Source organism: Sinohyriopsis cumingii, chromosome 8 (genome assembly GCF_028554795.1).
Source record: "Sinohyriopsis cumingii isolate HCF-2022 chromosome 8, ASM2855479v2, whole genome shotgun sequence".
In the NCBI taxonomy this organism is placed as follows: Eukaryota; Metazoa; Mollusca; class Bivalvia; order Unionida; family Unionidae; genus Sinohyriopsis; species Sinohyriopsis cumingii.
The window spans coordinates 95440538-95512626 of NC_142968.1; the positions used below are offsets into that span (position 1 = coordinate 95440538).

The 72089-nt window shown below is 36.1% G+C and overlaps 1 protein-coding gene across 1 annotated transcript; it reads right to left on the reverse strand.

The window, feature by feature from the left end:
* Window positions 1–481: 481 nt before the first annotated feature.
* Window positions 482–32807, reverse strand: LOC149794177 (heavy metal-binding protein HIP-like). The gene is made up of 2 exons (XM_089966527.1): window positions 32542–32807; window positions 482–990 (listed from the first exon to the last, which is right to left on the reverse strand). Exons 1-2 carry the CDS (start codon window positions 32738–32740, stop codon window positions 554–556), a joined length of 636 nt encoding a protein of 211 aa, XP_089822653.1. The 5' UTR covers window positions 32741–32807; the 3' UTR covers window positions 482–553.
* Window positions 32808–72089: the final 39282 nt, after the last annotated feature.

Consider the following 72089-nt stretch of genomic DNA (forward strand, 5'->3'; position numbering starts at 1 on the left):
TACAGATCGAAAATTCGTGTAAAGGTGGAAAAATCTTAAAAGTTCGAATGTAGGGTTCCAGATACTCAGTCTATTGTTTGCATCTAGCTTTCAGTGGCATTGTCATTACAGTTTTGCACTGTTTTTACGTGGACAAGATTGTTGGGGTTTATTTTATGCTTATGAACACTTAATATCGTTAAACTTTTTTTTGTACATAACAATCACCTGTGTTTATAAGATCCTATTAAACCATAAATAAAAAACATTGTAGCATATAACTGTACATAGATAAGCCATCTGTTCCGAATGACAGCTCCTTATTGTTGCCATAACTAAAGGTTGTTAAAAGGTATGACTGTGCTTCCAGGCGTGTGTTGTGAAGAAGATTGCATTTTGGATTTCTTCCTGTATATGTATGCTCTTCGTGTTTTAGAGTTTGATATCAACACGAAACAATATAACTAAAAGTCTTACGAACCATTTACGACAAACTAGCTGGAAGATTATAAAATTTATTGAAAACTTTTCAGGACAAGCACATAATCCTCTGGTCGGTCAATATCGGTACATCTTAGTCATATTTCATTTGTAGCAGACCAGTGAATGTTGAAAAGTAGTTTCCATGAATGGTTTCGACACCAATTGCGTAGTAGGCCATAACATAGACTACTTGACTTTTGTCTAGTACTGTGACCACAGTCACTGACCCTGACTTGTGCCGGTTAGCCTGGGTCTCCCCCGAATAGACCCTACCAATTTCAATATCGTCTTTCATCACTTGACAGTGTACGGTTTGTCCCGGTGGACTAATAACAGTGACGGAGAATAGGTAAAGACCTCGATAGGGCGCTGTGAATTTGCCAGTTAGCGGGTTGTAAAAGTTACCTTCGTTGACCAAGACATCGTCAAAACGGACAACATCTCTTGCGGAGTGCTGCGTGAGGTCTCTTGACAGTCGGGCGGTAAAAGCAACACCAGTCTTGTTCAAAGTATGAGGTTGACAGAGATCTGAAAATATTTAGTAAATCATTTTAATTACAACAAAAGTCAAAATCCTTTGTTGTCGTGAAGGAGAGAATTGTCATATGTTCTTCTGGGTCTGACATGTTTCTGCTAAATAAGTGAAACTGTACGCTATAGAGACAGTTTTATACGACGCGGCCATATTCGCATCACATAACATTCCACCGTTGCAATATTGATACCTCCTAGAAACACCCTCAGCCTTTTCTTTGGTATGTAAAAATAGTTTCAGGCTATCAAAAAGAATAATGACTTCATTTATTTCCACTACAATTGCAAGAACAAAAAGATAAATTAAAATTGCAGGATTTCGGATAAAACATTGTCGAGTGTTATTTTCAACACTAATGATTTAATAAAAAATCTCTACCGCAGTTCCACCCGAATATAGGTCCACCAAAACCTTGCCAGTTTGGGAAGTATCACTACAATTAATACGGTCTCTTTTAGACAGTGGAAGCTAATCGGGTCGCATTCAAAACAGTCGAGGATGTTCCGATTTGTCTCCTTGTTTTTGGTACCATATAAATTGTATTTGTGTCCATTTTCTGTATAGACTTTTAGTTTCCATTCGTTTTTAAGTTACGCTTGAGTACTAGAAACCAATACTAGGGCTAACCCCAATTTTCAACGTTATAATTCGTGCATTTTTCCTTCTAATTCTGTCTGAATTATTTCCTTCATTTTAACAGGCGGTAGTAATACATATATGATTTTTTCCACGATTGCTTACATGGCGACCGTTTTAAATTATTTACATAATAGCACTAATGTGTCTTCAAACAAGATTTTACTAGTTTTGTCAATTAGAATAAATCATACTTTTTGTACATTTGCTTTTATCAAATATTTTTTTAAAATTTTTCTTAATAAATCCACATAAGTAGGTAGGTACATAAATAAATATGTGAATAAACAAAAACGTAATCACTTAAACAAGGGATGAAATATAGAAATAATTAGAGCCATTAATCGATCAATAAATACAATTACAAGTCCAACCAAAACATTTTAATGGACTGAACCCTCACAAGATATATATTATTTTGCCCTTCATAAAAAAAAATAATTTTCTTCTTCTCCCACTGTATGTTTATGATAATATTAATTGTATGCACAAAGACATAAATGCTTAGATAGGTACACAAATGTTCTCCTTCATCATTACTGAATTTGATCATGATCATTCCAAACAATGCCATTGGTCTTTATTACAGGAACAATAAAAAGCGAGAGAAAAAGACCCACATATTATGAAAACTCTTTTGACTCCCAAAATCCTTTCTTTCATTTTTATCCAATTCCTATTTTGAGTTAACAATCATAACGAGCATGCTTTTGCATCATAAATAGTTTGAAAGAGAAATATTTCTTCTAAAAAAAGTACTTGTATTATACAATGGCAAATGTAAAACACTATAATTTAATAAGTGCTTCATGTATCAATTATTAAAAAGGAGGAAAGTAATCTTATTTCCCATAAGCAACTGACGCTGTATCAAGAGGTAAATAATGCAACCATAAAATGTTTCAGCTGGGTGATTTTCCGGTAATTTGTAGAGTTCGATCGCGTCTTTGGATTATTTTCTCAAATCATAGACATCCTCAACATGTTAAACTTTAATAACATATTGTAATTAACATTAAATGTTTAATGCTTTCCGCTGATTTATTATTAAAAGAATTCGAGCTGACATGAAGTTTTCGTTCTGACAATCATATCAGGGAAAACTTAATTTCTGTAGGAAAAACTGTCCAAAACGGAACAGTTTCAAAAGTAGCTGAACATAACGCTCTCGGGTTATCTCGGAAAATATGGCTGACAAACAGCCATGCTGCTGTCGCGAAACTACGCCTTAATTGGCAGGAAAAAGGATCTATTGCAGTTGGAATAATAGGTGAAAGTGGCATTTTGACATCCAAAATTTCACAGTCACGTTATGGCTGTCTCTGTAAGTTTAAAAGTAGGTTATTAGAAATGAATGTCCATCCGATTTATGAATATTTATTACTATTTATGACTATTTATGAATATTTATGAATATTTATGACTATTTATGAATATTTATTACTATTTATGACTATTTACTAGAGAATGAATTTTGCATGAATTCAAATAAATAATGTTTCAAGTGTTAGACTATACATGCACAAACTCAAGGTTTATAACGTTTAAAGAATGAAAAATTCATTTTCGATATTAATTTTCTTTGCGTATAAAGCTGGCAGCAGTACACTTTTATTATACCACATTGTATATTATTACATAATGTAATACTAACAAAATTAATCAATAGCCAATTCATTTCGTCAACCTAATGCTGTGTTTCCTTATAACATATTATAAATGTTTGACTACAATAAAGAAAAGAGTGAGATCGTATATCTTAGACTTTCACATTATAACACTATAAAGAGATTGTAAATATTAGGAATTTCAAACGGATTTTTAAAAAAAAAATATAATGGCATTAGGACTTTAGACAGTTGTTTCATTTATGCTGACATCACCGCATGCGAGAAACTAATGTATACTTTACAGAGAATAAAGTGGCAAAAGTGTGAAAAGAATAATCATGCTTGTAAATGGAGATGCGATTGGATTGCATCCCTTGACTGGAGTCATTTATATGGACTACATAGTGAGGAATGCACCCACACTTACCCCAGTAATGGATGGAATGACCGACAAAACCCTTCGTATCTGGACTACGATGGCATTACGTAACACATTCCAATATTATAGTACTGACCAATACTGTCTCAGATGACACTTGACCTTAACCCCAAACCTTTGGCATTTACCCCGTAGCCTTTGACCTGTACCTCGAACTTCTTACGCTCAAACTAGACTATTGCCCAATCTTTTTCATACAAACTTAAAGGAAGGTTCAGAGTCACTAAACCTTTAAACTATACCCCTAACTACTGGCCTTTATGTAAAACCCTCTGACCTACAACATAGACCACAGGACCAGGCTGGCGGTTGCAATAACAACTACCATGACGACCAGGTCTTTCATAAGCATTCGAAGGCAGCTCACATTGACGTTTATCCCCAAACTTACTATCGTCGCCCTATACCACTGGTCCTCAAAGTTCTGCTAACATCCATGCCAACTAAGCCAGTGATCTTTAAAACAGCTGTTATAATAACATCACACTGGCCAACTGGCACTCATAATAGTTGTTCTAATAACAGGGCCGCATATCATACAAGACAACAACAGCTCAGAGCATATTCCCCGATTTTATGAACTACACTAGTAACCATTTTAATCCATTTACTAAATTTACATTTTATTTTATGAAGATGAGAATAATTAGTTTAATCAAAACATTTAATCTTATCTTAAGCTAATTTGTTTTAGCTAATTAACACAAAATAAGATTTTTTTTTATCGAGTTCAGTCAATTGCACGGTAATTCTTAATTGGTTGTCTTCGAGCCTGAGAAAGTAAGGTGAACATATGGGTTTTATCCCACCATCTGAAACAAAACTAACCCTTCTAGACAGCATGCCAGCCTGCTCACATAGTAATAATATATTCATACCCTATATGAAAATTGTATACATTATCCTGCTGTTTGATGGCTACAAGCAGTAATGATTTTTATGGTGCCCTAAGGCATATACAACTTCTTACACTAATGCACATTTTACTTTATCACCTACATAAAAAGATATGCACTATTATGATCTATAGTGGGGTTTTCACATTGATAAGATAATTCCATTCGCGGGGTTACGTTAGAGAGCCGAGTGTGCAGACAAATAATGTAACCCTGCCACTGGGATCTCATTGTCTTGGTGCAAACACCAGCATATATTATTTTTGGTCACTCCATATTTTAACTTAAAGTTAAAGGAGCACTAATTCTCATGTAACGTGTTTAGGCTCGAATAAACAGTAACACAAGAAAGAGCGAAAACAACAAGCTTTAAAAAAAATACATTAATTTATTTCCCTGGAATTTCTTTGCAAAATTAAATCCGAAAAAATCCTAGAAGAATCCAAGAATAAAACTGTAGTAGTCCTAATAACACAATGTTCTACTGATTTCAAGTTCGAATCCCGACGAAGAATCCAAGATGGAAGAAGATGTCGTGTGCTGTAACCTGTAGTTTTGAAGTCTATAGTTCCTTGTAGAAACTAGAATTATCACTATGGTTTGGAAATCAAATTAAATTTCTTATAAGAGCTGTCTTTGACTAAGAATATCACATGAGTACATGTATTTTCCAGATAAATAACAGAATTAATCCTTTTGAATCCAAATAATTTGAAATAACTTCAATCCAAATAATTTGAAATAACTCCAAGCAGCAAAACATACAACTTCTAGTGTAAGAAAATCTCAGCTGCAACTGAGAATAACTCTCCAAAACAGAAGTTATATCGTCTTCTAAAACGTAAACGTGATCATGTTCTGCAAGCTTGCAGTAATTAGGTACATGTTAAAGGTCACGTACACCCAGTGTGACCCTAACAAAAACCAATCATTTTACTCAATGAAATAAAAAAATAAAAACAATTGTCTACATCTTAAACACTTAGTCCCATCATGACCTCGACAACAACCAATAATTTTAAAATAAAAATAGAACTTGTTTACGTGGTTGTTACTTATTATGAAACAAGGTCAGGATTTAGATCAACATCTGGTGTTTATAAAACGAACAGTCAAGGTCAAATTATTTTCTGAAAAATGTATCATCTCTAGTGAATAAATTTACAAAACAATAGCATGTAATAAAATATTTTAAACTGACAAACAATTAAATTGAAATAAATATATATGTATGCTGCGTTATCAACGTAGGTCTGACCTGAGATTGCTTTATGAGTGAAGTTCTTTATTTTATAACGTAATTAACGTTTCAAAGTTTTGTAAACAAGCCTAGTTCATTTCATCATTTGTTGTGGCTACTCAGGAAAATTATAAAAAGTGCGTTATTCATCATTTTATTTGCCTATACATTATTCTTTAAATTCAGATTTTTGGAATATTATAGGTAGACAGTATATAGGGTCTATTCTTACTTATCAGTGCTGTCAGCTCGTATTCACTTCAATCATTTTGACGAATGGAAAGGAAACATTTTGAAAGAATGTCGTTTAGATCAAGTGCTGGCACTTATGTGTAGGGTGTCTCTTTGTTTCTCTATATACACTGTTCTATGTTTTATGTGTCCCAATGTTTTACGACTGTATTCGCATCTTTATCTCTACAACAATATTTGTAACAAATTCATCGTCTCATTCTGTAAATCTGCTCTCTCTCACCGTTTTGTCATTGAGAAGAATGAAATGTCTTTTATCTCATTCCTTTGTGAATTTTGGCAATTTACTAGTTCATGTTTGGCAAACGTCTGGAAAGTTCCATCGTAAAAACGCGTCTTGAGTACATGGAATATATAGCCTAGAACGCTGTATTATCGCGGCACTTAATGTTGTTATGGCTACGTATTAAAACCGATCTGTTGTTGCATTTTTACGAATTTTGAAGTTTGTTTGACTTTTCCTAGAAAAAAATATCTGTCAGTCCAATAGTGTAAATGTAAATAAAACCGCTTCTGGTGGCTGACCCAGATTACCGTACCATGGGGGAACAACTCTATATTACTGCGGTATTTGCTAACTTAAGTATGGTAGCACACACATATAATAATAAAAATAATAATAAAATAAACAAAAATTTTAACTTATCGATACGATGGAATGTCCACGCTTGTACTGGCTGAACATTTACACCGTAATAAACGATCCAGTGACTAAAATGAATATACTCATATCAGATAAACTGAAATCAGATGTAACGACACCAGAAATTAAAACAAATATATATATATCTTTGTCTGAATTTTAAGTACAATGTGGGCAACTGAATTTTAAGTACAATGTGGGCAAAGAAATCTATATATACAAATGAATCTATTAATAATAGTATTAATACTGAATATGACTGATTTTTAAATAAAGTTTAACTATTAATACTTTCCTGTTTATGTAGGGTAAGTATGATCATGAGCAACGTTTTGTCAGTTGTGGTCCATATCGGCTACCATGGAATGAAATTTCAAGCATGACCTTGTAAGGACACTACGTCGCCATCAGAATACGACATATAATCATCAAAGATTGGACAATACACAGAAAATATTTCGTAATCAAGATCAATGCATGTATATTAAGTTTGACAAGAGTGGTTTATATCTGATGATCGATCGAATTACATACACATTACAAACAAGTGATGTTCAGTGTTTTTGAATGTAGAGTTGCCGCAAATGTTGACATTTTTGAGGTAATTGTTATCTGACAAAATGCGCCCTTCCTGGCTACAGCTTTACATCTGCGAACAAAGGATAGACGACGCGTATTCAAAACTATTTGGAAATTCTGTTTGCCACGATAATGCAGCGGCCGCGATAATACAGAGTTGGAGTATACCAGTGGTTGGTAAAGATCTATAATTTCTGCACTCCTACCTTTAAGAGTCCCCATGTTCCCTGGTACATTTTATTTTTGTCTTATCTCTGCCGTTGTTTAGATATTTTTAATGTTCGTTTCTCTTCGCTAAAATATTTTGGTAAATTTGTGAAACTGTCAATGTTTGTTTCATTTTAAAACAACTTCACCGAGCCAAGAAGAAGACAGCAATGGTTGCGTCCCTTGGTAAAAAGTAGTACCTATCTGGTGGACATGGTGACTGAACCGGGCCGAGAAAAAGAAAGACAGAGATAAGAAACGTAAGATTAACAAAAGAACAAGATTTTCCTGTCGCACGGGCGAGACATTTAAGCCCCAGTCCAGACCATTCAAGAGATTAAATATTTTCCTAAATGTTCCCACAGTTTAATTGTCACTTAAACATATATATTTAAAATAGTTTAATAAATCAATGCGAACCAATGAAATATTCATAGGGAAGCAATCTTAGCAAAGCTGTTCTAACAGGACACATGCGATATTCCGCCCTGTTCATAGTTTGTATGTATTTAACGTACTTTGTTTCAGCAAGTTCACTATCGTAAACATGCCAAGGTTATTGGTACGACAGACATAAATAGACCGATCGATCTAACATGTACTTAATAAAATATAAAACCCATATGATTAACAAGATATTTTAAGAGTGTAAAGAATAATAATACAGAATTTAAACCTTTAAATTTATATGATCTGCATCAGCAAGACGCTGTATTTAAGGGATATATATATATATATATATATATATATATATATATATATATATATATATATAGGTATAAATGACTCTCACAGTTTGGTTGCTTATAAGAATATTAGTTATCTAGGGTGTACAATTAAGCTGGATAGTAAGGCTTAAGTCCTAAAATTATTCTGAAAATAGAGACTATCTAATGTCAAACATAACTTACACATTAGACAAGCATACCAAAAAGAGATTTCCATATAGAACGGTTCATGTTAATCACACAGATTTAATTATAGCTGATATCAGAGCTTACAAAGAATTCAAAGATAAAAATAAATAAATTTCAACAGTGGTAAATGTCTTTCAACAATTTAAAGCAAATATGAAGGACGAAATAAATCATGACTTTAAGTTTAAGGACACCTTGAAGAGAGAGAACAATGAAAAGTACAGTTTTATGAAGGAAAATAATTTTATCACTCAAAAGCCAAAGCGTTATCGGGGAGAGAGAGACACTACTGAGTATTATTCTTTCACTCGATAATAACGCGTCTGTAGCGGAAAGATTTAATCGGACTCTTTAGACTAGAAATGTGAAGTATTTTAAAGAAAATGAAACCAAGCCTCGGTGAGATATATTAAGAAACCTTATTGATGGATGCAGTAATCATATCATCGACCTATTGACATGAAGCCAACAGACGCAAGCAAGAACATATATCTAAAGTACGAATTCATTTATTTCGAGATCTTGTAACGGATGTATATGGAGCACCCAGATTTAATATAGGTGAGACAGTCAGGATCTTAATAGAATTTTATTTCCTACTTTAAAACTAGATATATTTCATTCTGTGGTACCAAAATCGTCATATGTTTGGTACCACAATATAAAATATAGTCGGTAGTAGCGTAGGAAAAAAAATTATTTTAATCATATTCAAAACTTGCTCCAGAATCGAAGTTTACAAGATAAAACTTACTCTAGGGCTCAACACGCTCACCCCAATCCTTTTTGTTTTTAAATTGACACCTCTTTAATAGGCTGATCATCGACTTAATAAAGGGATAGGATTAGGTTGATGTAATCTGTCGCAGTAAATTACATTTTTTGTCATTTTAAAAACTATTTGACCCTATCTGAAAACAATGCAAATCCGAGTCAGCAATGCGGGGTTTTCGTTTTTTGTCAAGGGTGTGAGTGGAAATAACCTCAAAGAGAACGAAGGGCGTCTGGTCAGATTTATTTTATCAATGATTAATTTCCATGTCTGTACTGTAAGGTGGTTTCTATTTATTAGTTCTAGCTCACAAAGTGCTCGTTTTTTTTTTTGAAGGTACAATGTTTATAGATACATACAATGTCATTGAAAACATAGGAATGAAATAAATATGAAAATGATTTCGCCATTAAGTCTCTATATTTCACACATAAATATATAATAGATAAGTCTATTCTAACAAAAGGCTATCATCCTAATTTAAAGACATGATTACTAACATTAAAGAAGTTAATTTAGTGGTTCCAATAGTCAAACATTAGAAGAAGCAGCAGAGAGGGCGAACAGACCATATAATTCCGACAAACATATAAAACAAACAAAATATAATCATCTGTAGAAAGGTCCAGATTTTCACAAATAAACGTTTCCTGGGAGGTTTTTATTTTTTGTTGAAACCAACTCCATGAATAAAACCCTAGTTTGAAAAGGTAGCTGAAAAATAAAGTACTCTACGTGTTTATTTATTTTTTTGTTTAATTACTGGACTACCAACGTTGGTAGGCGCCCTCTCTGCTGCTATTAATTAAAAAATTGTTATGTTAAAAATAATGGTACATCCAGAATCTCATACTGCAAGAATAGCACGAGAACGATTAGAAGCAATTAAAAAATTTCTTCCCGTGCGAGATTCATTTAGAAAAAATCTATAAGCGCGGCAAGAAGCACGAGTTGAGTACGAAGAGAACACTAAAAAACTGTTTAAGCCCATCACTGCAGCTACTGAGAAAGTTACAACAGTCATCAAAGAGGATCTTCTTCCGGTATCAAAACAAACAGCGGAACAAACCGCAAAAAATAGCAAGAAGAACTAAACAAACAAAGAAGATTTTACGAGATCTTCCACTTGGCATAGCCAGGGAAATAGCTGCGGCTCAACCTCCACCTGTCGGCGAAGAAGTACTTGAAAGTATCGGAAAACTTTATACTGAAGTCACCGGCGCGAAGGAAGAACATACACCTGAACCTTGGCCAATAAAGGAAAATATAAAATTAATTACAAATTTTAAGGAAGGGTTTGTCGAAGATATTGGAAATACTAAAAGAGAAAAATTACCCGAAAAAATATTAGATTATATATCTAACAAATCTGCTGTTTTAAACCCCCTTTATGAAAAAACAAAAAATGATAATTTTATTAGATGGATATATCGCATACATGCAAATAAAGGACAAGCTAGAGAGGATGATTCGAAATATAAAGCTCTTTATAAAGAAGTAAACACATTTTATAGAGAGAGAGAGAGAGAGAGAGAGAGAGAGAGAGAGAAACAAGAAGAACTCTCCCAGTATCAACTTCCTCCACCTCTGCAACAAACAGAACAAAAACAATCTTCTTATTCACCGCTGATGTCGAAAATTAAAGAAATGTTTGTAACGACACCACCTAAAAAATCAGAAAAAGAAAAAGAAGTATGGGGAAGTGGTCTGGGAGATGATTTTGTTTGTCCTGATAACATCATTAATGATGTGTCACGGTTAGAGGTTCTCATAGGAGGAAAACGTGCCGGAAATAATTCACCAGAAATAATTAATGTAGCATCTGATATTTGTCGGCGATTATTTCAAGGTGGTATCATGGATATCGGCGTTTACCGAGAACTTATCGATGAACTTGCTGATGACTAGTTGTTAGATAAATGGTAAATAAAAATAAGATGATCATACATGATAATCATCGTAAACCCATGCAGGTCAGAGCGGTAAACTCACGATTACCAATCTACAGAGCTACTTACGGAGATGGACTTGGTGATGTTATTCAGGGATTATTTACAAGGATAGCTCCAAAAGCAGTACCTGTCGCAAAACAATTATCGATGAAAGCTATCGATATTGTTCGTGATAAAGCTCCTAGTGCAATTGTTAATGTTGCTGGTAGAGCGTTCTCGGCGATCAAAGAAAGACTAGCACGATTATTGCGACGAAAACAACAACCACCGGTGAAACTGGCAAGTACTGAGGTGATGCCCGCAGACTTAAGTAAAATAGTAAATCAGGCTGCAAGTCAAAAACTAGCGGCGATATCTGAAGAAGCAGAAAAAAATATAACAGCAAATTTAATAGCAGGAAGCGGTCTTCGTCGACGATGATCATCATTTGAAAAATGGTAATTATAATAAAAATGTTCAAGAGCGAATCAGACCCAGCATTTGATATGGAGGCACCTGTCCTTAAGTATGAATCTATATGTGATTATCAGTTTTATTCTTATGACGCAAGACAACCAAATCAGCGGGGAAGAATCGAATTACAGGTTCAGGATACAAGTAGATATTTCTTGCCTGCTGAGGCGTTTATTGAGGTAGAAGGTGAACTTGTAAAGGGGGATAATACGACATATGGTGCCAATCTGCGTGTTGGTTTTGTCAACAACGGGATTATGGCGTTGTTTGATAGCGCCACATATATGATTGACGGAAAAAAAATATTGAATCAATTCAGAAGGATGTTGATGTTGCTACAACAATAATTGGTCTGGCGAGATATTCTGACGACTTTACAAGATCAGCCGGTCCAACAATGATGTTTGTCAAGGATATTACTAACCACGCTGATCATATCAGGTATGCTAAAATACGAACAGCAGTAGGTACTGCAGTTGATCCACAGCCAGTTGATGAGGGTCCTGAATACGCAGCCAGACCAGCTGCTGCTTTTGATATTGTAAAAGGTGATAGCGCGAGATACAACTTAGGGTTTGCAACACGCCAAGCAGCGTTGTCAGGAAATAATAGAAATTTTTCATGTGCAATTCCACTGTCTCACATCTTTGGATTTTGCAGAAATGTTAGAAAGGTCATCTTTGGAGCTAAACACACAGTTGTGCTTGTAAGAAAAGGTGATGATAATGATGCAATCTGGCGAGGTTTTGGTGTTGATGACGCTGGTAAAGTAAATATATCAAAGCTTTCATTGTGGATGCCAGTAATGACTCCGTCTATTACTGAGGAACAAAACTTGCTCTCTTTTATGGATCAAGGCGGTAAATCATTGCTATCGTGATTAACAGTAACCACAGATGCTATTCAAAGTTCTGTTGTTGGTTTATTTACATGGCATATAGCATCACAGCAAGGTGTTTCTGCACCACGACATATTTTTATTGCGCTGCAAGATAATGCTAGGATAAATAATCAAGAACGTTCACATATGATATTTGACAAACTTGAAGTTTATGAAGTTTCCTTACGGATAAATGGACATCAAGAACCAGCTGAAGATATATTGTTAAATTTTGGTCAAAATCACGTAGCGCGTGCATATCATCGTTTAATGTCATTCATGGGACGTGATCAAAACATCGATACTGGTTTGCAAATATCACAACTAGATTTTACAACATTATATCCGATTTATTATTTTTCGCTAGAACATCTTGATTTATCCAAACAATCTGTCGTTGATATACACTTTCGAGCTCGTGTTAATGCCCTGCCACAAATCGCGGCTGGTCCACCAGTTGTTCATGGTCCTTACAGAGCAATCGCGGTCATACTTAGCGATAAAGCCATGTTACTTGAAAGGTGGTAGTGGTCGAATGAGGGTCGTTGATGCACCAGTGGAAAATATTTAATCATGTTATTTAGAAAAATATATTTTATATAAAAATGTCGTATGGTCATGTTAATGTTACTCTGACTCCTGGTCAGGTAAAAAAGCTTCAATCAAAAACCGCCAACAAATGCGGAACTAAAATATCACTAAAACGAGATCAGATTGGTGGTGGTCCAAACAAATTATCGTTGACAAATAATCAGATTAAACATTTCAATAAAGCCCTAGAATCAAAAACCGGAGTTCAATTTCATCTTTCCACGAGCGCCATCAAAGACATGTTTAAAACCGGTGGTATATTTCCACTTCTTGCGGCTATTCCAGCGTTAATAGCTGCTGCTGCTCGAGCCGTAGCAAAAGCAGCCGCTTTAGGTGCTGTTGGAACAGCTGCTGGAATGGCTCTAAAGAAAGCAACTGGAAATGGATACAAAAAAGGGACGCGGTCTAAGATTACCCGGATCTCGTTGGGGAAGAGGTCTGAGGCTTCCACGTTAGATACTCCAACATCAAATTTTGATTTACTTGATGCTGCTAAAAAATTAAAAATAAAAGCCTTTAGAGGTGTTTTTATGCGAGATCAATTACCAAAACAACCGAATAAACTTGAAACAGGTATTATTAATCTCGACTCGAATTCAGGACCCGGTACTCATTGGGTATCATACGCGGTTGATCCACGTGGAATTGTTTATTTTGATTCATATGGGTTAGCTCCACCCGTTGAATTTATCAAGTATGTCGCACCACTCCACGCAAGAACCAGAGGTTCCAAAGTTTGGTATTCAACGCTACCCACACAAGCAATGACAGATCCGCCAATATGTGGCCGTGAAGTAATCAATGTACTCGACGCTATATCAAAATCATCCAAACCACCACATAAAGTCGTGCATGATTATACAAGTAACCGATTCGTTTCGCGTAAAGCGTTTTAAACAACAGGTCTTATTATTATGGTTGATATTTACGGAAGAAGATTCTCACGTGTTAAGAGAACATCGGCGATGTTGATCTGTCGAAGTATGCGACTAAAGATGAACTCGCTGATATCATGAACCTGGCTGGGGTTGACCCAGATGAGGTTGTTATTTTTCAAGATCGATATGGTAAACTAAAAACAAGCAATATCAGATGGAATGATATAGTTCGACGAGTACTCGGTGCAGTTACAGATAATATTCCTGTGTTTACTGACGGTGGTAGAATCAAAGATTCAAGTATATCATTTAAAACTATCAGAGATGAAATTGCAAGAAGCGTTGCTAATCGCGTGAAAAACACCGGCGACACAATGACAGGTGAACTCAGCATGAACGGAAATAAAATAGTAGTTTTAAGAGATCCAACATCCGGTGAAGATGCTGCAACGAAAAAGTATGTTGACATTAGCTATGGTACCGTAGATAATAAATTATCCACGTTACGGGCTGAGTATGATGTTCACGTGGGCGCTTTCGCAAGATTTCGCAGAAACCATCAAAAAACCGCTGAAGATTATTTTGGTTCTCCGCACTCCGTTGACATAAAACTCGTTGATATCAAAACCAACATTGACACGATCAAACAAACACAGCAAGATATCAAGACCAACATGGACACGATCAAACGAACACAGCAAGACATCGTAGCGGGAATTCCTGAGATCGTTAACAAAACCGGTCTGATTAAAATTCCAACCGGAATAACTCCCGGACATATCACAAACATCGTATACACAGTATCATCGGGATTTGCAACATGGTCGCAGCAAAATAATACTATCAAATATACCGCAACAGTCACTGGCGTGTACAGGTTGTCCGTGTTCAGTGCTGCGCGATTTGAGATATTTACAACGTTTCCATGGCGTCATTCCACCGACAGGTTTTCCGGGGTTGTATCTATTATATTAAATAGCGGAACCGAAGAAATATTTATTCTGGAAGCAGCTGATAAGAAATTAACCGCAACATCTTACTGGTGGTGTTTGGAATTTGTAGCTGAAACACCTCAATTGGTTACTGCATAAAAATATATGGACGGTGCACAATACAGGTACAATCAAGCGCGTGAATGGCAGGCGGCGCTAAAAGATCAAGTCGAACAATATACAGTAAAAGTAAAAAAATATCGACGACGATTAGTTATCGTCGACGTGATTGTTTATTCAGTATCCGCTGTTGTTGCTGGAACGGGTGTTATATTATCAGCGGTGACAATGATGGCACCAGTAGCTGTAACTATTTGTATTTCAGCGGCAACAACGATTGCAGGTGTGCTTAATATCATCGCAAAAAAAATATGTACTTGCACGAACGAAAAATTATCCGATTACATAATAAAATTACACACAGCGACGGTAGCATACTTGAAATTATCCTCGTTGTTATCAGCGAGTCTCAGTGATGGAATTATATCTGATTTCGAGTTTTCAATGATGACTAAAATATACGACGAAGGTATCGGTATTAAAGATACAAGTATTAATAATGACAGAATTACTTCAGCAGATCGTGACTAACACAACTCCGCCAAAGATAACGATGATCTCGGTAAGTTCATGTGATCCTGAATTTAGTATTAATTTTCCTACTGCAATTCCAGTAAAAGAAATAGCGTTAGCTCAATTACGGGTATATTACAGCTGGCCAAATATCAGATCAAAATCATTTCATGGTACACCAGCAAATAATTCGCTCGTATTTGCTAACAAGAACAAACCAGATGGTACTCCTGACTGGATAGATGTTGGAATACCCACCGGTAGTTATGAGATTGAAGATATCAACGAGGAATTTCAACGTAGAATAAAATCAATAACCGGAAAAGAAGCAAAATTATCAATTAACGTTCATGTACCGACGCTATCCTCGACGGTTGAGATACATTCTCCTGATTACGTCGTTGATATTTATCAATCCACGATAAGATCCATACTAGGTTGGCCGGATGTTCCCCCGGTGTATGAAGCACCACCAGAACCAAAATTAATTGAATTTCTCGCGGACGATGCCAGGTTTATAACAACTCCAAAATACCGAAATTTGTTGTATCCATGGATTGACAAGGATAATTATTACATTTTGAAAGATGGTAAAAGATATCCTAAAACACCGTTTTCTATCATTGATTTTGATGTGAAAACATCAACTAATATTGTTTATGAAAGAAATTTCAGATCAATATCTGACAGAATTAAAACTGAATACACAACTACATTAACGACACTAGCACAGTTGTTTAAAAACTATATCCTGGAATATCCTAATGACGATCTAAGACATCAGATTATTGCAACGATACAATATTTAAATCAAATTGTATTGGATCTTAAATATTTTAATCAGACCATTATTGAGGTAATAAATGCTAGTACTTATATAGATACGGGAGAAAAAAATAGTATCAAACAAGCGTACATTGATCATTATAAAATAACTGAAGCAGATTTATTAAATTTTACACTGCCAGGACTTGAAACTGGCGAATTGATAAGATCACTCAATGATCTTGTCGCGAAAAACTTTTCTGAAATACTAGCTGTGTGGAGAAAACTAGCACCACATCCAACTGTTCTCAGACATAATAATGATCCACATGGCGGCAGCAGACACGTTTCTCCGGGAATCGTTAATATAACCAGCACTATCGTGGTCAATCTGGTTTGTGACGTAGTCGATGGCAGCTATCAAATAGATCTCGGAAGATCAAATCAGGCTCAACAAGGATATATTTTATATACATTTACACCACAAGTTTCCCCCGGAAGTTTAATCGTGCAAGAACCAACTAATCCTGTTTATCTGCGGTGTCACAATAATATGTTAACACGAATAAATTTTAAGCTCACAGACCACCTCAATCGCTTAATTGACATACGTGGAGAAGAACTTGTGATAAATCTGTATGTGAAATCTTAATTAATCAAGTAAATATTATATAATGTACCAGCACGTGAGGGTTTTTATACACGACAAAGAAGTACTTGAAAACGCCATCAGAACAGCGTTTTCACAAAACATGGAGCAATTTAACGTTAATTTAGTTATTGATGAATACGGAAGTGAGGATTTCTTATTAACACAAGAACAGTTAGATGAGCTCCGTCAAAAACATATTATCGAGATCATTTGTAGCAGAGATCAGATTCTAAATTATGCACATTCCTGCGTTAAAGTCGATCAACTTAAAAAAATAACATTCCAGAATGAATAAAATAAGGAGCGGATTAAGAAATATTTTATTTTATTTTATTTTATCAGAAATATTTTATTTTATTTATTTTATTTTATCAGAAATATTTTATTTTATTTTATTTTATTTTATTTTATTTTATTTTATTTTATCAGAAATATTTTATTTTATTTTATTTTATTTTATTTTATTTTATTTTATCAGAAATATTTTATTTTTTCTGAATTTCAGTGAAAAATCAACAAATTTCGTGTTTTTGATGTGTATTTTACCCATTTTGGGTGATTTTGTCCATTAGATCGTCGGGTAAAATTGCCTGATTCTCTAATTGATTTCAATTGAATAAAATATCAAAACCAGTAAAAACCAGTAAATCAGTAAAAAATTACATATTTTTTGAGATAATTTTACTGATATTTGAGCTAATTTTACTGATTTTTTTGTAATGTTTACTGGTTTTGATATTTTATTCAATTAAAATCAATTAGAGAATCAAGCAACTTTACCCGACGATCTAATGGATAATTCAGAAAATAAAATAAATAATAAATCTGAGTACCAACTAACCCAAATTTGATTGATTTGCATGATTCTGAATACCAACTAACCCATCAGAGTTATAAATTTGATTGATTTGCATGATTCTGAGTACCAACTAACCCATCAAAATTGCAAATTTGATCATTTTACATAAATCTGAGTACCAACTAACACATCAGAGTTATAAATTTGATTGATTTGCATGATTCTGAGTACCAACTAACCCATCAATCTCAGAATAAATATATAATATTTCAGAATAAATATAATCTCAGAATAAATATAATAAATCTGAGTACCAACTAACCCATCAAAATTGCAAATTTGATCATTTTACATAAATCTGAGTACCAACTAACCCATCAAAATTGCGAATTTGATAATTTTACATAAATCTGAGTACCAACTAACCCATCAATTTCAGAAAAAAATAAAATATTTCAGAATAAATATAATCTCAGAATAAATATAATCTCAGAATAAATATAATCTCAGAATAAATATAATATTTCAGAATAAATATAATCTCAGAATAAATAAATAATAATTCAGAATAAATATAATCTCAGAATAAATAAATAATAATTCAGAATAAATAAAATATTTCAGAATAAATATATGATAATTCAGAATAAATAAAATATTTCAGAATAAATATAATCTCAGACAGGGTTGCTTTGGTCGTTACCTGCTGACATCATTTTTCTTAAGTATCTTATGCGGGTACTGATTGTTTTATTCGTTTCGTACTCGCGGGATAACAGCGATCTGACCTTTTCTACTGCGACAGAAAGAGGAACAAATTTATTTACTTGATCATCGCTCACCATAGCCAGTGACTGAAACACAGCTGTCTGAATCCGCTTTATGAACTTGTATTGAGATGATAGAACGTACTTATTTTCATTCTTAAGCTCTTCTAACGTTTCAAAATCAGATATTATTTTTTCAGGATTTAGTTCATCAGATATATTAATTCCGTTTTCTTCTAGTTTTTTGAGAACAGAAATAATGTCTTTGATATTTTCATGGTTCATTATATAATATATAAATCTTTAAAATAAAAAAATTATCCCTACAGAACCCCTATCTAGTCTTTAGCGAGTTCGTCGGGATGTTTCAAGGACAGTACAGCCAAGAACTCGCAGATTGCCATCCCATTCTCCCAAATTCACCAGGCACACAGAACATTTAATGAATGAAGAGCCCCTCTCGAGTCTTTAGCGAGCTCAGATTATGCATGGACGGCACAAACATATATTATGAAATGGAACCTCTATTCGAGTCTTTTAGCAGGTTTGAGTATGCAATGAATGACGACACAAACATATATTATGAATGAACCTCTATTCGAGTCTTTTAGCAGGTTCAGTAAATATGCAATGAGATGTAATGAATGAAATATATATAATTAAATGAAATATATATAATGAGATGTAATGAGATGTAATGAATGAATGAATGAAATGAGATGTAATGAATGAAATGAGGCCATTTTCTCCGCTCAACAGAACACCCACCCACCAAATAATCAACCCGTGGGAAATACAAAACATGTATCTACCACGTTAGACATGGTAGGATGGTGTTCTGAGAGCGGAGAGGGGTTGGCGGAGCCCCAATTAATTATAAAAATCGCAATTATGCGTACACCACCGACAAGTTGTCAGCCATGGGGATTCGATCCTGGACCGTGAGCGTCACAGTCCAATACGATACCGATTGAGCCATCGAATCTTCTTAGAAACATATGTTTCGGAAGTTAATATATAGCTAAGGAACTAATTTCAAATATATTTGCTCAAAAGACAATTCTGAATTCAAGAAATACGTTTATACAATATATTCTCACCAAACAAGTTAGATTTATAAAGCTGGATTAAGGAATTTCCTATTTACTATACCACGCCATCTATGATAGAACATCCGGTCCAGATCATCTAATTGCTAGATTTTTCCATCCACTCAATAACTGTTCAATGAAGAAATAAATGTTACGAGATTTTTCATTCGTAGTCAAAGGGAGTATTACTCGATAAATAATCACACATACGTACACAATCTCGCATTATATTTCTGCACTGAACAAGAAAAATGCAGCTAACTTTTAATTCCAAACACTATTATGCACGTATTTCTGTAATCGAGTCAGTATATGCAGGATCCATGTGCTGTACTTTAGATCTAAAATTAACCCGCCACGATCAATACAGACTAGACGCTGGATTCTGCACTCAGTAAGCTGGAATATACATGTCATACTGCGCTCGGTTTTCTGTAGGTTAGATAAAACATACATGTATTATATGTGCTGTCTATGTGGTGCGCTGTTCTAAATGTTTCACGAAAAGAACAGAAAAATACACGAACTGTATATTTTTGTAAGTTAGAAATCATAAACCGGTATGCTCCACCAGGCATCACAGACCTTGGATGTTGTATATGATTATGACCATATACCGAGGATCATAAAATTACCTCCCTTTCATGAGTCAAAAAATAAGTAGTACAATAATGATAATTTCTGACCCCCAAAAAATAAATCTAATTCGAAGTAGAGATGATAATTATTGATACTGAAAGGTGATTTTCTGCTTATATTTCTTTGAGAAAGCGGTTTTATATATATTTTCTGCTACTTTTTGTACTGAATACGGGTGAATATCAAAGTATTTCGCAGCAGAACATATCGAACGAAATATAATTACTTTGCCATTTTCTGTGTTTGTGGAATTTACCGCTCTTCTAGAAACTGTTTTACATCTTCCAGTATTACCACATGCAGAGTTCACGCTTTGCGTGACAACACGATGGTTGGATAAACAATTATTTTGAGGATCTCCGTCAACATGATCAATAACAAGATCGTCTTTGATCACTCCGAAGAAACATTCTTACGTAAATCGATGACAGAGATACCTTTTCTTCCCAACAGTGAATCTAAGATAGCCAGTATTAGAAACAGTACCAACCGGTCTCTTCAACATGCAATTTCTAATCATGCCATTACGATCTGATTCATAGTTTGTTATTGTGGGATGTGGGACAAATATATTTTGCTCCATTATAATAATATTATTTGTTTAAATCATTGTTTGTCTGAAATCTTGATATATAATCCTCCACGGATTTTATAGCGTTTTCATCATTATTATTTTTTTTGTCATAATATCTTTTAAGCTCTCTGAACCGTTTTCCACCGCACTTTCCACATAATTCTGTTTTGCCTCGCACTCCAATACCACACCGCAGACATGGTATTGGTCCTAGACTTCCTCGCCGTATGCCCTGTAAGTGCATCCAACAAAATTCACCTCTACAGGATTTATTGCATCGATTTACTGAACCGATCATCAACCATTTGCATTGAGACATTGTCTATATAATATTTTTTATTTAAATATTTGTTTTAATTATATGAACGAGTTTGAGAAATTATCCCAAGCTAGGCCTGTTAAATATAAATTCAACCTCGACAGATTATCTTCTGACTTGCCAGTACGAGATCTGGTTGATCCGAAAAATAAAAGTCTGATCTCGAAAATTCACGACACTAAGAAAGAATTTTACACGGATGGTGCATCTCATACATGGTCAACGTTCAAGATTATTCGCAATACTGTCAAGGACGCCACAATGAATGACAAGCGAGCGGCAACTATCATTAACTACATCACTGAATACGAGGGCGATCAAAAATATTTCTTCAAAGTAAAATTTATTGTATTAACAGAAACAGGTAGTTGGATTATCCGTGACAAATATGATCCTGTCCTTGGTAATAATAAAACTGTCATATTAAGTAAAAATTCCAGACCGGGTCTATTGACGGGTGTGGATAAACCGTGTTATGAGCGAGCGTATCCTGTAACAGCAGTTATTTATGGAATTTATGAGATAAATAAAAAAAACCAACGTTGATAAACTGGCACCCATGAAATTTTCAAGGTTAAATTGTGTAGCCGAAAGAGTAATAGAACACTTTACAAACGCGATGCGTGGAAATGGATTAACTGATTTAAGACGTAAAAAAATAAACTCGTGGGCTGATTCAGTTAAGGATACCGGTGCTACAATAAAAGATGTTGCTGAACTAGGAAAAATATTAAAATTTCCAATAGCAGTATCAACGATAACGGGAGAGGTACTGTACGAATCGAAATATAAATCGAAAGGAGCTTCAATAAATATTATTGATCATAACGCGCACGCATGGACCAGCGCAGTAACAATATTTACACGTGATCGAACTGTTAGATTTTACCCCTCAGACATGTTTGATTTTATCAACGAAATAAGTAAAAACGATCCTGTATCGGTATGGTTATTTAAAAGTAATGAGGAAGGTGAATTTGATCAGTTTGTTAGACCAAATGGTGAAATATATCGAACAGAATTCCTCCATGACGAGATGAAAAATCTCGCGAATAAGTTTTTAGAGTGCAAACACGCTGAAAATACTGACAAATGACTAACTAATTGTTTTACCGTTCCATCTGTTGCGGCTCATTTCGCTAGAGAACGAAATTCATGGAAACCAACACGATTTGATTTACTTGAAGATGTACGCGCAAGTTGCGTCTAATACGGACACTGTGGATTATGGAATACCAAGTATAATTACAATGATATTATTTCGGTTGATATGGCTGCATGTTATCCGGGAAGTTTTCTAGGATACGGAGATTGTTCTGTATACTTTAAAAGATTTGGTCACCCTACAAACGAGATGACGCGAGTGGCAATTAATGGACCATTACCTGATTTTGATCTGACTGGATTTGCTTGTATTGAATCATTCGAGTTTAACGAAAATCTTCACAAGATTTGTTATGTTTGGTTTGGTAGACATTTTTGTGAAAAACATTGGGCACCTATAGTTTAATTACGATATATGCTAGATTGTGCGATACTGACATCGTTGGTGGTCAGTGAGGCAATTATATCATATCATGCACAGACCGAAGTTTGGTTGCCCATGCCAGATTCTATCAGCGCCGATGAAGTTATTAGCGAGTTTAAGGAAAAATGTCCTGATGTTTCCGAAGATGATATTATCAAAGAAGCTCCTAAAATTCTCGAGATTAAACTTAAAACCGCAAAAGATCTCGGTAGAAAAATTATAGGTAAATTTACTCAAGGTTGTGCATATGATCATAAAAGACATCACGCACGATTAATTCCAGATGATGCCGAGTACGATTTTATAATCGCTGATACAACAGCGAGAAATATATTTGTAAATCGAGAAAGTGTTTATTTATCCGATGAAACAAAATTGGGCACGATCGTTAGTTACATAAATGACGTCTCCCCACAGTATACTCATCTAAGATCGTCCATGTTGGCTTATGTTTCTATAAATTTATTATCGATGATTAATAGATTTCCCAAGACCGCAGTCAGAGTCGCAACAGATTCGTTTTATATTTCGAGTAAATATTTAGAATCTGTTATGAAATTCACAAGTAATGATGAACGATGGGGTTCGTGGAGGATAAAAAAGAAATATTACACAATTGCACAGAATCAGCAGATGTTCCAATGAGAGATTTGTATCGTAAGGGTAATAAAATATCAGAAATGTCGAAAGCGCCGCCGGTGAGTGATCTAATAACTAGATACAAGACAGTATATCTCAATGGACCTGGTGGATGCGGCAAAACGACTCGAGCAATTAATGTTTTTAGAAATTCAGATATGATCGTGCTGACACCCACACATAGACTTGCACGCGAGATGAAACAACGGCAAGTACAATCGTGCACGTATCATAGTTTCTTTCGGTGGCGCGGGGAAACATGGACTCCTGAACGAATGGGAGAAAAATATATACCTAAAATAATTATTTGGGATGAGATATGCACGGTGTCATTGGATACATTAAAAACGTTTCTTGTTTGGTTGTTGACGAAAAATACTGCTATAATAATGTGTGGCGATCATGGTCAACCACCGCCTTTTGTTGGACCATCTCCACATGATTGGTTAAAAAATTTCGTTGATTATTACGAAGAAATAGATGATGATCATAGAGCTCTCGATGCAAATTTAAAGGAGTTTAAAAAATTAATCAGATTACAATCAAACAAAATTCAGTGTGAAATAAGAGTAATCTCAGAGACCTCAGTGGGTGATTTTTTAAATTTATGGAGACCCAACGATTTGATAGTAGCAAGCAGAAAAATAATCAGAGACGATTTACAACAGCGGTTATTTCAACTACATAAAGAAAAATATTCAGAATTACCCGTACCGTTGTGTTATAGACCATCAGATACACGAAAACAAAATATTAATGTTGATATTCCAGGGCAGACTGAAAAACAGAATCTCGTATTAAATGATATTGTCGCCGTTGATATCAGTGTGGTCGAAGATGCATTACGCGCTGACAAATCTCCATGGGTGTTGGGATACGCTATGACGATCCACTCGTCTCAGGGATTAACTATTTCTGACACACGAGTCCGGATTGTACACGATCGTATCGAGTGGTCAAATTTAGTTATTTAGCGGTATCTAGGGTCAGAAAGATATCTCAATTACGTAGAATTATAATTCCTGAAATCGTTGATAAATTTAACATCATCGATGATGATATAATAAGAAAAAATTAATCGGATATAAACAATCTGATAAAAAAAAATAAGCGCGACTTTGATCTTGATGTTGAATTTATTATTGAGTTAAAACAGCAGCAGAATAATCATTGCATAAGTTGCAATTGTATAATGTTATGGCGGTATTCGAGTAATGATTCAAGACAATTTACCGTATAGTCGCGGTCATACACGAGAAAATACCTTGCTGACCTGTCTCGAATGTAATCGACGTAGAGGCGCTAGTGCTAGTTAAGTGATCGCGTTGGTAGTTGTGTATCCGTGAGGATTATTTGTAGTTGTTCACGTGTAAATCCACGTTGAGGAGCAGCCGAATCTAATCTGTAGATTGCAGGTCTACCTGAGGATCTTGTCACGGTGGATATTTTGTGTGTGGTAACACTCCAAATAGGATCAGTCGCTCTCGCTTTACCACCTTCAAGTTCACCAGGCTCATATAAATATCTGACTGTAACATCACCCAATATTTTCTGTTTTTCAACATCTTTTCGTTGTGTTGGTATATTTTTTTTTTGTGACTGCGCTAATGGGTTTCATGTTGGTTGTTCGTGTAATCTCATTATTTAATGCAGCTATCACGCTTGGTAATCTTGCAACCCATTCACGAGATCTTTTATCCTCAATAAATTCCCTCGCGTATTGATATCCAAATAACCGCTCAGCGAGTGTTCGATTAAATCGCTCAACAATTGCCCCAAACGCCTATTTACTTTTCATCTCGGATCTTACTAACCAATTAGCTAATTTTTCTTTGATATTTTTATTTTTTATAGAATCTAGCGCATGAATTAATTTCACATCCGCAATATGTCTATCTTGTAGATTTTTACTTTTATAAGCTACATCATGAGCGTGACAAGCTCGATCAATAGCGTTTATTGGTTCCTCGCCTGGTTTTGGTTGATCTTGATTATCGAGCCTGATATCAAGTCTGGTACCGGGACCGCAATAATTATATCCTGGTAGATGTTTTTCTCCGCTGTATTTAGCCCATGGAGTACCTGGAAACTTTGACATCAAATTAGCAATATCACCACCGCGCTTATTAGGTAAAAAAGAAAATTTCTTCCTACCGCACACAGAACATTTTCCACCATACGCTATTTTTTTATTTTTTGTTGTAACCGTAGCTAAATCAGTAGTTGGAGTTTTAAATCTACAGCGTAAGCAATATAAATTCATGATATAATATATATGGATATAATTGATTTCTCAGCGACAAGAAAACGAGAACCTGTTAAGCATCATCCTGCGCTACCGAATTCCATCAGAATGATTATCATAGGACCATCTGGATCGGGAAAGACGCAGTTATTACTTAATTTGATAATGAGATGGTTGAAATGGGATAAATTATATTTAGTAGCACCATCCGCTGATGATCAACGATGTTATGATATACTTAAAGATTTCAGTGAAAACGCGCGATTACTGGATGAAGGTAATGATGTTATAGAGTTTATAACCGATATTGATGAAGCACCGTCCGTAGATGTTTTAGACGGATTTATCAATAATTTAGTTGTATACGACGATGTGATGCTAGATAAACAATCAAATCCAGCTAGAATATTTTCCCGAGGTAGACATAAAAATACAGATGTGATCTATGTTACTCAACGATATACACAAATTCCGAAAGTGATTAGAGACAACTGCAATATTTTAGTTGTGTTTAATGGTGTAGACACACACACGCTGCGAAATATTCATCAAACTTGGTGTGGTGGTGACATGGATATAATTAAATTCAGACATTTCTTCTCACGAGCGCAAGCTACTCCGCATGGATTTATAACAATAAATTTACATGATCCAAGAACAAGATATCGTGTAGGTCTTGATAAAATCTTTTAATTAATAGCAGCAGAGAGGGCGCCTACCAACGTTGGTCGTCCAGTAATTAAACAAAAAAAATAAATAAATACGTAGAGTACTTTATTTTTCAGCTACCTTTTCAAACTAGGGTTTTATTGATGGGGTTGGTTTCAACAAAAAATAAAAACCTCCCAGGAAACGTTTATTTGTGAAAATCTGGACCTTTCTACAGATGATTTTATTTTGTTTGTTTTATTTGTTTGTCGGAATTATATGGTCTGTTCGCCCTCTCTGCTGCTGAAGACGTAAATGGAAATGTATTTAGAGAACATTTTACGAGGATTCATTTCTCTACGACAAGCAGATGATATCTTCATGACTGAGAAAATTGTAAATAGAAACAAAATTCAGAATAAAAAGTTTATGTGGCGGCAAAATTGAAAGGATGAGATGAATGTTTCAATACTTGGGGGCCGAAACAAATGTCACTAAGGCAGAGCCTGATTCCTATTCCTTAACATCATCGTATTATTCAAATGTCAAACTGTATAACATATAATAAGAACCAACTGCATGTTCTATTTGTTGCCAAATTAAATGAATGGGTGATAAAATCATGTACACTATGTCAAGAGACAATGGAACAAATTTACTACCTTTTTTTCTCCCTTCCTAAGTATAGAAATAAATCTTTTGCTGAAAAATTATTTTGATCGATCGTGTCAGACATCCCTTTAACATCGATGAATTTTTTTCTCTCCTGACCAGAGGTTTGATTTTTTTTATTATATATAAATGTGATCCATTTTCCTATCTTATCGGTTTAATCAAAGGTAGACAATAGTTGATCAACGTCAATCCAATGGTATAAAGAACCGAAATCATCAGAAGTGGTTTCCTCCAGTTGAAAAGAGACAACAGTCATAAAGTGGAAGTCTGCACTGTCATTTAGGTGCAACTACGGATCTTAAATAATTTATTAACTCATAAATGTAATACTGATATAGCGTCTTATTCGGATTGTGGAGTGATCTGCATCGTAGCGGCTATGGCAATTCTGAATCGTACTGGAATTTTACAGTGGCCTTTTGCCATTCAAATGAGTCAGGAAAAGATCGGATTAGATCAAATAATTATAAGTGCAGGATATAGTTACATTTTGTTTCTAATACGGGGCATATTCATTATGCCATCATTGCGCGATATTCTATTGAGTTTATACTGAATCACACCTCGTGGTGGCATCGTAACATATCGACGTACTTAAACATTAATTATGTTGTATGTATTTTATATAACAATCTTCCAAGGAATATTGTACTGGTGTAGAAACATCGTTTGCTGGTTCACCCCAGCAAGAACGATGATTGATCATTTTGTACTGTCGGATCAATGCATAGGTAGATTACGAAGTGTGCACATTGTTTCAGATCACGAAGAGCACGCGATATCTGACCACCTCCCTATCCTTACTTCCCTTCGTACAGTGACCTGTGGGAGAGACTTCAGACAGTCTATGAAGAGAAACAACATAGCCTGGAATAAATTAAACGCTGATATCTTGAAAAACTATCAATCTGAGCTGGACCTTCGCCTGAAAACTTTAGATATAGATACTATTTCGGACAATGTTGATAGCTTTTACCGGCACATTGTTAATGCAATACAGCAGTCAAGCGACATCGCGCTTCCAAAGTCTAAATTCAATTATCATGCCAAACCATATTGGTCAAATGAACTCAAAGAAGCACATAAACTTCAAAGACATGCTAGGTATACTTGGATAAATGAGGGAAGACCGAGGGGTAGTCAATTTAATTCTTACAGAGAATATAAAGATAAGAAGAGAGACTTTAGAAACGTTCAAAAACTGGCTGTGGAAAAATATATGGGGGAGGTGTATGAAGAAATTGAAAAAGCACATGAATGCGATGTAAGACACTTTTGGAAAATGATCAACATTAAGAGAGGGAACAATACAAATTTTTGTCAGGAACTATCAACTGATGGAGTTTGTGTCCGTGATGATGATTCCATCGCAAATGGCTTTGCTAGATACTATGAGGACATTCACACGCCGAATTTAAACCATAGTTTTGACGGAAACTTTTATGAATTTATAGAGAGAGAATTAAATCGGGGTCTACAGGACGAAGTAAGCCATATCGAGGCCTTACAGACCAGTATCAGTTTAAATGAAGTAAGAGAAATCATTAAAGGTCTAAAGAAATCAAAAGCATCGGGCCATGATCAAATTTGCAATGAACATTTGATCTATGGCAGCGACTACCTCATCGAGTGTATGACAATTTTATTTACTCGGATGATTGATCAATCTTACATACCTGTAGATTGCAAAAAAGGGTTAGTAATACCACTGTACAAAGGTAACAGAAAATCAAAGAACTCCCTCGAAAGTTACAGGCCTGTTACTTTACTGCCTGTTATCTACAAAACCTTTGAGAAAATTATTCATGAACGTTTGGTAACTTGGCTCAAAGATACTAATTCTAGTATACCCAGTTCACAACAACATGGTTACCAAAAAGGTTTAGGCTGCACAACAGCGAGTTTTGTGCTGTTGCAATCAGTACAATATAATGTAAACATGGGTTCACGGGTTTTTGCTGCTTTTCTTGATACAAAAAAGGCATTTGATACCGTGTGGCACGAAGGACTGCTTTTTAAATTATTCACGTTGGGAATTACGGGTAAATCCCTTTTGATATTTTTTAACATGTATACAAATTTACAGAGTAAAGTTCTTGTAAATGGGCAATTTTCCGATTGGTTCTCAATTGGCCAAGGAGTGAGACAAGGGGGTGTTTTGTCAATCTTGATGTACACAATATTTATAAATGACTTGCTGCTACAGTTAGAAAATAGTGGATTTGGAGCAAAGATTGGATCCTTAGCTGTGGGAAATCCAACCCTAGCTGATGATATTTCACTTTTGGCTATATATCCTAGCAATCTACAAAAGCTGTTAGATATAGCATACGACTACAGTAATAAGTGGCGATTCGAGCTTAGTGTTACAAAGTCATACATTATCATTTTCGGACCCCAATACAAGAATTTTATCAATATGAAATGGTATCTTGGCCCGTCATGTTTGCCGGTCACCGATTCGGCAACACACCTGGGTCACCGGATTAACTGAAAGCTGACGTCGCATGACGCAATACTCGATGCATGCAAGAAAGGGAAAAAATCTTTTCACGGTCTGTTTGGTATTGGCATTAAACCGAATGGTTTAAATCCTTTGGTTGCTGCAAATGTAATTAAAAAGGTAATTTTCCCTTCAATGTTTTATGGAAGTGAATTATGGTGTAACATTTCAAAAAGTGACCTCGCTTTATTGGATAAAACTCTGAGGTATTTTGCCAAACATTTACAAGGTTTTCCAATACATACAAGATCAGACATTGCCCTGGGAATGCTAGGATGGACATCAGCGCAGTCCGAAATTGATAGAAGAAAATTGATGTTTTTACACAGATTGTGTTTGATGCCTAACAATGTACATACTAAACGTGTGTTTAACGTTGCGTTATTTCACTTCATTCTGAGCGGATGCATGTCAAGCTGCGGGTTAATTTCAAATTTATATTATACCTCAAAGAAGTTTGACTTGCTCGGGTATCTAACTGATTATTTACATTATTCTGAAATTCCAGATAAACATAATTGGAAAGAAATTGTAAGGTCAAAAATTGTTGGTCTTGAAAATAGCCTCTGGAGAGTTCGTATGTCTAATCAAGCAGATTTTGATAGATTCTCTTCGATACACGAATACTTACGACCTGCCTCAGTGTGGCAGTGGGCTAAAACTAGACAACACACTAAGGTATTTACATATGTAGCTAAACTATGGGCTGCTGTTCCACAAACACAGCTTGATATGTGTATTAGATGTGGGAATGTTTATACAGACTTGATACTTCATTGTTGTGTTAGTTGTCCTTATATGTCGAACTTTCGAAATTCTTTCTGGGATTTCCTTACTGATAAATTTCCCCTGAGCCTGCACATTACGTTATTTAATGCAGAAGATGAGCTGCAACTACAATATCTTTTAGGTAAAAGGTTACCATCAGGAGTAATCGACAAAGAAAACTCCAAGCTATTCGTCCTGTATGCAGCATACTTTGTCATGCAGTGTGCAGCTATCTTCTGTAAATAAGGTACTGAAACTTGCAACTTATGAGTTGACGAACACTTTGTTGATTGATATTGTGTAAGAATTTGTATTCCAATATAGAATTTTTTTTTTTTTTTTTTTTTTTTTTTTTTTTATTTTTTTTTTTTATATTTATTGATTGTATTCAGATGATTTATTCTTATATCATGTAATCTTCCATGGAAGGAAATAAAGATGATGATGATCGTAAAATATCGACGTACTTAAACATTAATTATGTTGTATGTATTTTATATAACAATCTTCCAAGGAATATTGTACTGGTGTAGAAACATCGTTTGCTGGTGAAATGAACATTTTATAAATTATTAGAGACAGTTTATTAGGATGTGTCATTACGATATTATATATGTATTCTTATTAAAATTCAAGTCTGAGGATCTGTCCAGGATTGAACATTAATCACAATTACGTCAGAGTGCGCTAAACTTCTGTGCCTGAACCATATGTACAGACTAGTAATGTTTGTCTTCATTTTCATTTTCCAGGATAATGCGAATCCCCCATGTTTGTGATGTGCCATTGTCCACAGTCTCAATATTTTGGTCAATAATTATGAGCATTCTAAGCTTGTATTTATAGCTCGGGCTATTCGTGTCATGTCTGTATGGTCCAGTTTGGCGTCGGTAGTTTCAAGCGAAGTACAGATCATCAGTGTAAACGCGTGCGTTAAATATTAATCGTTATGAAAATTATAATATAATTGATTAAACAAAATGATTTTTTTTCAAACAAAATCAGATTTTAATAATAACATGATGATTTTGTGGAATATGTTGATGTTGGAGTCAGTAAGAAACTTTATTTGATAGTGTGAATAGTGTAAATTTACGTACACGTTTAAGTAGTATAATAAATGTTTTGATACCTGAGTTTATTTATGATCGCAGACTTGTGGCTCTGTATGAACGGAATAAGCCAAAAGGTTACCACCTTGAAATAGCAGCTAATATTTAATATATTATTTACGGATGGCATAATTATACTGCGGCCAGTCTGATTCTGGAAAGTATGAAGTATTTGTCCGGGACGGTAAAAGCAGCAATTTCATTTGAGTGCACTCAGAGCTTTAAGCATAATAAACAAACTACAGCTTAGGGTATCACAGTCTGAAGGGGCCTATTCTCTGTTAACAGTTACCAAAAGAGGCTTCAACAGCGTCCTATAGCTTAGGGCCTCACCATGTTATGATTCGGCCCTGAGTGCACTACTCTCAGGCCCTGAGTGCACTACTCTCAAGCCCTGAGTGCACTACTCTCAAGCCATAACTGTTCAACTAATGCCTAATAATGTTTGTATTATTTTGAAGCATAATGTGAAACCCCATTATTCGTGCATGTGCGTGTCTGTGTGTGGCTTAGATTTTTAACGTAGCTTTAACAATTTTAGCCATATCGCTATGATATCTGCATTGTGGCATCTTATTATGATGTCATTCATGTGGCATCATGTCCAGCCATGTCACATTATCCTGACATCAGGCCAACCAGCCCTAACACTAACCTCTTAACGCTGAGCGGCAGCTGATAGTATCATGTTTATAAGTCTTTGGCATGATTTTGCCGAGGTTCGAACCCTCGACCACCCGCATCCGAGGAGTACGCTTTAACCACCTACGTCACCGGATGGGTCCCCATTATTCACCATGTCCCAATGTTTACATCATAGACGCTTTGGTCGAAAGTTATGCTTATATTTATAGTTTAGAATCGATATGCAAACCCATACAACCTCGTGTACTTCGCGACATTTCATTTTCTTAAGAATTCGTCCAACAATACCGTCCTCACTGCATAAGCTTTCGCTATACATGCACTGCACAAAGCTCTATTTCTTTTCACTCCAATGGCCAGGGTGGATGAAGTAAGCATACTACCTCCAGATGGGAAACTATTACTGAACGAATAGTGAGCTAGAAATATAGACCTATATAAATAGATGCAAAGTTCAAGAGGAAGCCAACCGTATAAATGTAAAGATAGATAGATAGATAGATAGATAGATAGATAGATAGATAGATAGATAGATAGATAGATAGATAGATTATTGCATAGGTGGATGGATGTTTGGAGGGGTGAATAAGGGAAAGTATTGGCATATCCCTTATTCATCCATACGGACAAAGGAGAATGCTAGATAAAACGTGTTAGAAGTTTACCTTCATGATCACGGCGCTCACATCTCCTTTTCTGGTCCTGTAACATCAGCATCTCTACGTCACTCTCTAGGAGAAGTCTCTTGGCCTTTTCCTCCGACATACGGGCCCTGATAGCTTCTAGGTCGGCATTCCCCGTATCCTCCATAAAACCTAATCCCCATAGGGTGGCAAACAACGCAAGTTCTACTATGATCTGCATTGGATAAAAGCTAGATGACAAGTACTGCAGAGAAGCCTAGACAAACAAAGACATGGCGATACAATGAATATTCATAAGTTTAGGCGGAGCAATGTTTACTGGTTCTCTATTGTTATAATTGTCCTACATACCATCATGCAGTATATGCTTTAAACTTTGAGCTGTTATCGGTGTAAATGATACATTTCAATTGGTCGGCGTCATAACAAATTGCAATCTCATTTCTTAACGAATGAATAACTTTTAAGGATTTATCAAAAGTTATGATGAAGCAGGTATTAAGCCCTTCGAGATACAAGCAACCAGTAACATAATTTTCTTTTACTTTTTATTTTAATTTTATTTGTTACTCTTTTTCTTTTTTTATGGAGTGTATGAATTTGTCTGCATAAACGTACTTTACTTTTGTATTTTTTAAAAAAAAACTGGTCCCTAATATTAATCTGCTATTGTCTCTAAATAATTGTATTTTGTATATTGTTCTTTTAGTATATATTAATGAAGTACATGCTAGGGAGGGAAGAGAACATATGAGGAAACGTAGATTTCCCTTAGCAACCGTAACAAGGTTCCAGATCAACCACTCGTAATACAAAGTTAATGCCGTTTACAGAGGGTTTTTTCCTTCTTCATAATCGCTAAACTTCATACTCTCCGATTAAATTCATGAATCTCAAAACTGACAATAAAATGGCGTTATGTCTAGTTTATTATTTTGACTTGAGTACTTATAATTGGAATGACCGCTACTTTACACCACACTTCTACGTTCCTTCTATGTCTGATTCATCACTAATTTTGTACTGACACTGGATACCATACCTGTTATATAAGGACATTGAGTTCTTACGAATTAGAATATAATCCATGAATGTCTTTTTAGTAACAGCCCTAGCTTTTAGATTCTCACTTCGTCATTTTGTAAATTAAATATGGTTTAATATAATTATTATTGTCACATTTGGATAGAATTTGATGACGATATTTTGTCGCCTCAATAATTAGTTAGTTGGAAATGTTTGACCCATTTTCTAACACTTTATAATGTCACTTTATCCACACAAAATTGTTATATTACAAAATTATTCCCGTTTTGAAGACAATTTCGCATCCGTTTTACAGTTATTGCGTACTTCTAAACGAGAGGCAGGTATCAGGTGCAGCGGTGTGGAGTTGCAACATGCACAGTGGAGAGAATATTTGCATGCGTATATGATTATTTCTCTTATAGTTGTTATTGGGGGAAGAAGCGCTTTCTTAAACAGAAACCTGATCGATGTAGCTGCTCCCGTGTTCTCGAGAAATTAACGTGAACTAATTCAAAGTACACCACATTTAGCAATGATTAGAAGAGGAAAGCTGAATGTTGCCAACGTAGAAAATGTTAACCTCTGAGATATCAAATACTGAATTATAAAATAGGAAAACCTAACACAAGTACTCTGCTATTTTGTTTATCTTCTCCAAATTTCCTCGGAAGTCCAGATAATGATATGACACAGCATAACAAGTAGTGTTTTGAGAGACTATATCTGAAACAAAGGCCACGATGTTGACCATATAACCCATGTGACAATTATTCACCAAAATAAAAGCGACCGTAACAATGTCCAAAGTCTATTTTAAACTACAGGAATGGACAGTGTGGACAACATGGGAGGTTAATTTTCTTTAAAAATCAGCCAGGTTCAAAATACCAAACTGTAGAGTGGAACCTTATATAAACATTTGTGCAATTGCTTTTCTCTTTTTCATGTATGATTGTATCAATAAATTGGTATAATAATATTGGTTTTATGTATGAAAATACGCTAATTATGCCCATTTTGTTTGCTTTTACAATATGTCTCTTGGCATTGTTGTGTGTGAAAACACATTAATTATGGGAAAAGTAGAAGTCTTGAACACTGAAATAAAGTTAGCTTAAATATAAAATTGTTGGATCAAGTGAAGATAAATGTAGCAAATATGTTTTTTTCTTCAATTCATGATAAATACAATTAAGGACACAATGAAAATACAACATATTAGCGGGCTTCGTATATGGCGTTAAAATAATTAGAAAACATGTACTCTTTCACCTCCATGAACCCGATCTTTTCCACCAGTGTTCAAGCTGTAAAATGACAACTTAAAAATAAATGTTGCTAGTTTCATATTCTTCACATTTAGCATAGCATTGGTTACTAGGTTGAGAAATTGTAAGGTGCATTTTTGAAACACCTCACCTTTCACCATTGTATGACATGTTTGTATGGTGGGGGGTTTGCTTGTGTGAAACTTTGGTATGGTGAATACTGCTCTGTGGAAGAAATGCATAATAATTGTTGAAAAGTCTTCAGACTGAGATGTTCAGCTATACAATAGTACAATATAAATACTTCCTGGTCCTTATGGTTCCGCTTTACAGTTATTAATTACATCTGAAAGAGGGACATGCATGATGCATTTAAATCTTAATCCCAATTTGAAAAGAAATTTGTTATTAAAATGCTTACACCATTTTATGATACTTTTCATCAAAGTACTTTGTATAGGGAATAGGTTTTTTAAATCTCAATTTAAGGATAACGTTATATTTGTTTACAATAATTAGTAAATGAAAATGTTAATCAAATAGCTTGTGAAAAGTGACTTGTTGTGTCCAAAAGTTTAACTTAATCCACTTTCCAGTTCCCATTTCCTTTATTTTTCAGTGTCGAATGTGTATCTTTCTAATGCCAGCAAACTGAATTATTTGGATATGACTACATTGCATTCTACATTATTGGTACTTGAATAAGCATCTTCGATTTGTGCTGTGGAATTTCTCTTTCAAGAATAACTAATATGCTCAGTTTACTGTTTCGCTTTAAATATATTGTTTAAATTAATTAACGTAAACTTCAGTTTCTTATAATTAGTGCAGCCACCATTTCTCTATCCCCCTACACACAAACAAGGTACCGAGTAGGTCTGTTTATCTACGGATTTGTTTCAAAGCAGACGGAAAATAAATAGTAGTAAATGAAACAGGAGCTGACAAGAAGAACGACTAGGTTTGGCAAAATCTACTCTGCAGCAATATATCAGATTTTGGTACATCTGATATGATTCAAGAATTTTCGAAACAATATATCTTAAATCAGTCTACGATGGGAGAAATACCGATTACAATTATGCCTGCGTCATTGACATAAATACATTTCGTGCCAGCATACCGATATGCTATATTCTCTGTCGCATCAGATATTTAAACAGAAACGTGATATATTCCGGTTGATTAGACCCTGTTGAATCTAAGTTATCTCCCAATCCTCCAAGCTCTACACAACCCTAAACTCCATATTCTTTTGCTATGCACGATATCTTGACAAAGCCACATTTCACATGTCATCCTGGTAGTTAATCTCTAGAAATTCCTAAAATTGCTCTGTTACAAGAATAACCGTGAATAATCTTTCATTCTCTATCGTATCAGATATTTAAAAGAGACATATTGTTTTTTCCCCGGTAGATTAGCTTTTGTTCCATCTAACGTATCTTCCTATCGGCCATGTTTTGCACTTCTTTTTTCTGAATACATTCAATCGTTTCATCACCCTAAATTCCACATTCCTTTGGTATGCACTGTATCATGACAAAGCAGCAGTTCACGTGCCATCATAACTTTTAACTCGTAAATCACCATAATTAATATTGGATCGTATGTGTGTGTGTGTGTATTTTCAGCAAACCAAGCCAATTTGGTGTACTTTATCGTATTTCAATCATGATATATAAAGTCATTCTTTACCAGAAAGTAATGCATTTCGAGGATGGTTGGAAAGCCAGAGACAGCTTGATAAAGACATGTTTTTCCTCATAAGAACTTGTATAATGGAATGATAATAAACTTTTAGAAAGAACTTTATGGAGAAAACCTTGGCTTCACCAGAATTGGTATGCAAAAATGTCTAGACTCTCAAAGACATCTTGACAAGTACACCTTGTCCTCATTATTACTTGTTAAGGTATTAAAATGTATATTCTATGTGGACGCCTTGTCCTGACAAGTTTTTGTGCCTTTAGATGTTTATCCAGTTCATGTCGGAATATTAAAAGGGCATGTAGTCCCCCTACTTAGTAATATTGGCAATCAAAAGGTGTATCAGGTAGAACTTTATGAAGATACCTTGTACTTCTAATAATAATAATTATGTGAGGGAACTGGGGGTCATATCATACTCATAGGTACTTACAGGTTAACATGCGGCAGACGCTATTGTTTCGAACAATAGTTATATGGCACCCATAGGTTTAACATTCGGGGTGAGTGGTATGAAGGACCATCCGGAGAAGTGAACAATCATGTTGCACGTGCTTGTCATCGGTTGATGACACTCATGGGGCATAATCAGAATGTTGATTCTGGTTTGCAGATATCACGGCAGGACTTTGCAACACTATATTTGATCTAATATGTCTCACTAGAACACCTGGATTTGTTCAGACAATCCATCGTCGACGTATATGTTTGATGCTATAATGTCATTCTGTTAGCAGCAGGGAAGTTGAACAGACCTTCCGTTCCAGACCAAATAAACCTTCCTACGAGAACTTTCTCCGTAGAAGCCTCAGAAAGCAGAAATAACGCCTTCTACGGGAGCTAATTTTCGTGCATTTCAGACCGGATGCATCGGTTGGTCGCGCCGGTGTGTTAGTAAATATAGCACCCGAGACAGGAAAAATAAATGAAGGAATAAATTTTTGTTTTTTGTTGCAACGCGGGGCTACTTTGGCCAATTCTACGTCGCATTAAAATAATATACTTGAAAATAATATGAGTTCGAAAACTAGCACAGTTGGAGAGCCTCATTCTGCTAGATTAGCGCGAGAGCAATTAGCGTCACTAAAGAAACTTATCCCGGCAAAAAAATTATTTAAGAAAAATGTTCGTGATTACGAAGACGCGAAGTATCATCTTACCGATTTATCGTCGAGATTGTTAAGTCCAGTCACTGAAACAGTTGAGCGAGTCGCATATGGTGACAAAAAAGATGATAAGGAACTCAGGAAACGCGGAATTGTTCCCATGACGAGAGATATTGAGGAACATACTCGATTATTGCCGGAACGAATAGTACAAACACAACGAGCGCAAACACAAGCACGAGCGCAAACACAAGCACGAGCACAAGCACAAGAACAAGCACGAGCACAAACACAAAAGCTGCAAGAACAATTGAAGCAAGCACAAGCACAAGCACGAGCACAAGCGCGGCAAAAACAATTGCAGCAAGCACAAGAACAAACACAAACAGAAGCGAGGCAGGAAGAGCTTCTAGAAGAATTAAGGGATCTAGTGGATCAAAAACAAGAGCAACAAGCACAAGCGCAAAAAGAAGAACCACTAAAAGAAGAAAAAGAGGAAGAAGAAGAAGAAAAAAAGAAGGAAGAAGAGGAAGTAGTAAAGAAAGATCCCCTCGCGAATATAACGGACAAATTTTTTACTGTGGGGGGGGGGGGTTAACGACGGTAAGATTAGAATTAGATAGAATTCATGATTAAGATGTTGACGAACTTGGATACTTCGCGAGGCGTAGTTTCGATGAAAGACATAAATTTTTAACGAACGATGGATCAAATACATATAATTCACGAGAAAAATGGTACAAAGCAATATACCGGATAAAATATAATATGTCTCAGGCCAGGTCTAATGATCAGAGATATATTCGGTTTTGGAATTCTGCAACGAGTGAAGTTGAGGAAACACAACATCAGAAATTAGAGGATATTATTAAAATTGTAGGATCTTTTCCCGCCTCAGAATTTACCTCAACTGAACTTCGAAGGTTAAAGGATAAAGAAGACCTGATTAAAATCGCCAAATACGGCTTCGAAGACAGAGGTAAATATTTACGTCCGGGATCTTTAGAAAAATATACCAAAGAGGAATGGATTCCCGCTGTGTATTTTGCTTCAAGGGGGGTGCAAGTTGATTTTTATCATCCTGGTTACAAAAATTTTCTAGACAGAGTAAAAAAATATGAAGAAAAAGAAGAGGAGAAATTCGAAGATGTATTATCGCCATCGTCACATGGACAAATGTATTCAAAATCAAAACCAAAAACAGGAAGCGGATATACCGTTTGCCCTGACAGCGTCGTCAACGATGTATCTCGCCTCGAAATATTAATCGGAGGAAAACGAGCAGGAAACAATTCTCGTGAAATAATCAACGAGGCCTCAGATATTTGTCAGCGATTATTCCGCGGCCGTGTCATCGACTCTTACATTTACAAGGAACTCGTCGATGAACTCATCGATTAAAACAACATAATTGAAATAATATGATTGTTCACAAACATCAGCGCAGACCTAGACAGGTCCGCGTAGTTAACTCTCGATTGCCTGTATACAAATATATCCACGGCAATGGACTCGGCGACATCGTTAAAAGTTTTGTTACGCGGGTAGTCCCTAAAATAGGACCCGCAGCTAAACAATTCGCGTCAAAAGCAATAGGAAAGATAGGCGAGACTGTCGTTTCTGGTATTGGTAATTTGGCCACTAAAGGCTTCGATTTTGTCAGAGGTAAAATATCAAATTTAACGCGTAAAAAAAAGCAGCCCGTCAAATTACCTAGCACCAGCGAAATGCCCCCCGAGGTTAGTAAAGCCATAAACGACGCAGCAAATAAAAAAATAAATGATCTAGCGCAGGAAGTTGCTAACACAAATCTCGCAAGGGAAGTAGCAAATACAAGTTTTATTTCGGGTAGCGGTCTTCGTTTTAGATGAAATTCTTATTAATAAATGTTCGCACAAGTGTCAAACGAAGTGTTCGACATGGACGAGCCTGTAGGTAGAGACACATCCGTGCGTGATTTCCAGTATTTCTCGTACGACACAGTGACACCAAATGCGATTGGTCGTGTTGAAATTCAAGTTCACGATACAACGAGATATTTTCTTCCATCTGAGGCATATATCGAAGTTGTTGGGAAAATTAGGAGGACGAATGATACCAATTTTGGCGAAAATTTTAAAGTCGGATTTGTCAACAACGGCATCATGGCTTTATTCAAGAGCGCCACTTACATGATCGACGGAAGAGAAATCGAATCAATCACGGACAATGTTGATATAGCAACGACGATTATAGGCCTAGCTAGATACTCGGATGATTTTACCAGATCAGCCGGTCCTAGTATGATGTTCGCCAAAGATAACTCTGATCACGCTGATTCTTCCCCGTATATCGTTAGACAACCTAACAATCGCGCTGAACCTCCTGTTGCTGCCGCCATCGAAAACATGATTATTAACATCAATGACAATTACAACCTCGGATTTGACATACGAAAAAAAATGTTAAAGGGAGACGAACGAATGTTTTCCTGTGCAATTCCGCTATCTCACATTTTTGGATTTTGCAGGCATTTCAGGAAAGTTATTTACGGAGCAAAACACACGATTCTTTTATTCGAGACGTCGAAGGCAATAACAGAGCCATCTGGCGAGAAGTGGGTGTGGATGCTGATGTCGGTAAGGTTGACCTAACTAAATTTACCCTGTGGATGCCAGCGATAGTCCCATCGATACTTGAGGAAGAAAAATTATTATCATTCATGAATCAAGGCGGTAAGTCTGTTATGTCTTGGTTAACAACTATGACCGACTCCTTCGACGTTAATATTAACGGAATATTTACCTGGCGAATTGCGTCACAGCAAGGTGTCTCGGCACCTAGACATATCTTTGTTGCTCTTCAAAACGCAAATAGATATGTTCAAATTTCCAGTCACATGATATTTGATAAATTTGCAGCAACAAACGTATCACTGAGAATAAACGGCCAACAAGAACCATCGGAGGAAATATCAATTAATTTTGAAAATTATTCGACGGCTCGCGCATATCATCGCTTACTAAGTTTCATGGGTCGCGATCAAAATATCGATACGGGATTGCAAATATCACAGTTAGATTTTAATAAATTTTATCCTATCTATTACTTTTCCTTGGAACATCTCGATTTGGTAAAACAATCCGTTGTCGATATCCATTTCAAGGCCACAATTAACACAGCCGGAGCAGCAAGGGCATTTGCGGTGATTCTCAGCGATAGGACAATGATCTTGGAAGGCATCAGTGGCAGAATGAGAGTCATCGACGCCCCTGTCGAGAAAATGTAACTTTAAAATCGAAGATTTTTAAGATTTCTAAATTTAGATTAAAATAATATTAATATGCCATACGAACACGTCAGCGTAACTCTGACCCAGGGTCAGATGAAAAAGCTCCAATCAGCGATATCAAAGCGATGCGGTATGAAATTAACCTTGAAAAATGATCAAATTCATGGTGGTCCTAACAAACTATCACTAACTAGGAGTCAACGTGAACGATTTACCAAAGCAAAATCAGCAAATTCCGGCGTTCATGTGAGTCTTAGTATAGGCGCCATCAGAGACATGGTCAAAGTAGGCGGATTTTTCCCTCTGCTAGCCGCTATTCCTGGACTACTAGCCGCGATTGCTGCGGCAGCAGCAGCCGGTCTAGCATCAACCGCGGCCGGATTCGCAGGTAAAAAAATATTAGAAAAAATTACAGGAGGACGATACGGTAAAAAAAAGTATCCAAGACGACCCCCACGGTACGTGGATTGGCGCGTCAAGGTGTCGATATGTCATTGTACGACGACCTCGACGAGAAAACAAAAAAAATCAACGAAGATATTACCCAAATCAACGAGGATATTAACGCGGTACGTGAATTAGCGCATCTAAAGGTCGATAAAACATCACATAACGATCTTAGCGTAAAAACAAGAAAAATAAGCGAGGATATCGCCCAAATCAACGAGGATATTAACGCGGTACGTGAATTGGTGCGTCAAAAGGTCGATAAAACATCACACGACGAGAAAACAAAAAAAATCAGCGATGATATTAACGCGGTACGTGAATTGGCGAGTGAAAAAGTCGATAAAACATCACACGATGATCTCAGCGAGAAAACAAAAAAAATCAGCGAGGATATTAACGCGGTACGCCAAATCGCAAGTGAAAAAGTCGATAAAACATCACACGATGATCTCAGCGAGAAAACAAAAAAAATCAGCGAGGATATTACTAAAATTAACAAGGAAACTTCCGAGATACGTCAAATCGCAGGTGAAAAAGTCGATAAAACATCACACGACGAGAAAACAAAAAAAATCAGCGAGGATATTACTAAAATAAACGAGGATATTAACGTAGTACGCGATTTGGCGCGTCAAAAGGTCGATACATCAGTGTACGACGGAGAAATTCGAGATTTAAACGCGAAACTTCTCGACGCAACTACAAAGATTGACCAAAAGGTCGATATTACATTTTTCGACACAGAAATGCGAGATTTTGGTGCGGAAATTGTCGAAACAACCACAAAAGTTAACGATATCAACACAAAAATATCACCGTTGAATCTTCCAAAATTGGTGCGTTTTTACGTGCCAGATCAGGTGGCAACAAAAAATCTTCCTTGCAATGTAACATTTGTGGTAAAAACACAGAATAGTACCTGGACACCCGAGAATAACACACTTAGCTTTACTTCGCCAATTACTGGTGTATATCGAATATATATTATCTCCGGAGCGACAAAATTCAATGTAACGGCCGATCATCATGAAATTTATGAATATTATCCCGGGTTTTTTGTTATTTCTATAGGTGAAGATAACACGGAAACTTTTAAGCTAGAACCACCGGATAGAACCACCACAGGACCAGTTGTATATTTTGTAATTTTCGAATATTTATCGACATGGGACACAGTTGGTCAACCCGAACCAACTACAGATGGTCAATCCAAATCTACTGCAATTGTTCACATAGGTATACATAATAAATGACCGCATCGGACTACCGATACAATCAGGCGCGTTCGTGGCAAGATTCGTTAAAAAAACTACTTGACGAGTATCAGATAAAAATAAAGAAATATCAGCGTAGGTTAGTTACCATCGATGTTGCCGTGTACGCGGTAAGTGCAATAGTCGCTGGTGCAGGTATAATCTTATCCGCGGTAACAACAATCGCGCCAATCGTTGCAACGATAATAATATCATCGACAACGACAATCGCTGGTGTTCTTAATATCATCGCGAAAAAAATATCCTCGTGCACGAATGAAAAATTATCCCTATACAAGAGTAAACTATCCCAGGTCAACGAGGCGTATTCGAAATTATCATCGCTGCTTTCTGAGAGTCTTAACGACGGCGTTATATCCGATCTCGAATTCTCCATGATGATAAATATTTACTCCGAGATTGAACAAATAAATATAAATAATGTCCGAATTGACTCAAATCGTGACAAACACGACACCGCTGACAACAACGCTAATATCGGCAAGCTCAACCAATCCAGAATTTAGCATTGATTTTCTAACGCCAATTAGCGTCAAGGAAATTGCGTTAACACAGTTGCGTGTCTATAACAGCTGGCCCAATATCAGATCGAAATCGTTTGGCAAATTATTATCAAACAATTCGCTTATTATCGCCAACAAAAACAAACCCGATGGAACCCCCGATTGGATCCACGTTAGTATACCAACAGGCAGTTACGAAATTGAGCAAATCGACAAGGAATTTACATATAGGATATCAAATATAACCGGCGATGCTGAACCAGGAATAAAAATATTAGCACACGAACCAACGTTGTCGTCGGCAATCGAAATAAAATCGCCGTATATGGTCGATATTTATCATTCATCGATTAGGACAGTGCTAGGTTGGCCAGAAATTCCACCTGGGGAGGTATTAACACCAGAACCAAAAAAATCCGATTTTATCAGCGACAAAAAGATTATCACGGTACCAATTTAAATTATATTGGCTCATATGAAAACACGGAAAGAAATCTTGATTTTACCACAGGATCTCAATATATGCTAGATTTGTTTGAAGACAGTATTAATTTGTTGTTTGGTGAAATTATCAACGAATACGAGAGACAAAAAAAATTATTAGAACATTTTTTCCAAGAGTGCATATTTAACGTACAAAGCTCATGTAACGAAATTATCATGACCGTAGAAAGAATAAATAAGTTAGCGGCCGATATGGAACTCATTAATAAACTAGCGACAAAAAATATAGAAAAAAGTGCCGTCTTTGGTATTGGTATTATTATTACAACCTTCATGCAAAGACATAATTTAACCGAGAAAACGCTCCTAAATTATAAATTTCCTGGCTACAAAGTTGATGAAATGAGAAAAACCGTCACCGATACCATCGATAAATTATTTCCAAAATTACACGATGCGTGGACTAAGAAAAAATTACAAGCAGAATCGGTTCTGCAACACAATAACGACTTAGCCGGGCAGGGACGGCATATCTCGCCGGGTATCGTTAATATAACGCAGGTCATCGCGATTTATCTTCACGCGGATGTTGTTGAAAACAGCTACAACGTTGATTCGTCTGTGTCAAAACAAGCACAACAGGGATTTATCTTGTATTCGTTTTCACCTAGCGCCTCCCCCGGATTTTTGATAATAAAAGAGCCGGTAAATCCGTTTTACCTGCGATGTCACAATCGATTATTATCGAGGATAAATTTCAAACTGACGGATCAGAATGGAAATTTGCTTGATATACGCGGGGAAACACTGAGTATCAATTTGCTGGTAAGATCGTAGAATATGAATCGAAGATTCTAAAGATTTTCATTCTTAAGATTTTTAAATCTTTCCACCAGAAAAAAACGGGCCAAAAAAATAAATAAAAACCAAGGAAATTTTCAAAATTAGTAGATTTTTTTAGTTTTGATGGGGGTAAATACCCGTCAAATTGTGCAATTTATATAATTTCGTAAATTTGATGGGGTAAATACCCGTCAAATTGTGCAATTTATATAATTTCGTAAATTTGATGGGGTAAATGGTAGTCAGAAACAAGAAAATTGCACAATTTCAGTAAAATAATAAAAAAAAATAATAAAATCAGAAATTTTTGTTTTTTTTTGTGGTAAGAATCAAGAATCTTCAAAATCTTCGATTCCAATTCTGATTTTGATAATCTTTGAAATCTTCAGAATCTTTAGAATCTTTAGAATCTTTAGAATCTTCGATTCCAATTCCAATTCCAATTCTAGAATCAGGAATCTTCGATTCTTTGATTTTGCTTTCATCGACCAGCTTTTCCAGCTGCCTGACGCGCGAGCTGATAATTTTTCTTGACTCATATTCGTCGGACAAACTCGACCTAACTTTTTCTACCAGCGTCGATAATTTAACAAAATCCTCGATTTGATCATCGCTGACAGTTGCAAGCGATTGGTACATCGCAATCTGGATTTTCTTTATAAATTTATATTCGGACGGTAGCGTGTACCTGTACTCGAGTTTCCCCTGAACAATCGTTTCAAATTCGGACCGGATTTTACCCGCGTCCAAATCTGAAGATAAATTTATGTTTTTTTTCCCTCAAATTCTCGACGGCTTCGATGATGCTATTTATATTATCCTCGTTCATTATATAATTTTTGTAATATTTAATTTCAAAAATCTTCGATTTCACTTTCTGAATCGGATATTATTGGAATATAGAAAAAATCAATCCAGACACCGAATTTATATGAAAACGTCGCTTTATATTTTTTTTCTGCTGCAAATTGTACCGAACATGAATTAATACCGAAATATTTTGCAGCGGCGTTCATCGACGTGAATACAATTTCCTCGCTTGTTTCTCGATTTATCGATTTGACAGCCCTGGCATATTTCGAATATTTACCGGTATCACCAAATTTGGTATTTTGACCCTGCGTTACCGCCCGAAGGTTGATTATTTTATTATTGAGTTTATTTCCGTCAATATGGTCGATAACAAGGCCGTCCTTGATAGGTCCGTGAAAACATTCGTACACGAACCTATGACAAAAACAACTCGTACGTCTCCTTTTACTCGCATTGATAGCAAATATAGGATATCCTGAATTGCCAACTCTACCAACATGTTTCTTCGTTCTGGTATTTCTAATGATGCCATCCGATGATGCCTCATATCCCATGATCGTTGGATGAGATTTGAACTCGGAAACCATTTCCTCTGTAATTGTTGATTTTGGAATCGCTGATTTTGGATTCATTATATAATAATTATATGTCTAAATCGTTATTTGCCTTGAATCGATTAATATAATCTTCTTCACATGTTATCACCGACGAGGATCTTTTTTCATAATACCGCCGCAATTCCCGATAATTTTTTCCTCCGCAGGCCAGACACAATCGAGTCTTTCCTCGCGTGCCAACTTGGCAAACTAAGCAACGTTGTGGTCCTTTACTGCCACGTCGAATCGCATGTATATGAGCGCCACAATAATCGCCTCTACAAGATTTGTCACAGAATTTTGTTGAGCCGATTGGTATCCACTTGCATTGATTCATTATAATTTAAACATTTGTCTAAAATATAATCATGGACACATTTGATCTTGATGAGGCAGAATATATTATACCGGAAGTTGATCGGGCGAAAAAAGAATTTTTCGATGACGGAGCTGTTCACACTTGGTCGACCTGGAAAACGAACTCTGTCGATGCTACGATGAATCTGGAGCGAGCTAAGAAAATAATCGAGCATATAAAAACCGAACACTCCGAAGAGCGATTTATCTTTGAAATAAAATTTATCGCACAAATGCCCGATGATACCTGGATTATTCGCGATAAACGAGATCCTGTGCGTGGTGGTAAGAAAAATATTATTCTCGATAAAACTCTAAGCATGGATTGTTACTGGGAATCGATGGCCCCTATTACGCCAGGGCATATCCATCCAGTGCAGTTGTTTATGTAATTTATCGGCTAAATAACAATCCGGATGTGAAAAATCTACCTGCGATGAAAGAATCACCGATGATAAACTGCGTGGCCGAGCGCGTAATCGAGCACATGAAAAACGCTCGACGTGGATCTGGTCTGACCCAGTTGAGGTTGGATAAAATTAACGCGTGGGCGAAGACTGTCGCTGATGGTGCATCTGTGGACGATGTAGCTGCGTTGAGTAAAAAACTTAAATTTCCAATTACCGTGAAAACGTTATCAGGAGAAATATTATACTCGTCGCCGTATAGATCTCGAGGAGCACCAATCGAGATTGTCGATCACAATTCACATGCGTGGTCGCAGTCGGTAATGATATTTCCACGGGATCGTGTGGTTAAATTTTATCCTATAGATGCCGCGAAGGACAACTCCGACGCCATGTTTAGATATATCAAAAAATTAAGCGCGTCCGATCCAATATCGATATGGTTATTTTCGAGCGAGGAAAGATACGATCAATTTATTCTGCCATGCGGCGATATTTACCGGGATGAAATATTACACGAGTCGATGAGGAAACTTGCGGTAAAATATTCGTCGAATCCCGATCAGCTACTAACGAATTGCTTTACAGTTCCGTCTGTGGCCGCTCACGCCGCTAGAGAGAAAAATTCGTGGAAGCCTACAAGGAACGAATTCCTCGCTGATATTCAACTTAGTTGTATCGAATACGGCCATGGCGGATTGTGGAATACCAAGTACGATTTCGAAGATATGATCTCCGTTGACATGAGCGCGTGTTTTCCTGGAAGTTTCCTTGGATATGGCGATTGTGCAGATTATTTTGCTAAATTCGGCCATCCTACCAGCGAGATGACAAGAGTAGCGATTAACGGACCGTTGCCTGATTTTGTCATGACCGGATTCGCTTATGTAACGTCGTTCGAGTTTGCTGAAAATTTACATAAAATTTGTTATATTTGGTTCGGCAGGCATTTATCTCAGCGCCATTGGGTTCCTACGGTGTTATTGAGATATATGCTGGATTCATCGATGTTAGTGTCGTTGACGGTGAGTGAGGCGATTATATCCTACAGAAAACAGATCGAGGTGTGGTTGCCGACAGATTGTGACAACGCGAAAGATATAGGAAGAAAAATAATTGGTAAATTTACCCAAGGTGGATCCGTTGATCACAAACATCGACACGCTAGATTATTTATCAACGACGCCGAGATGGATTTTATAATCGCCGATACGGTATCACGAGGAATATTTTGTAACAGAGAGAATATTATGATTGATGGAGCAAAATTAGGTACCGTGATTAGTTACCTTGACGGAGAATCAGCGCAATATACGCATTTACGATCGTCGATGCTCGCTTATGTTAGTATAAATTTGCTATCGATGATAAATAAATTTTCTGATATCGCGGTAAGAGTCGCAACGGATTCTTTTTATATCGATAAAAAATATCAGGACAAGTTGGAAAATTTAATCACCGATGGTAGCTCCTGGGGAACTTGGAGAATAAAAAACGAGGATATCATAGATTATTGTGAAGACGCCGATGTCGAAGATCGCGATGAATTTCATCGAGATAAATTTGAAGATTTTTCCAAAGGCGCATCTGCGTTTGACCCAATTTCACGCAGTAAATTCGTTTACCTAAATGGACCTGGTGGTAGCGGTAAAACAACGCGAGCAATAAACTTATTTGCAAATTCTGACATGATTGTGTTGACTCCGACTCACAGATTAGCGCGAGAAATAAAGCAGCGTGGCGTTGGTTCTTGCACGTACCATAGCTATTTCAAGTACAGCGGTGGATCATGGGACTCGGCACGCATGGGAAACAAATATATCAACAAGATTATAATATTCGATGAAATTTGCACAGTAAATTTAGATATTTTAAAATCGTTTCTAGCTTGGTTGGAAGGGAAAAATACCGCTGTGATAATGTGCGGAGATCATGGCCAACCTAATCCTATCGATGGCGAATCACCTCACGAATGGCTCAGAAACTTCGTTGACTATTACGAGGAAATCGACGCTGATTATAGATCAACTGATATTTTGTTAACCGAGTTCAAAAAATTGATTCGATTACAACCAAACAAGATTCAGTGCGACGTCATGAGGAAAATAATCGACGAGACTCCGATGAGTGATTTTCTAAATTTGTGGCGTCCCGATCATTTGATCGTTGCTAGTAGGAAAATTATTCGTGATATTATTCAGGAAATGCTATTCAAGCTGCATTGCGAGAAATTTCCAACGCTGCAGCTACCGTTATGCTATAGGCCCGCCAATACTAGGAAACAAAATATTAATATTATTTTACCATGTGGAAAAGAAAAGATTTTGGTCCTAAATGATATTATCCTCGTTGATATTAATCTTGTCAATGACGCGATAAATGCGGAAAAATCACCGTGGAAACTAGGATACGCAACAACGATACACTCGTCGCAAGGATTGACCGTCGATGGTCAGGTTTGGATCGTCGATGATAGAATTTCCTGGTCAAATCTAGTGTATTTGGCCGTGTCGAGAGTAAGAAAATTATCTCAACTAGGACGAATTCGAGTAAATTATCTTAGTGACGCTGGCGGTAGTTGAGTATCTTCTGGTACTATTTGTAATTCTTCTTTGGTAAATCCGCGTTGAGGCGCTAACGAATCTAGAATATAAATAGCTGGTCTTCCTGACGATCTTGTTACGGCGGATATTTTGTGAGTTGTAACACTCCAGGTTGGGTCGGTTGCTCTTTTTCTGCCTCCTTCGGCCTCGCCTTCTTTATATAAATATCTGACTGTGACGCTACCTAGTACAGGTTGAATTGTGGAATCTCGCTTTAGGGGTATATTCGATTTTGTAATTGCAATTGCAGGTTTCATTGCTATTGTTCGAGTTGTCTCGTTATTTAGCGCGTTAATTACCTGAGGCAATCTTGATACCCAATCGTGAGATCGATTATCTTGAATAAACTCGAGCGCGTACTGGTATCCAAATAATCGTTCCGCGAGCGTTTTATTGAATCTTTCGACGATAGCTTGATTGCGATGAACACCTACAATACCGCGTCGGATTTTCACATTATTTTTTTTCATCAACGAAGTAACCGCGCCAAGAAATTCTCGACCTAGATCAACCTGGAGAAGATTCGGCCATGTTAACGGGGATCGAGAATAAATTTCGTTAAACGCCTTAGCAATTTCTGTTGCTGTTTTATTCGATAACGGCTCGGCTTCTTTATACCTACTAGCGATATCAACGACTGTCAGGACATATTTGTACGTGACGCCGTCAACGGTATCGTGAGGAAGAAACATAAGATCCGCCTGATGGACCTCATTGGGGACACTGACAGTGAAACTCGCATACGGTATTTTCTTAGGCGGAGGAAGATATATTTGCCAAATTGCCTGTTTTGATAACCACGTTTCAGCGACGGATTGTTTTACCTTAGCGGCTTTGGCGAGTTTGGCAATCGCTGATTTTCCTCGCCAAAATCCTCGCGGAGAATAATATATCTGCTCCATATTATTTACCAGCACCGAATACTAATTTACCTTTCATCGCGCCTTTCACCACCCATGTTGCTAATTTCTCTTTGAAACTTTTGTCAGGAATTGCGTCTAGTGCGTGAATTAGCTTGATATCAGCGAGATGCCTTTGCTGTAAATCTCCGCTGCGATATGCGAGATCGTGGTAGTAACAAGCTCTATCGATGGCGTTTACTGGATCTTCATCTTGTTTTGGTTGGTTATTATCGCCGAGTCTGATATCGAGTCTTGTTCCGGGTCCACAATAATTATACCCTGGTAGATGTTTCTCTCCGGGATATTTCGCCCAGGGCAGCCCAGGTAGATTTTTCATGGAGGCGGCAATGTCTCCTCCGGTTCTAGTCTTTTTTTTACAAATCTAAACTTGCGTGTCTTGCAAACTTCGCATTCTCCTGCAATTGCGTTCCTGTTGTTTCGTGTAACGATTTCGGTTGGATTTATCGTAGCTGTGTGAGTGCGACACTTAACACAATATAGATCCATGTATTCTAGTAACATGAATGTAATTGATTTTTCAGCCACGAAGCGACGCGAACAAATAAAACATAACGCGGTATTACCGAATTCGATCAGAATGATAATTATTGGCCCATCAGGATCTGGAAAGACGCAGTTGTTATTGAATTTGATCATGCGATGGCTAAAATGGGACAAATTGTATTTGGTTGCACCATCCGTTGACGATCAACGATGTTATCAAGTGTTAAAAGAATTTAGTGACAATACCGATGAGGGCACAATCGAATTTATTACAGACATCAACGAAGCTCCATCCGTGGAAAATTTGGACGGTGATGTTAATAATCTTGTTGTTTTCGACGATGTTATGCTGGACAAGCAGACCAACCCGGCTAGGATATTCTCGCGTGGCAGACACAAGAACACCGATGTTATTTACGTAACACAGAGATATACGCAGATTCCAAAGGTGATTAGGGACAATTGTAATATTTTATCGGTGTTCAATGGCGTAGACACGCACACGCTGAGAAATATTCATCAGACCTGGTGTAACGGCGACATGGATATAAATAAATTTAAAAATTTATTCAGCCGCGCTCAGGCAACACCGCATGGTTTTATTACGATAAATCTTCATGATCCACGAAGTCGGTATCGAATTGGTCTCGATCAAATTTATTCATGAAAAAGCAGCCCGCGTTGCAACAAAAAAATTAACACAAAAATCTTATCCTAGAGAATTCTCCTTCATTTATTTTTCCTGTCTCGGGTGCTATATTTACTAACACACCGGCGCGACTACCCGATGCACTTGGTCTGAAATGCACGAAAATTAGCTTCCGTAGAAGGCGTTATTTCTGCTTTCTGAGGCTTCTACGGAGAAAGTTCTCGTAGGAAGGTTTATTTGGTCTGGAACGGAAGGTCTGTTCAACTTCCCTGCTGCTTTCTGTTAGACAAAACAATGCAGCTCGAAGGTGTTGGCGGACGATTGAGAGTAATTTATACATCAGTGGAAAACATGTAATTAGATCATTCATTGTATTATAAGATCATATCATCACGTCAATATTACTCTGACACCCGATCAGATTATAAAGCTGCAATCGGCATCAAAGACGAATTTTGGAGCAAAACTATCTCTGAAATCAATGGCATGCAAGGCCCAAATAAATTATAGTTGACATAACGTCAGCTCAAACACTACAATGACGCCAAGAAATCATAAAACTGGCGTGCGACTTGACTTGGCCTTTAGGCGAATGCAAAGACTGCTGGTATACTTCCTTCCACCTTTAGCGGCGATACCAGCACTGCTTCCCGCTGAAGCTCCAGCTTTTGTAAAAGCAGCTGCACTTGGTGCAGTTGGAGAAGCTTCCGGCATGGCACTGAAAAAGCACAGTAGAAAGAGTGTCGACCTAATCCTAAAAAACGTACGGGGTCTAAGATTACTAGGAACGAAGTGCGGTCAAGGTCTGCGACTGCCAGGAATGATGCGCTAAAACTTCCCATGTTTAATTTTGATTTACTTGATGCTGCTCGGCGATTAAATATCAAAACCTTCAAGGGTGTTTTCATGCGTGACCAATTACCGGAACAACCGAACCGTGCTGACGCTAGTATCATTAATCCCGATGGCTGTTTCGTCCAGGTACACTCACTCGGTTGATCTAATTGGTATTGTTTATTTTTATTCGTATGGAATGGCGCCAACGAAAGAGTTTTTACAATATTTAAGTGGAATCTGTAGCAGTACTGTCTGGTATTCAATATTACCAGCATACAGATTAACGGATCCACCTATATACGGTCCAGAAGTACTTTCTGTACATAACACCATGATAAGGTCATCAACTACGCCGCATAAAGTCGTGCATGAGTATACCAGCAGAGGGCATAGTGGTCTGACGTCGTTTGATACAGGTTAATAATTTATAATGGCATATAGTTACCCAGGTGTATTCTTCTACCAAACTTGAAACGTCATTTTTAATAGTTTACCATTGAAAGGTTGTAAGAGCAAACTATATTATGGACACCTGAAGTTAGCAATACAAGGATACCATCAACATATCAAAACCAGTCCAGAATTTAGATTCATTGCCGAACGTTACGGCATGGTATACATCGAACATGTAAACACACGCGACAGTTTTTCTGGAGAACGAACCAATGCGACACACGTTTTACGACGTCGACGAATATCAAGGAGAAGAAATAAAATATATTGAAGTGTGCTTTTGTATGCATGGGTTTGGAACTATGCTCTATTTTCTACAAGGCACCGTGAAATGTTGACACAACATATCAACGTGGAACGCATTCGTCCGTAGAACAGATTGATCAAATGCAAAGTATTTCCTCAAACTCATCATATCTTACCAATACGAATGACAGAAAAAATTGGTTTGCCTTTATGCCGTACATGTGATTAAATATGTAAATAAGACCAACCTTATCGCCACAAGGATGAATAACCCACTTTAAAAGTTATGTTGGTGGGTGTAGAATTGTGGATCGTGAATGTGAACTGACAAAGTCTACGAAATTTGGCATCTTTCCCTACGAAGGAATACCAAAAGGACAACAATTCCAGTCATGGAATCTTCTCGGGCCAAATTAATGAATTTTGCAAATTGAAACAAGAACCTAGTGACTGGCCATCTTTGTGTCAGACCTCAGAAGACAAAGAAAAAATTACGTAGCTGTACCGATCCTTAGAAGGAACCACTTTTGAAATGGATGGAAAACAACGAAGGAAGAAGATGGTTTGCCAGAGTAATAATAAATAATTGAATATTTGACATATCCAAGCCACTACTTTCATCTGGTGAACGGTACAGGAAAATTCATGAAACATGTGGAGATTTTCCGCGAAGATTTGATCCTATTTAATTAAGAAGCAGCTACAGAGTTTATGCGTCTGGAAATGTCATCATTGCTTCGTACATGACAACCAATATTCAATTAAAACTGTATGATGCCAACGAATATGTATGAGATCGAAACCTTGACTTTGACACCGACAGATATATGTACATCCATCACCGTCATTGCCATAACCTAAAAATAGAACAGAACTGTTTAGGTGCATTGACGGACGAGCACCCAGATAACATTATCTTACGCTCTCCCAGTTTAGTCCGTTGAGGACGTGCAATAACCATAAATTATTTATTTCTCCGTTAACTTTACATTATCAGAATCGTTCAATATTTTACGATATTGCACACCTTCTTGTTGCACCCACGCGCTGGACAAGTGTGCCCAATATTGTATTAGGAACTACTTTGTTAACAGATCATGTACATTCGCATAGTAGACGCAATACGTTTTGGTTGATTAAATTTGTTTCTGAATGAACGAAAGCAGATGTTTCGTGGACTGCAACATACCAACTGTTTTGCTACATTCCACGTTAGCTTTTTGATACATTGTTTCAGATTTTGCGATAGACACTAGATTTCATAACATTGCTTGGTACCTACAAATAACATGCAAGCTATAAAGGCATAAACTGTCTGCTTCAGCTGGTAATAGGAAGGGTAAAAAAATATACTTACAGCTTTACATCCAGAATTTCCTCAAAATGTACTTTCTTAGTTTTGCCAGTTCGATTTACATGAACCATGTCATGACTTCTCAAGCTCAATAATCAAGTCCATTACATATTTCGAAATTGTACTGTAATTTCGATTATATTCCAAGTGCAATTACATCTTCCTTACTGTACTCAAAATGAAATAAACATTAAATTCAATAGCGTCTTTTTGATAATTGCAATTGAAACACTTCACATTTTTCACACATAATGATTTAAAATAGTCAATGACAGAACAAAGCACTTGCAAATGTAAACACGCTTCTCTCGCTCCGCTTCAATCCGATGTGTTTCATGTACAATTTGCTCAGATGAATCCAGTCCAAAATCACAAACTTTCGTCGAATCGAAACAAAATACCATATTCTATTCATTCCAGATCAAATGGAAAAATTGTTGCAATGCGCATTCTATCATAATATGACTGAAAATTTCAATTTTAACTAGACACGCCATTTTCTTTTTTAAAGTTATGTCGAGCGCGCGACTAAGTTCAAATGTATCTAGGCAGAGTGATGTGCGCATTAACAATGATGTTGTTGTGTAAAGATAAATCTGCACATGTGTATTTAGTTTAGAATGCGGCATACACTCATTTACGTTGTTTCTTTTAGTGTATTTTGCTTATATAATTAAACCTTAGGTAGAATAAAAAATGAGCATATAATAAAACGTTTACTGCATTTTTATGGGAAAATATGAACTCGTTGTGTCGGAAGGATATACTCCACTCCCAAGGTCGTGCAGTATTCCATCTCAAAACTCGTTCATATTTTCCCATACAATGCAGTAACCTATAAATACCACCCAACTGCGGAATACCGAATAAAAAATTCAATACAGGAATCAACTAGTTATGAATATGTAATATGCATGACCCAAACGGGCATACAATATTTTGTCCAGAAAACTGATACAAGTCACATCCTACTATGACTATCATGGAGAAAAACAATAATTACTTTAGGCATGAACTGGTACCGAGCTTAACGCAGTGGGGGTGGGGGTGTTAGAGAAAGATCCATGACTTACAAAGAAAATTGAAATTCTCAATAAAGGCAGAAATTGCAATATACCCCGACCCTGCTCCATGGACCGACAAAACCCTTAAAATAAATTGTATGCTCTTAAATATGGGACAAAACAAGAATAATAACTAGAACTAAGGTCTAAAGATTTATCTTATCTATACGGTAGAAATTATGGATATGCCGAAATTTATAGTAATGATTCTAAATTCACATACCAAGGATGCAACGCACCAATCGTGGCGATTCCCTGTGAGGGTATCACGCTTCAATTTTACGGTCGAGGTTTGGACAATAAACAAAGTACTTAAATGTATTCAAACACGCAAAGAACGACATCAGTTATAATAAGCAAGTCCCTCCGTACGCAGCGATCTTCCAGTAGAGATAATCTTTTGCGAGAAGTAAACTTAAAACTCAAAATCCTGGACTAGAACAATGCTACGGCAGAATTTATAGGAGTGCCCTTCGACAGAGACATTCCTGGATACGAAGGGCTGACAAAGAAGTTATAAATAAACTGAACGAGCTCATAATCCATCAACTGGACTACAGCGTCCAGTAAATCTACAGTATTATTAATAAACAAATTGATAACATATGGCAAAGGGACTGAGAATTTCGTCAAAAAGGATGCGGTCTATACAAACTGCAAAAACAAGTACGCAGAAAAATCGGCGCCACATGCTTGGTGAACCCACATGACACTAGATTAATTACAAGATTAAAAACTTGAAAAAACTTTATTATCCAGGAGCATGAGCAGGTTTTTAATTGACATGAGGTGAAATAAAGAAGGGAGGATGATAGAAAAAAGAACATATAAAGGATAAAGGAGGTCTAGTTGAGTAGAAATAAAGAGACCGAAAAGAGAAAACGCCAACCACAATGTGCAGCGGCAGCGCCACAGTAGGTGAGTAAAACTCAATGAACAGCACAAAGTAGTTGCCACCGCTCACGACAAAAAAAAAAAAAAAACAACTGTTGGCGAGATATCTACTAGACCGAACAGTCGAAATGGTGAGCTGATAGAATATCCAGAAGCAGCAAGATCTACATAGGAGACCTCCGAACGGTCTCAGCAGTCTCTAAAAGACGAAAATGTGAGGAAATACTCCACCTGCTCCTGAATTCCAGCTAAAAAAATCAGCGGAGACACCAGATCCCTGGCAGCACTGGAAAATATAGTTGGTGTCAAATCACCCTGGAGACGTTGATATTAATCAAGCCGAGGGAGTCATGAACACTCCGTCTCAGCACATCACTGTTCGGCCTGCGATGAAATATCTTGTATTAGAAGACCTTTTCGATCATGGCAGCTCCAAGGGTAGATTAAGCACAAAGTTCACCCTCCCGAAGAGCTGAGATCGTACCTTCTCTCATCACTGGAGGTTACATGATAGCCCAAATAAGGGTAATAAGAAATGCTTCAAATGCATAAACGTTATTAATTTGGCTTGAAAACCATATAATACGCGAAAGCGACGTTAATCCTAGGACGTAAGGAAGCAGTCTTACGCATAATGAACCTGATGCCCTCTCATAAACATACAGCGTCCAGGAAATTTATAACATAATCTGCAATTAAATAGATAACAGATGGTTAAGGGAATGAGACGAAAGTCGCCAGCTGTATCACATTCCATATGAAGTACACAGTATTGTTAACGTCACAACAGTGGACAACCAAGATGACATTAAAGTCATAACATGACAACAACAACAAAAAAACAACAAAACAACCGGAAAATCACTCTTAGCCAGCATCAGTGCAGCAGGCATCAGCTGTACCCAGTCCCACTTCAGAAACACTTTAAAATGCTAGCAACGAATCCGCCAGCGACGAAGTACAGAGAAAAATAGTCAAGGATAAACAAACAATGGAAAATATAACCCCTTGTAATAAATCAACATATACGTACAACCTATGAGGAATAACATAACAAATTAATGTAAATATAAATAAATGTATTAAAAAATCAATTGCGGGAGGAAAATCCCACTGGACTATGTACGCGGGACCTCATCGACCGAAGTAATGAACGGCGGCCAGTCCATTAGTGGCCAGGCGTCGTAAATACCCACGTGCCCTCCTTTGGTAGAAGTCGATACACCCACACACTATAATTAAGAGAACGCCTCATAATTAAGATTAAGATATGAAACATACATAGAACACAAATAATACCTCAAAACATATCCACCGAGTAATACGATTAATAACTATTTAATAAACATTGCTGATCTAACCTCCACTAACTACACAGCTTAAAAAATGTACTAACAACATTATATAACCATCTCAAGAAAAGAAAAACAGGGGTTTTCTCTCTCTTTTCCATCAGGACACAAAGAAACTATTAAGTTAAACCGTATACCCATATATGGTGGTCCTAAATCCGGACCATCATGTCCCGCCACGTTAGGTGGCGCAAGATCGATACACTTATAATAAGACAATGATAGTACTAAACAAGCTGAACCCAAAACTATTAAGAATAAACGGTGGTCCTAAGCCCATACCATTAGATTCCGTCGTAAAATGTGGCAATACTATATTTACTAAAACGGGAACTATCAATACAGCCCAATAACCTAACCTTGCATTTGTAAGAGTAGAAGGTGATCAAAACCCTGAACCATCAGGCCCAGCCGCACAAGGTGGCAACAGTTGAATCAATAAGATATCCGGTATAAATAGCAAATGCTACGAAGACATTTAATGAGGTGCATGTCCCGACACTCAATATGAACCTTACTTCTGCCTCAGTCTAACCACTTTGTCATAAGCACAATCCGAGTTCATGTAAACACTAGTGTGCTACTACTACAATCAGCTATATTATGCTTGTATGTTGTCGTGAAAGTATGAGTATATACGCACTTCTTATGCTTTCTTGTTGTGTGATATCAAGTTTGTATGAAAGGGTATAGTAATGTGTATATAAAAAGTTCCTAATACTCCTTATGTATAATATAATGTTCGCATGAAAGGGTTTTCTACTTTGTCTATAAACTCTTACTATCCTTACTTGTTTGTGATAGTATCTTTGTATATTTTTGCGTGAAAGTATGTGTATATAAACACTTCCTATTTGTTCTTTTTTGTGATATAATGTATGTACGTAAGTGTTTGTCTGTAAACACTTCCTACCATTCCTTGTAAACAATATATATATATATATATATATATATATATATATATATATATATATATATATATATATATATATATATATATCTGTGTGTGTCTGAAAACGCGAGCTAATAGCTTAAAATATCTAACACATATGGTACCATTTCAAAAGGACAAATGAGATTTGGCTCCATACTCAAAAGCGAGATACACAATTTAAAAATAGTTACCACAGACTGCAATTATAGTACGACAAGCAGCATACGTGTTCAGTTTCTGGCTTAAACGGAATATTGCAGTCGCAATCGCTCAAATACGTACACACAACATAATAATAATAATAATAATAATAATAATAATAATAATAATAATATAGCGACATCAGGAATGTGATGTGTATTTGTGGAACATTATTCACTCATTGTAACCATTAAAGTCAAAGCCCAAATTGTGACACATCGGTTTCCTTGCTAAAGTCAAGCGTTTCACTGAAATCAAAGTCTACGTGCATATATAGACCTGTCAAATATACCACGCTTTCATTTAAATAAAACAATGCCTCATTAATTCAGAATAAAATGCAAAAATGCTAACTTATCACTAATATATGTGTGAAAATAATTGTGTCATTATTTATGTTGCTGTTTGCAAGATTTATTGCAATGATGTGTATATAATACTTGAAATGTAGAGCTTACAAGATGTTTTACTGTGTACCATTTGATGAGCAATAAAAACCTCCTACACACACTCAACATAGTCAGGTCACTATTTGATTATGTTTTGATACTTATATATTGAGAAATTTATGAATGGAGATTCATAATTTTATGCTTGCATTTAAATCAGACATGGCGAAGTGCAATGTCTCCTTTGTGATCTGAAGTACAAGCAAGTATATAAGCGTATTAATTTATGTATCCATTGGGTTTAAAAAGACATCTTAAAAATCATTTCAGTTACTGGTACATTTATGTATCGCGATAATTATGCACCATACAAACAAGATCAAAGGGAAATATTTAAAATGTTAAGCTCCATTAGTTTATATAAACCGTATTCCTTTTAAACTTTCAAGGTTTTATCTGGAATATCATATGAGAAGATAAATCTCAGGGCAGAACAGGGCAGAACGGATGCATCCTTTGGTCACTTCAAACACATGCCATTTTTACATCTCCGAACCCTGTTCCCCTTCTTTACAATAACGTTTCCCGTTATTGAAATCATTGGCAGGGGTTGGGGGTTGGGTTACAAACAAACGGAGAGATACAGTCAGAATATAAATGTTAATTTTTTTACAATGTTTGGTTCGTCATACAGATATATGAATTATATATCTGAAGTATAAGATCCTTAGCACTGACTTTCAAAACAAAAACAACCAAACTCAGATGCTTATGTTGGCTGCATGATAACAAATGTTCTAAACGTTTATTTTTGTACTGAAAATATTTACGTGCATAAGTGAATTGAATGTTGCAAGGTTCGAGATAGTCATACGTGATGAACAGACGTGTCAACGGACATGAGCAAATCATTCCATTCCTCAAAGATTATTACGGAATAACATAAAAGAGCTGTCGTGGGACAGCATAATTAATCTATTCTAAGAATGACAGACTAATAAATGCAAAAATTGACTAAAATGAATGAATCATGATAGTTTGGCCAAAGTGAGCTACTTTAGGAGCTTTTGGTGTACGAAATAATGTTACGGGCCTATACTCATAAAATAAGTAAGAGAAAAGAGTGAAATGCAAACAATTTTGTTTAACTCAAAAAATTATGTATTTCCCTAGAATTAAAAGTGAATATAAAAAAGAACTTACGATGTTGTGAACTATATCCCACAAATAATTCTAGAATTATATAAACAAGTTCTAATAATTTAAAGTTCTGAATAAACTTTAGTAGAAATCCAAATTGAGTCCGAATCTGAAGATATTGAATGTATGTGATAACCTACATAATGCCAATGTGCAAACAGACTTTTCTTGGATTACAATAAAGCAATCACAGAACATATATTTTTGTTTGTATTTCACAAAAATTCATGTCTCTATTTCCAAGAATGTTATCAGAGCACGTTTGCATTTCTAGAGAAAAATAACTTGAATAACTTGCAGAAATAAATTCTACCCCAAACAACTTCCGAATACAACAATACAGTGATACAAATTGACTCTGATAAGTAGTTAGCAAGAATGAATATTTTTTTCCATTAACACAATTATAGTCTTCTGCTTGACCTCATATCACAATTAGCATTTTCTATTAAAATAATTAACTAATAGAAAATAGCATTTTAAAACGTTCCTTATGCTTAGAAAAACCAATGTGAGCTATAATTAACAGTCTGCTACTAAAATTCTAATATATTACATGAACACTGTCAGGTACACTAAGTAAATTGTAAGGGAATCCCAATAACGATGACCCAGACTGAAATAAACATACTTACTTCTATTAATATTGATCCTGGTAATAAACCCATGCACAATGAGATTATTTTAGTCATGCATTAGTTACTTACATAATTAAAGAATATTTTTTTAAAAATGGAAAATTCAGGTCAAGTACAAAATAACTTGATTTTGGACAAGGTTATGTCCAGCGTTCAATGTTGCAGTACTATATCATATTAAGAAATTAAAAAATAACTACAGTGCAAAGTAAATTTACATAAGAATAAGAAAATCAACCATATAAGCAAATATTTAACTATTGACAAAACAACAAATGACAGGAATGCAAATAAAGATCCCAATGACCTACGTACAATTCACTGAAACTGAGATCACTACTTGGTTCAGGATGCATATTGAATCGGTCGCAGTGATCTACTTACGTATGTTAGTGACAGAGATACATGCCTTCAATACGTTTGATGATTACAAGGGATTATGCCTGATGAACAAAATCAGTACTATTTAATTGTCATAAACCTTTAGCCATGTCTTAGTTTATGTAAACATTATTAAATATAACTAAAACATAATCTAATAACCAGCAACCAAGATGGACCAATAAAATATGTGAACATGAATAGCATATTGAATAAAACGTTATACAAGTTGGACGCCGATGCCTACGCTTGAATGAATATAAAACTCTCCATACTCTTTGAATAGTCGCAGTAAACACTTATTTTCATTTTGCATGACTTTATGTACTTACACACCCTGGCAATAGCCAAAATCACCAATTATTAATAATGAAAAACGGAATAGCAGACTTAAATATGGTTTCAGACAATTTACCCCTTGTTGGATTTGCTATATTAAAACAGTAAACGTTAGAGCAACATTTCAGTAAAGTTTGCATGCTTGCATCAAATGACCTTAAAATTATGTTGATTTTGAACTCATGAAATAAATCGTTCTATTCAGTTTTAAATGCAGAACATAGCTGCTATTTGTATATATTTAAGCACAACAAAACAATACTGAATGGTACGAATAATGATTTAATACATGCATTATTAGAAATATAGGATACTTGAGTATAAGCATTCGTTTCTCTCTCACTCTCTCATTTTTTCTCAAACATGCCACTATTCATTATTACCAATATTCAACAACATAAAATTCATAAATAAAATAACATCAATACCTAATTCTAATATTTTAAAAATATTTGGATCTATCTGTGGGGCTACTCAGGCGCTAGAATATGCATGTAAAAGATTGATTCCCAATCAGTGCTATGCCTATCCTAACTTTACAGTGTATTCTTGGCTGATGCCAGCTCAAGTGCAATTGGTGCTAGGCTGATTCCAGCTCAGTATAAAAGACTGATTCCCAATCGGTGCTAGGCTGATCCCAGCATTACAGTTTATTCTGATCACAGCTCAAGTAAATATGTTGCTAGGCTGATCATAGCTCAAGTAAAATCTGTGCTAGAATGACACCAGCATTCAAGTGTATTCTGGGCTGATCCCAGGTTAAGTAGACTATGTGCTATGCAGATCAAAGCATGCTAATGTATTCTGTACTGATCCACTCTTTACTAAATCTATGGTAAACTGATCTCCGCATGAGTGCATTCTGGGTTAATCCCAGACTCGTGGAATAGAGCTAGGCTGATCTCAGCATGAAGAAATATTCTTATATTTTTCCTATTTAAAACTGTGAAAGAAGTGTATATAACAAGCATGACCTTCACGTTATTGGTATAGCTTATGAGTATCTCATTGGGGGAAAATATAATCTCCCATGGTAGCCCCATGGGCATGAAAAAAATAAGGCACAATCCATGATGTAGTCATTAATGGCTGGTGACTGGGGTGCTGGCGGGCCAGCACAGAATCATAAGAAAGTTTGTAACAATGTGACAAGAAAATAACACTTGTTAATAGCTGTGTGTGCAAGTATATTCTACATGTATGTGAAGCATGTGCCCTTTTCTAGTACAACAAGCAGAATTAAAACGTTTTTTTTACTAATAGTTTCTTAGCTTGAATGGAGCAGACTAAAATAAAGCGTCGATAGCCTCCTGAACGGAAAGTCTTAGGGTTGTTCAAACCAATACTTTCTGTCCTGAGTGAGTACTGACACGTCGCAACTTGTGTCAAAACCTGATAATGTTTCATCTTTATTGTTGGACACCAGCGCCAATGCGTGTACATTTAAAACAAAATTTTAAATTCATTATTTAACAAAAGATTATTTGATACAATGCTGATCGTTACATTTGGTACACAATAGACATTTGCAAACTGTCCAAATTGGTTACATTCAAGGTAATGGTTAAAGAGAGAAGATTTCGTTCAACATTTTGTGGTATTCATTTGTGGAAACCTGGGAGCCCATGAGGCTAGGATAATTTATTTGCTCGTTTTACGTGTTTTTGGGTCTTATGAATACCAATTCAAGTCCTTACTGTACCTCGTTGAATAACACAGCTGTCCTCACAAAGCTGTCATGTCAGCAATGTCCTCATAAGTCACAGTATAAATGTGCCCCAAACTCTTGATTTTCAATAGATGAATACAATCTTAGCGCAAATCAAACTAAGAAGACTAGCAAACTACATATTTGATGTCTTAAGATGGCTTTGATCTACATCATATGAACGCCAATGCATCTTAGAGTCATAAGTTCTCGTTAATTGTAAGAACAGGAACGTCTTTATTAAGATAATAAAACTAATAATAATGATGACTTTGTATAGCGCCTAATCTTTAGAAGCTCTAAGCGCTTTACAACATTAGACAACACCTATAAGATAAAAAAACATATAATGATATGATTACAAAAAACACCATGAAATTACAAAACATTAAACAAATGCTGAAAATATTTAAGGTAGGAAACATTATTAGGTCTTTAAGTTTGTTCTTGCAGTCGATATAAATGAGGTTTGAGAGCCCTCTTGAAGGTAATCACTGTGTCTTTGTGTCTAAGTTCAGTGGGCAATTCATTCCACGTTGCTGGGCCTTGGTATGCAAAAGAACGCTGTCCATATGACTTTGTTTTCATACTTGGAATAATGAGTATACGATTGTCAGAAGAGGGGTGTAAGTGTCTTGCTGGTGTGTACACATGGGTGAGGTGAGACAGGTATGTTTGACTAGAATCCGACAGTGAAACGTAGCACAGAGAACACATTTTGTGTTTGATCCTGGATCGAATGGATAGCCAGTGTAGGGTAAAGAGCAGCGGGGAGTTGTGCTCTGATCGTGGTACTCTTAAGTATGATCCGAGCAGCTGTGTTTTAAACGTTTTGAAGTTTCGGGAGCAGATATTGAGATGAACCAGACAGAATTGAGTTACAATAGTCCAGTCTTGAAAGTATTAATGAACACACAAGTGTTTTAGTGGCATCAACTGAAAGATATTTGTGAATTGAGCTGATGCGTCTCAGCTCAAGATATGCAGCCTTGCATATGTTCATGACATGATTGTGTAATGTTAGAGTACTATCCAGATTAACACCTAGGTTTCGTACTGATTGTGTGAATTTAATGTTGGTGCTGCTGATATTTATTGTTTGAGGAAAAGGATGTGAATGAGAAAGTCTTTGTGTTGTGATCAGAATGGACTCAGTTTTATCATCATTCATCTGCAGCTTGTTACAAGTCATCCTTGATTTCACATCAGAAATGCACTTCTCTACACCGTGGATGGTAGCATCAACTTCAGTTGGGTGGCTAGATTTGTATATTTGGGTGTCATCAGCGTACAATTGGTGAGACACTGGATGTTGATCTATGACACAATGAGAGCGACTGAGTGTACCGAATGAAGAGAACATGTATAAGAACAGACCCCTATGGAAAACCACAACATAGATCAACTGGGCTGGAGTGTATTCCATTTGCAGATACAATTTGTGTCCTGTTGACCAAGTAGGACTTGAACCACAGTAAGCTTGTATCATGAATGCCGAATACATTCTAGAGACGGTGAAGTAATATATCATGGTCTATTGTGTCAAATGATTCATAAAAGTCAAGGAGGGTGAGTACTGTAATCTTTCCGCTATCCAAAGCAGAGAGAAGGTCATTAACTACGTTTAGAAGAATAGTTTCAGTACTGTGGCAAGGTCGATATGCAGGTTGTACATTTCTAAAAAGACTGTTTGAATTTAGATGAGACACAAGCTGGGATAGAACAACCTTTTCTAAGATTTTTTATATGAATGGGAGATTAGAAACTGGGCGGTAGTTCTTTAAATCGTTAGTGAATGCAATACTGGATCTGAGCACTCAAGCAGCAGTAATGTTGGAATTGGATCAAGTTCACATGACTTCGGTGCACCCTTCAACAGGATTGTACGTACGAAATCCATAGAGACAGTTTCAAATGATGTTAATGGTAGCCGCTCAAATTATGTAACCCAACTTTATGTGACGACGAGTCAATTAAATTGTGTTGGCAAGCTTATCTCTAACGGTTTGTACTTGCCACGGAAGAAATTTGCAAACATGTCCGGAAGGTCGAATGGAGAGAAGGTAGTTGGAAGTGGTGTTGATTTGTTCCTTGACATTAGCTTGTTAGTAATCTCGAAGAGTTGTTTGCAGTTGAAACTTTCCATGATCTTAGTAGTACAGTGGGCTGATTTCGCTGCATGGACTATATCTGTGACATTCTTCTAAGCGGCTTCATAGATTTGCTTATGAATAGTGAGTATGGTGGAAAGCCAAAGCCTCTCAGCTTTATGGCAGTCTATTTTAGCAGCGCGAAGCTGGTCCCTAACACTGCTATACCATGGAGAACATTTTTGAATTGATGCTCTGCACTTGGTAGCTGGTTCATGTTTGTCAAGCAATGAACGCAGGCAGTTATTAAGTTGTTCTGCGGTAGGAGGTAAGCAAGTTGTTAGGTTAGTTTGGATGTCGTGCATTAGTTTGGTTCTATTTATCGTACGGAGATTTCTCTTAGTAGCAGATAAAGGAGGAGGGTTATTGACTGATACATCAAGATGGCATATAATGCAGAGGTGATCTGATGCAAGGTCATGGGATACCAGTGATGACCGTAGAATGTTATCATCAGGTCTATGAAGAAGCCAGTCTAAAATGTGACCATTTTTATGGGTGGATTGGTTAACTGATTGTTTGAGGTTGACAAAATTAATGGAATCTATGTGTTTTTATGTATTTGGGTTTCCAGGACAGTCAAAGTGACAGTTGAAATCTCCAAGAATAATCAGGTTGCCACCTATCGAATGTCCATAGTCCAGGAGATTCGGAAACTGCTCCAAAAAGAGAGAATCAGCCAGCTTTTTTTCTACTGGGAGGAGGGCAGTATAGGCAGAAAAAAAAATGGACTTACCTTTACTCCAGTGTGAGTGTGGTTTGGACTACTTCAAATGATGTGTGGTGGAAATTGAATGTTGTGGTGTGGTTAAAACATTTTATCATTGGGTTCTTTGTAATGACAGCAATTCCACCTCCGCGAGAATTACTGGGGAACGACTTGATGGAAAAACCAATGGGTGTTAGATCCACACACACTGAATAATACACTGGGCCTGATGTTTTTAGCATTGTTTCTGTCAGGCAAATGATGTCAATATTCTGGTCGTTGATAAAATTATCTATTTCTGTGCGCTTTTCCGGTGGTCCTACTGAATGGGCATTGAATAATGCAATACGAATAGGTATCTCTAGGATAGTTGACACAAAGGTTGACGGGTTAATTGGGATTTGAATTAGGTTATCAAATTAACGGTCGAACTTTTTAAAACTTGTTGAGGTGAAATAAGGGAGATAACTGGAATTCTTCTTCCTGTTCCACGCCGGCCTGCTTTGAAACAAAGTTTCTTTTTTCGCTTCTGTGTACATTTAGGTAATGATAGCAATTGCTATCAGTTTATAAAAATAGTCTGGAATCTTGACAAATTTAAATGTTTATAAGCATTGGGAATATTGACGTCCTCACAATTTGTATAACAAATGCCCATATAACTACTTTCTTCAAATATTTATCTTCACCAATGATTAGAAATGCTAATTGAAGAAACATAGTATGTCTCCATTGCTGCTACATTCAGCATGATATTTGTAAAATTTATGGAATATGGAATAGAGACGCTTATATGTTAATCAGTCTGTTGAACATCTGTAAATTTTACTTATTTCAATGTATTTTCATTACATCTTTCTGATTAAATATATTTAACCCACCAAGAAAACTGAAACAAAAACTATAAGAAACGAAACGTCATGAATCCAGGTTTTCTTTCTATTTCAAACATGTGATATAGCCAAAATCATAATGAACCGGCCGATGTATAAAGGAAGGGGATTTACTCCGATCCATTTCTATCAGTTGTTGTTTTCGTCTGGCAACAATACACTATTATCCTGTGGAAAACAGTCAGATGTCGCAGATAGCATTAAGAAATTGAGTTCTCACCTGAATATTTTGTTTAACAAAATTTGAGAGGCATAACTCAGCATTCTACAGTCCAAAAATATTCGGTCATTGTTTGCAGCAATGAACACAACCAACATGTGGCAGTTCTTTCATGAAGGAAACGTTGAAATGTTTCCTTCATGTAAACAATCAATCAATCTTGTGTGTCGCATTTACTTCAAACAGTCATAAACGAAAAGGTAATTTAGGTCAGTATGAAATTGGTAATTTAATTTATGGACTACTAGTGGCACATTGTTTTACAATGTTTTATAGGCGATAGTTACCAATTTGATGGTTTGTAGAATAAAGATAAATATTTCGAGCGATTATGCTATATCACATGTGATCCATGATTGTAAAACGCGAACTCAGGCAGCAATTACTGCATGACAAATGGAATAACTAATCAAACCGTCTCAATCAGTTCAATTTCATAAACTTGAAGATACAGGAATTTTATAACCCTTATTTCTGCTTTACATGAAAATAATCAGCAATGTTGTTAAACAGTTGTTGTTCTGACATTGTTTCAGACAATGCCCTATAAAATTAAATCCAAACCCTCCATGTCACCTGGTTATGATCTCCATTTCAATAAAACAAATTGTTCACTAGCAAATACTGTCTTAATGGCAGCTACAAAGATTCCCGAATTAAACTCTCACCACTAGATGCTTGATTGTACATGTCCTCACCGGCTGTATGATTGTTTCAGAACTCCACCATACTTAACTCTGTGTTATTTGAATAGCTTGTAAAAGGTTTCTCTTATACAAGCGTCCTCTTAAACTATCAGGACAAAATACCATAAAAAATGTTTCAGGAATTCTCTAAGAATTAAAAGCCATGATTACACAGCTATACTGTAATCATAAAGTAAATGATAATTTTATACAAAGCAAGTTGAGAATTAATTTTTTGTTATCTTGTTTGCCGAGTAGTAATATTTACTGTAGCGGATGAAAACTGTTTGCTTGATTTTCTATCTTTATTGATTATTGTACCATATTTAACCGTCATGTACAGTATATATGGAAATATTTGATAGCTATATCTAGATTAGACCTGATAGAATAATTTTCACTGTCTAAGCATATATGCAGTATCAACGCAGACCATTATAAGCAGTAGAAGAACAATGTAAATTATCATCTAACGGTGTTATTACTCACTGCCATGCACGTTTTACTAACTGAAACAAATGTCTGTGATTTCTCCACACTTGTACCGCTCCAAAATGATCGGCACTGGGCCAATTAAATTATCATATAAGCTACCTAAAATGAAAGTATTCGCTCCAGTCTTATATAGCTTTGAATTTTCGAACAAACACAACATTTTATTTTTCCGTTCTGCGTTACTGTTCCTTATTATACACGTCTTGTAATAAGAAGTAACATAGACCACAAGAAAAGAAGAGAGATTTTATAAAATATATTGTCATTCCAATAATAGTTAAAGCCAAGCTGGCGAATTACGCTTATTATTACCGACGACAACAAAGAGCGGATTTCTGTCTGTCTAAGAACGTTTACATCACAATGTGCTTCCTTTTGTGTAGATTGTGCTAGCTTCTTCCTTTCGAGTGCTTTCTGCTCAGTGTTTCTGTCAGATCAACAAAAGAACAAGACGCATTACCTGGCCAATATAACTGCCGAAACAACAAACGGAATATGACGCATTGCCAAGCCAATATAACTGTCAGACGAAAATCATACTAAGTCTCCCCAAAGCCTTTTGTGTCGAATGATTCTTTCCTGAGAAAGCTTGGATATTAATTAGCCTGATTGTTGAATATATCGCTTTTTGATGGCATCCATATTTGAGGTTATCCTGACTATGTTGTGGTCTGTCTTCATTTTGATTTAATAGTCACGTGATGTACCTTCTGAAAGCACAGCTTTGATGAATCATGCTCTTCTAAAGAGTATGCTGTTTTCACAAAATCATTGTTAGTACTGGTATCAATTTACAAATTCCTTGAACGAATGATGAAACTGTCTATATATAAACGTTGGACACTGCAGAAATAGTGCCAATCTTTCAGTGGGAAAAGCCATCAAACTTACGAATATAGTTATTTTTTCCTAAATAAAGATATAAAACTATTGATGCCACTGTTTTGTCACCCGTTTTCTATTCCACAATGTTAAGTCTTTGTGAGATTCTAAAAGTCTTAAAACTCCTTTATTTCGTTTAATATAAGAACGAACGGATATTCAATGGTTTCCACAGATTCTCTTGACCATCTCAGTGAAAGAGTAATCAAAGGAATATTCATAAAATCTATATATCTTGAACAAATAGCAGCATTTTGAACTTTGAGCTCTGATCAACTATCCAACCTCATTTCAGTTTGTGCAACATCAGCGTCCCTGTTATATTCGTATGATTAATAAACAGAGCACTGCTAAATCAGGTCGAGGAGACAACACTTCATTCAGGTGTTGTATTAGAAATTATCTCAGCAGATCCTTTACAAATATCGTTCAGAAGAACGTTTAGACACTGATGGCAGCTTACTAATTTGGCTTTATACTTGATCCCTGGAAACTCCGTAGTTGCTACTGTGATGCTAGTAGATATGTCAGATGACAAGGACCTAATTAAGTTCATAAGATAAGCCTCACGTTATTCGTTATGTGCTCTTACCTGTAGAAGATCTATATTTCTGCCCCTATGAATACGTTCTGGTCGTTGCAGCTGACTACGCTGCAATATTTACAACATTCTGCATTTAACTTGCCTTCTTCAGTCAAGGCCTTCCATATATGCTTTCAAAATAACCTTGTAAACATTCATTGTTACCTATTGTAGTTTATTGTCTTCTTCATAGCTGTCACGTTCTTAATATGCCTCTTCGCTTTCATTAGCCTTTCACTTCTTATAACCAGTTTGTGGTATTGTCACTGCTATTTATAGTGATTCCTTTTATTATATTTGCCTTCCAACCGTTTTTAATGATGGTTTGTCATCAAGTATATCTGCTAGCAGAGACACTTGACAGCTGTATTCATCAATTAGATAGTTGCCAATTTACTTGTTGTTTTATCCAGCAATAATGGTTGCAAAGTCAAGCTTTCCTAAGATTTAACATGATTAAGAGCGATTCAAATTTTAGATTCTTCTTTGCATTAGGATACTATGGGTAGAACATTTTTCAGATTAAATTGTATTCATGGCAAAATCAAGAGAATTCTCTTCTTTTTTTGTTTTATGCTGACTACTCCAAGATGTTACCCTTTGTGAGTTAATCATGAACTTCCTTTAATTCAGCTATTAGTGATATTCTTGGCATGACATTATCCATTGTTATTGCTGTTCTGAATCTTGTCTGCACATCTTTACGTTTCGCTTATCGTTGCTTATCCAATGCAAAATTCACAGTGCCGGGTTTGCAGGAAGTGGGTAAGAGTGTTTAAGTCATTAATATGTGGAATACACCTGAATATATTGGTAGTATATGAGACCACATATGTGAGGGATGACTTCAAGCAAGACAACAGGGAACGTTAAACACAAGGAAGTTCCACGCGTTCAGCTAGAGCAACAACATTAATTTCAACACAGTTGTTTATCATAACAACACGATGAGCTAATGTGGCATTTGTTCCACAGACATTCTGAACGGAACCTATTTTTTATATGACAGATGCTGTAGACAAAAATATTTCAACGATTGAGAATGATGACGTTTTGAATGTGACGCCTTAATGACCAAAAATTTAATATAATTTTCAGAATTGACCATGGACGCTGATGTATACCTTACCATAGTTTGTGGGTCATCTTCCTTGGACAAATCGAAACTGTTTTCTATAGAAAAAGGTCCAGAAATGGATCAGGCCATACATCTTTTCAAGACAGACTAATAATTACTTTTCGTTATGATGTCAGTAACTGCAAAAATTAACATGATGGAGTGAAATTAGAAGAACTGAACCATAAGTATGTGTCATATTGATACATAAGTAACGAATATATACATATTATACACAACTCGATGCAGTCTAGTTTTGCTTGCATTAAAGTAAAGCTTTAACTGAGTTCAAAGCTTTGCAATAATGAAACGTATTGATTGGCTTGTCCTTTGCATTTGCTATGAAAAAATCAATTCTAAAAATGGTCTTTTAATAAGAAAAGCACATTCATCATACGAGTATTTAAATATGTACCACATAACTGATTTATTTATTTCATTTAAATATGTACCACATAACTGATTTATTTATTTATTTCATTTAAATATGTACCACATAACTGATTTATTTATTTATTTCATTTAAATATGTACCACATAACTGATTTATTTATTTATTTCGTTTAAATATGTACCACATAACTGATTTATTTATTTATTTCATTTAAATATGTACCACATAACTGATTTATTTATTTATTTCGTTTAAATATATACAAAAAGTTATGAAATCAATTAAGTCGCTAACTAATGACAACAATGTGTCAACCGTTGTATTTTTTGGACAGTTAAATGTACAAACTATTTTAAACTTCAAAAGACACATACACACACAATAAATCTCTCTCTCTCTCTCTCTCTCTCTCTCTCTCTCTCTCTCTCTCGCACAGTCTTACACGCGTAGACATTATGATCTGTATTTTACATGCGTATTGAATCTTACACGGTTCATTCATGCTACGTTCGATATGTTTGCATAATCTGTGACACCTGCACTATTACTAAAATGTTTTCTCCTAGGTTCCAGTGTCAATATTCTTCAATACACCACATCTGACCTCTATTAATGTCAATGTTTCAAAATTTTTTACACACACTGTTAACATACATAGTGTTAACCAACACTATTTAGAAAGCGAATGAGATGGGTATGAAATACATGTAAAATTCTTAGA

Coding starts and splice junctions, on each gene's coding strand:
- LOC149794177 (XM_089966527.1), bottom strand. CDS start 32,740: ATGCAGATCATAGTAGAACTTGCGTTGTTTGCCACCCTATGGGGATTA. Junction 991..32,541: donor TGAGCGCCGTGATCATGAAG/GTAAACTTCTAA, acceptor AAATATTTTCAG/ATCTCTGTCAACCTCATACT.